At 39.8% G+C, this 72,089-nt stretch overlaps 2 protein-coding genes across 2 annotated transcripts; both read left to right on the top strand.

The window, feature by feature from the left end:
• Positions 1-49,815: 49,815 nt before the first annotated feature.
• Positions 49,816-50,450, top strand: LOC147421245 (uncharacterized). The gene has a single exon (XM_086504397.1). It carries the CDS (start codon positions 49,966-49,968, stop codon positions 50,437-50,439), a length of 474 nt encoding a protein of 157 aa, XP_086360523.1. The 5' UTR covers positions 49,816-49,965; the 3' UTR covers positions 50,440-50,450.
• Positions 50,451-50,705: 255 nt separating this feature from the next.
• LOC147421244 (uncharacterized) lies at positions 50,706-51,565 on the top strand. Its single transcript, XM_086504396.1, has one exon. It carries the CDS (start codon positions 50,707-50,709, stop codon positions 51,538-51,540), a length of 834 nt encoding a protein of 277 aa, XP_086360522.1. The 5' UTR covers position 50,706; the 3' UTR covers positions 51,541-51,565.
• Positions 51,566-72,089: the final 20,524 nt, after the last annotated feature.

The raw sequence follows: 72,089 nt of genomic DNA, 5'->3' as shown, positions 1-72,089 counted from the left end.
ATCCGTCTGCGTGTGGGGTGGAGGGGTGGAGGGAGAGATGGAGGAGGAGAGGAAGGGTTTTTGTGCAGAGAATCTACCTGTTTTGCTCTCGCCATCGTTTCAAAGTTCTCAACAAAGTTAAAGGCTAATCAGTAAAGTTAAAGGTTTATTAACAAAATTTAGGGTTTTGAAACTCAAAGATTTTATTAATATTATTATCAAACTTTAGGGTTTTGAAACTTAAAGATTTTATTATCAAACTTTAGGTGGTCTAAAAATCCTATGTTTTGTGTAGTCCGGGCCTTCAAATTCAGTGGATTGTTTTCGTAATACCTTCAAACTTAAGAAAAAAACTTATTAATTTTTGCATTTATATTCAAGAAAATAGGTGCATTTCCTGCACTGATTTGCATGTGTAATGATTGTTCTTTTCTTTTACCTCGTAAAAATATCTGCATTCTCTTTTCAACATTATGTTTTATATTTTTGTAAGAAATTTTCATTAGGTCTAGACAAGTAGATGCTTCTTTTGTCTTGCTATGCAGATGGACAGAGTAACTATCTCTTGGACACTTGGAAAAGAGACTCACAATAGGAAAGTAGAGCTTTGACACAACAAACTCTTGCTTAGCAGATATTATCTTCAGTGTTGTCTTCCTCCAGCCTACAAATTTACCTGTTTGAAAGCAATAGTTTACATTGGGTTGGAAAAAATGTATATTAAAACCCCTTTAGAGAGTGGGATATTGATAGAAATGAGCACTTTTTACTAGAATGTACCCTCTCTTTTGAGTATTTCATTGCACATTCTAGTGATATGCTCTATATTACAGATAGTGGCGACAGTGATTTTGGTGCTAAGCCAGGCATAACAGGCATCAACAAGAATCCATGTGCAAAAGAAGTTTGTTTTGAGACAAACAATACATCAATGCAAGAGGAAACAAACACTCTTGACAGAAAACAAAGATTGGACTCCAGTGATGATGACGTGCATGATTTGACGAAAAACTCCATCATCCCTTGGATTTTAGGTAGCAAAACATGTTTCAAACTACAGCACATGATAAACAACAACAAGAAAATCAAAAAAGTGACCGAACTTTCACAGAATTATGATGGTGATATTGCCTTTGAGCTACCCCCTGTTGAAGAAGGATAGAAGGGATGGAGCAAAAATATGATGGTCATCTTTGGACTAGGCCGCCTAAAACTAGCATGTCCATAAACTGTATTGTTAGGCTTAGGTATTGCTTGGGCTCATTAGTTTTTCACAGAGTTCTTCGCCCGTATTATTTCAACAACACCAAGTTCAATGTATCCTTTTTTCATGGCTACCTGAATAAGCAAGTAAGAAAAGGGCTTCTATGTGAAGACAAAAACCTACGTATCACTTGTCATTATTGCAAGAAAGTTGTTTTTTGTGAGAGTCCTTGTTCTTGCAACGTGTACTACATTTTTACCTTGGATCCAAAGATTACAAGAATGATGATTCGCATTAGTCATCACTTGCATGAAGTTCAAGCAGGTACATCAAGAGTCACAATAGAGAGGATACAGAAGATGGTTGCAAGTGTCTTGAAGGTGGATAGAAGCAGTGGACCAAGAAGATTTCAGATGATTGTTGCTAGATAATTATTGGTTGACTCTATTGTTGGCTCAAATGAACTAAAAATGGGGGAGTCGGAGCTCTCAAATAGATGGATGGGCAACTATGTCATGCTCTGTCTATGATGCAAGGTAGTTTTGTATGTGTTGTAGCATTTTATTATTGCATCATTTGCAGGCTTGTTGTGGCTAAGATTTGTCAAAAAAAATTAGTTTGAAGGGATTGATGGTTATAGTAGTTTGTGACACCAAAGAAGAGGATACAGACACACAAGCCTTGTTTTGGAGATCTCTTAATGATGTGTTGGCTCAAGAAGGCTATCCATCACAACAGACTTTGCAGTCTTTATGGCTGATGAGGCTGGAGCAAATTGGGTTGTCGTGCGTACAGGCAATGGAGGGCCAAATAATTTCATGATTGAAAGGGAAAGGTCCTGTCTCTTCCATTGGGAGCAAAGTCTATAGAACATACTAAAATATATATACCCAAAGAAAAGTTTAGTATACACAAAGACATGTATGAGACTTGGTGCAAATCAAGGACAATGGGTTAAGCAATGAAGCAAGCAAAAGAAATTAGATGATGGTGGTCAGATAATGTTGCAAATGAGAATATCAAGTCATTGAAGAAATGGTTCAAGTGATGGGAGACAAGGATATCTCACTAGGGTAGCCTACACAATGAAGTATGATGCAATCATGAGCCTCACTTTGACCTTTTCTATTTTTTGTTTCACTAATTCAAAGTTTTTTGTTGGTGGAATGCAAATATCTACGAGTCCTTGGGAAAAAGCTCAAGTGCCTAGTACCAATTTTTCAGAGACCATTCATGTATCTTGGCTTGGTGGCGAAGGGGGTAGCAAAAAAAATTTCCTTGTATGATGCATGCGTCACTGATGTCATCAATGCTTACATTCAATGCACAAAGCAACATGGCTATCTAGCTGGTAGATACATAGGCTTGGTCCAGATATGCAGACATATCTAGAGAGATCAAGAAATATAGCAAAAAAAATTAGCTTACTTATTTGGGCACGTGCTCTCCAAGGGGCAGTTGCAAGCACATCATTTTACTGGAAACCTTTATTGCATGGAGATAGGGAAACGGTGCAAAGAAAGAAGGCTAGAGGGTCTGCAGAAACAACTTCTTATAAGCCTGGTTATGTGATGGAGTCTAGACAACAAAGAGCATGAACGACCACAAAAGGTTTTGTTTGTTGATATGGACATAAAGCAAGAGGGACAAAATTTTGATGAGAATGAAGATTCCACAGATGAGGAGATTCATGCAAATAATGACATAATAGATGACACCACACCCTCTATTAGTGAATATGTTATTGGTGATTTTGAGATTGGTGTGCCAAGGGGTCATTGGGCAATAAGACGAATGCCTCAAAATGTCTCTCCTAAGTGTTTGGGTGTGCTTGAACGTAGAAGATGTGAGAATGTCATGCAAAGTAGGTCTCCAGGACTTGTGGCCCCATGATTTTGGGGAGAGAGAGCTTACAAATACAAGAGGCATCACCAATGGATGTGGTTTTTTGGACATGATGTGTAGCACACTGAAGTTTTTCCAAACAAATATTGTCACCATCGGAAAGGCCAACAACGTGGCTAGAAGAGAGTGGAACAAGTGTATCAAAGGAGGAGTGTGCTGGTTTGCTAGGGACAGGTTTTGTGATTAGAGATCCTTCTCCAAAGGTTTTCAAGAAAGGGGAGACAGTGGGAACCTCTAGCAAGCACATTAAAAAATGGAGGTCCGGTGTCTCTAAGGAGGCAAGTAAACGCATGGAAATAGGAGCACAAATGGAAGCTTGTTTTGTGCAAGAGATAATTTTGCTACCTGATCATCATGTAGTGTTCAAGATATTAACACAAGATGTATATGATATGCATGTGGCTATGGAGGCCTACTGTACATGCCCTGATTTTCAAGGACGGGAGAAAGCAACAAATCTTACTTGGCTTGTAAGCACCTATACTTTGTGTACACACAGATTCTTGGGTTCGATGGTAAGCAGCATATGATTATACATCAACCAAAACTACGTGAAAGAGATCTCACTTTCATCTTGAATCAACCCCAACGGTTTACGCCTTCAAAGTAGAGAAAAAAGAAATGGCCAATAGTTTGCACAATTTGTTTTGACATTTTGGTGAGTGATCTGTACACTTTTTCAGTCTTCATTTTGGCATTTCCCAATAAAACAATCTCCTCAATGGCATGATTTCTGCTTTGTTCTATTTGGCACCCTAAAGATTAATGCTTTTGGCGGATCTTTATTTGAAATAATGGTATAATACATAGTCAAGGGACCAAAAATCACCTAGTTTGATCCCACTCTTGTCCCATACCAAGAGTAAGGTCAAATAAATTCTTCTTGTCCATAAGTAAATTCACCATATGGAATTTGCATCTTTGTAACTTTACTTTCCAAAAAATACCCTTCATTATCTACTTTTTCTAAATTACCTTTCACTAATTACCGTAATGTCAGATTTAAACCTTCTTATGTAAACGATAGATAACCTTTACAGGATTGAGCACTAACCATGATTCCTTTTTGAGTGGCTTCTCCTTCATGTTTTGGCACTAAGGGAGCATCCATATCTCATGTCGGATAGGGAGCATTGCGCACGCTTGGGAGCCATCTTCAATTTTTCACGTAAAAAGCGGAAAATTAAGGTAAATAAAGCATTATTTTGAACTTTGAGTACTTCAATTTCATTTTGAAATTTGTGGTTCAATTTTGAATCTCTTGGCTTTTCGCTATATTTTAGCTATTTTTTTCCCAAAACATGCAAAACATAGTATTTTTAGGCTTTAAAATATCTAAACATTTGTGAAAATTTATTTTTAATTACTAAAAAATTCAAAATTTTAGAGGTTTAAAGATTAAGTAATTTTCTTTCATATAAAATATGTAATTTTCTATTTCAAAATCCAAAAAATTGACCAAAATTAGTCTAATTTGACCCTATTATTTATCTAAAATTTATTTTAAGAAATTTCAAATCAAAATAGTATTTTTTTATTTGTATCATATCATAATTATCTAATTTCTAATATATTTAAATATTTTTACTTTAAGAAAATAATAAAAACAATCTCTTTAATGCAATTTACATGTCCAAATGCAACTACATTCTTTTAGAAAAATTACTATGCATTCATTAGGATTATATTCTTTGATTTATAAAGTAAACTATATTTGAAAAATAAACATGTAATTATCGCTAATTTCCTAAGAAAAGATCACATTATTTTATTTTTGTTTATTTATATAGTAATGCATAATTTAAATTTGAAAATACACTACTACAGGAGGTGACCCCAATATTCACGTTTTTACCGACAAAAATGACTTAGTAAGACAGCCCGAGAATGTCGGTATACTCGTCGAAAACACCATTGGAATGGATTCATCGGTTTTATCATCGTAAAAATCATCAGTATACCCATCGAAATGTAGCAATATATCAAAGATTTTACCAACGTTAGTTTAGAAGTTTATATATACGATGTTTTCGATGGTGTATCTGACATTTATAGAGATGAAAAACCAATAAAATAATTTTATGGCATGACATGGTGCATTCAACTACATTACAATTAGTCGAATGCTCCATGTCATGCCATGTAAAGACTGTACTCTATTGTCACCTAACAACAAACGCTTTTTTTGAAACAAAACGTTTTTGGGAAGCATAATGACATTGCCATTAGATATAATACCTGCGAGCAAATATACATTAGACAATGGAGCAAGAAGACAAAATTACACATATTGGCATCATGAACATGAGGAACATAGTGTTTGAACCAAAAACATGCTATAGTGACGACATTTGGAGCATTACAACCATATATAGATGAAATTGAAGGAAGATCAAAAACAATATTCAAATGACATATGGCAACAATATACAAATACCAAACATAACAAAATAGGGCTATCAAATATGGACAAAGCCCAACCAACACCTATACCAACAACCAAAAAGAGGTGAGCACCTCGCATCACTTCAATTCTCAAGGTGCGGGAGGATCTGGAATAGGTCCCTTTAAGACACAACCATAGCAACAAAATGCATACATATTGCAATGCAAACATTTAATATAAACATTTAACAATAGAAAGCATTGCGATTCGAGATCTTACCTCATGTACGACATTGTCCCAATTAATTTGGATGCCATCTCACTCCCAACACTCTAGGAGAGCATACGTATCGTTCTAAAATGCATATTGCTCCTCGGCTTCTACAGGTGGCCTATTTACAACTCTCTCCTACATGCATAAATGAATAAAGAAATCAAAGCCTAGATCAAATGCCTAAATGGCTAAAAAGATAAAGCGTTTTGACTTACAAAATATGCATGGAAGGAATTCCATCCACCAGTTCCGAGATGCGAACAGTGAACTTCCCACGCTCTCTAATCTTCGTGCCAGTGCCCTCTTATTTTGCGCGTAGCATTGCGGGTTCTCTGCATGTGCTGCCACCTCCTTGTCTCACTCTTCTTAGTCCAAGTACCATGGCTTCTCCTTCCCTTTCTTGATGGCTTGCGTCACATCGCTACAACAATGTGACAAGCAAGACTTCATTTTCTCCATAATCTATTTATTGGGGACAACGGGGGAGCCCTCACGTGGATGATACTCACTCAAGATTTGTTGGACGATGTGGTCTTTCTTTGATTGAGAAAGCTTAGGAAACTTTATCATCACCTCATACAAAAATATTGTGTGGGTGAATTGACGAATGCGGTTCTTCATGTCCACATCCATGCCGTCCATGATGACAACCCCATCGACACAAGTGTATGCCCGACAATTGTTGCGGGAGTGTGAGCCTACACTTGGAGGGGTGGAGGCCGTAGAAGCAACTTTTGGCCTTTCACATGGAAGAGTGATGGCATCATCTCCTCCACAACATCCACCACCCCCACCATCACCTGAATGATAGCAACAATAGACCACTGTGATGGTGGGCTTTGCATAGTGGGGGTCAGATTCAGCATTGTGGTACTCAATAGTCACACACTTGGTGAGAGCATGCCTGTCATCATTGCCCTTGGGATATAAAATCCCAAAATTATTCGGGACTCATCATGGTGGGAGTAGTAAGTGTGCTTGGTTGGCGGTATGCTAGAGACAAGAGTACCTCAAAACATTATGATCCCAATATGTTGTGTAATATACAGGCCAGGGCATGGAGCTCACATAAGCCTCACAAAATGTATAATTTTTTTACTAGAACAAGCACATTATAGTTCAAGTGGATAGTTTCTTGTCTAGCATTGTGAATGCATGTAGTTTGCACTTGCATAACGTCATCAAGGGAGCCAGTAGGTCTTGCAATGATCAGATCGAAAGCTCACATGTTGCAAATATACTCTATGCTCCACCACCAAGTAGCCCTCCTCCCTATATGTCTCTGGAGCAAGGAAGCTCTCAACTTGGAAACAGAATGCTGCCCTATGTTTCTTGGTTTAGTGATTTCTACATGCATAGACAAATTCATGCATCATTGCTCATCTGATAGGGCTTCCTTGCTTAGTATTTTTTTACTTCGCTCTTCCCATTGCTAGCACAAGAAGTTTTAGAAAAAATTTCCTCTCAACATCAAGAGCTTCTACTTGAAATCTAGGGCACATACATACACCATAGTTACATGCATAGCATCACCCTCGGACACTCATTATACGAAAAAAGTTGCTCCATGACAAAGAATCACCATTAAATATCCTGCAAGGACTAGGTTGACCAAAAGGAAGAGGGTGTGTGTATGTGTGTGTGTGTGTGTGTGTGTGTGTGTGTGTGTGTGTGTGTGTGTGTGTGTGTGTGTGTACACATACATATATATACATGTATAATTCTTTTACATGTTTGATGTCTCGCTTTACTCGTAGTCACGTATACTCCAAATCAGTGACTTCATTGATGAAATTATTCCACCCACGGCAAAATATCGGTACCCTTTTTCCATGCGTCAAAAGATGCCTATCCCTCTTCTTGTATATAAGAAAGAAAAACGCCTGAAGAGGGGCGTGCTTATAAGCCTTGTATCCCTGAAGCCCTTATGTACCTTTGAGGTCAACTTGTAACTTTGAGCAATCTATGCTAAGGTCTCATTTTGCCTCTAAATATTCTTCATTCGTGTTTGCCTCAATCTGTTCAGTTTGTATTATCTTTGTTGCTGTTAGTGTTTTTCTCATTTCATGATTCAGTCGTGATCCTGTCCCTAATTGGTATCAGAGCCAGTCATCTCCCTTATTGCATAAAAGTTTTTCATTAAGAGTTTCTCCAAACACCCATTAACTAATATCTGAAGCCTAAGCATTAATTATTGGAGCCATTCAAGCTTAATTAGTTACAGTCGCTCAGGCAAGGTGCCGCTAAGACATAGACATTTCAGGAGCTTACTTTAAGGACTCCAATCCCTGCTTGGATATGAAGTTACACCTAAGGAGAAACTTCTTCTGTTCCATCTTTTATCAACAATGGCGATGATCATCTCTTCCTTCAAAAAATTACTCACAAACAACATGGAAATTGAAGAACAAGTCCCTCAGGCAACATGGAGTTTACCCAAAGTGACCACTGCACAGGTATACAAGCACAACAAGATTTTTGGTTTGTCTGCAAACATTTTGTACCATGAAACCCATGGTAGACTCACAATCAAGGATAGTGATATTGATGACCATAAAATTCATCTGTTTGAAGAGCTAGCTGAGTTTAGAGAGAAGGCTTTTAAGAAAAACCACCAGTTTGTCCATATAGTATATATAGCTGTAGGTATTATACCTCTGTTTTGCAAAGGGCTGAATGTGTCATGTATAGGGGCATTGCTTGACACTAGGCATAAGAACCTTAATGATCAGAGTATTAGTATCCTCGAAGGAAGCCTGTCCAACGGACCAATATACATAGAATGCTTCCCTAACTTTCCTTGTAGTCTGACTGATAGGCTCTTTAATGAAGTAATATCATTACTAATCAATACCAATGGACTTGATATGAAGAACACAACTGACCACTTGCAAATAGCCTATAGAATGATTGTCCTCACTATAAATACATGTATCCCTTCTGTTTATAACTCTGGATATCTAAAGGATGCAGAATCGGGGCAGAATCCTCTAAGGGACAAAACATAGTGATGAGGGTTGATGACACAACCATAGGGACTCTACCTTAGATGGTAGAATGGCAGGAAGTTTAGTTTCCTGAAGAATGGAAATTAAACATTTCTAAAACCTTGATGAATGAAGTACAGCACCCTGAGCCTATGAAGATAGAATGATTTGGCTCGACTGATCAATAAATTTTTTTGGGAAGATTAAAGTTCAGAAAGGAGCTTGCTTCTGTTCTGACACCCTCGCAGTATAGTACTGCATCAACCAGCTCTGCAATCTCTTCGGGTAAATCTCATCCTAAGGTGATATGTATACATTCAAAGACCTATAAAGATTTTGAATGTCTCTTCAGATGCAAACTTTGTAATCGAATAATAGCAATCGATTTTGCTATTAATGGAATCAAATGCCTCACCAAGGAAGCCATCAACGATAATAATATGTCTACCAGTCAACTTTATATCCTTCCTTCTCCGAATTCTCGATTGTAACCACTTGAGGCTACATCAAATTGGCACACCAATGCTATCAAAGAATTGGTTGTCCTACAATATCAGATATTATCTAAATTGGCAATTTTCACTTCTCTAATCCCTTTAGCAAGATAGGTATTTATTCCTGAATCCAACATGCCACAACAACCTGTCCTTACTTTTGGAGGAGTCAACTAAGATAAAACATTCCCCCGAATGTTTTATGCCGTTCAGCAAGAACCTGTTATTGAGTCTATCGATCAATTCCCATCCTATATGTCTCCATTTTTAGATGAAGATTTGGCTAACAGTTTCAATCCTAATCTTCGATGGGGGAAAACTGCACAGATTAAGATTTGGGCAAAAAGGCAACAACTTGGAGAAGAGGTACGCAATATATTGCCCGAAGACATAGAATGGATTGTGTGACAGGATGATCCATGCATACGATATGAAGAAAAGGAATTAGATGAGATGGATGTGTTCCTACCTCAAATCTTTCCAGACTTGACAGCATCTTCTGAAGATGACTCTTATATTAGCGTTGATGAAGAGGCTAAGATCATTAACCATGTTAGTAGAGAAATCGGAAAAATGAAGGTTGAATCTCCCACTTCTTCCTCAACTAGTCTCAAAGTGGTAAGTAAAATTGGTGACTGACCATATTAGATATAGATGGTCTTACCCAAGAAGAAATCTGGAAAGTTTTCGAATTTATATATAACTCTGCACATTATGAAATCCTATATAAATATTTAGCGCAAAGACAATCTGTTTCAGTGATTGTGGTTGGATTCTAAGGTATGTTCAGGGCCTGGTGGGATGATCTGAGTGTAGAGAGCAAAACATATATCATGCAGGGAGGACCTGAAGGCAGAAAAGACTTTGACAATGTCATTTCATTATTTTTTGCTGCCCTTGTAATGCAATCTTTGGGTTCTACCACTAAAATTCAGGATCGCAATCTAGAAGTAAGCTTTGTGATCTTACACAGGTGAAGAAGTATCAATAGCACATGACCCAACTCATGTACCAATTTCCAGGCGGATACTACAAAACTTAGTACAAACAGTATTATGTTAATTGATGAAAACATTTCGATTGCTCAAATAAATTCTTTCATCAACGAAGTCACTGATTTGGAGTGTGCTCGACTTCTAGTAAAGCGAGACATCAAGCAGGTAAAATGATTCAACTCTAGCTTTTGCACTAAGGAAACTAAGGCTCAACAGTTTAGGTGCAAGCAATCTGAAGAGTGTAAGTGTAAGGTAAAACAACAAAGAAACAAATATTGTAAGCAGTTCAAAGTGGTTAGAAAAAAGAGAAAGCTTAGCAAAGAAGAAAGGCAACATGTAAAATGCTATATCTGTGGAAAACCTAGTCATATTGCTCCTAACTGTCCCAAAAGAAAGAGAAAGTTTGGAAATGCTGTTTTGAAAGACATGTAAGAGTACGACGTGGTTTACTGCAATGTCCTAAAGGATTATCCAATTCGGTAGTATACCTTGTATGACTCTGATGAATCTGACTCTTCTACTGAAGCTTCTAATGTAGAATCTACACCTACAGAAGAGCTTGTTTTCTTCGATGACAGTTTCACCAAAATGTCTAATATGGTGAAAATCCTTCCCAAAGTTCAAAAGGTATGATTCTTCCACAAAGGATGAGGCAACTACCAGTACTAGTGAAGAATTTGAAATATGGAAAAGAAATTAAAGTCCCTTCAAGATGAATCTATCCAAGAAAGAGCAACAAAGCTATCAACCACTACCATTGTTTAGAAACATGGTTGAAAGAACTTTTGAAATCATCAACCAAGCTGAATAGAAGCAAAAGATGAAACAACAAGATGCTTTTATCAGCCAACCACCGTCGGTAGCACAGCCGTCTACCACTAGAGAAGGCTCTGCTTCAACCTCTACTTCAAAAAAATCACCGATTGGGCAGGCAACTGAATTTATCCATGTATGTAGTAAAAATGATAAAGCTATCCTATATTCTATCCAAGTTGTGCATATTGAATGCAAAGAATTAAGCAAAAGAATAAGAACAATGGAATCTCAGCTTGATGCTATTGAAGCTAAAGTTGATCAAACTCATGCTCTGGCTACTCAATTATTAGAGATGGCAATCTTGCAACAAGTGGCTGATGAACCAGTAAGTGAATGGGTTCTTGATCATGTTATGAATGCATGTGATGTGATTCACTTTGATGCCAAATTTAATAGAGCTTTCTATTTGGAAATTTGGATTAAGTTTCCACACACCCAATCATTCCATGTTAATGTTGTGTGGGACTCGTGCTTTGTAATGTCCTACATTAATCAAGCCCTTGTTCCACCCCACTTGATTCAATGCCTCCCTTCTCGTATTACCGTTTCCTATGCTAACAATACCAGGGGAAGAATACAAAAGGTAGTGTCTTGCAAAATTGCAATTGGGAAAGCGAAGTTTTTAATAACTCTGTATTTGCACCCTCATCCAAATATAGATCTTACATTAGGTTCAGATCTGGTGTCTCAGGTAACTCCTTTCACTATTCACCCTGACTCATCTTTGCAATTTTATGTGAAGACAATAGCTTATGAGGTAAGCACGAAGTCCATAGGCACTCTTCTTCTTGGGTGGATGATTCCTACTCTCCCTGATCCTCAGAAAGAAGAAAGATTCAATCAATGGTTTCAAACAAAAAAGGGTAATTATACTAAAGAATTGGAAGAAATCAAGGCACTGCTAACACAATAGACCAATGACAACCCTCTAGCGTTCTGGGACAGAGATGATTATTGGGTTTCGCTTCCGGGAAACCCACCAACTGTTGGATAAAAAGCAACACATCCAGGAACTTCATTGGAAGAAATTAGTCAACCACTTAGGGATGGACTGATTTCTCCATCTAATAATGCATTTGCTTGTAAAGCATTCTATGTTAATAATCACTCTGAGCAGAAGAGGAGGAAGAAGAGACTAGTCATAAAAATAAGCCTATCAATGATTGGCTAGAACCTCGCAGATTTCGCCTACCTCTTAAAAATGATCTTGTTAGAAGGATAAAAAGTTCCAAGATTTTCTCTTAATTTGATTTGAAGAGCGGCTTTTGGAAATTCAAGATACAGCCAGCCGAAAGACATAAGACAAGATTTGTGGTGTCCCAGGGTATGTTCGAGTTAAATGTCTTACCAATGGGTCTCAAACCGGCTCCTTCCCTATGCCAAGAAAGGATTGAATTAATCTTCGCAGATTGCATGGGATTTTTGCTATTATATATTGATGATATCTTACTCTATTCTAAGGATATCAGTAGCCATATTAAGCATCTGCATATGTTTATTAAAAAATTGCAAAAAACTGGTTTAGTATTGAGTTTGAAGAAAATTGAGCTTTGCGAGTCTCAGGTAGCATTTCTAGGAGTTCATCTTTTCTAAGGATGCATCCAAATGCAGTCCCATGTTCTCAACAAGCTTCAAAACTTCCCCGATATTTTCTCAAAAAAGAATCAGCTGCTGCAGTCTTTTGTTGGATGTCTACAATGGATCGCTCCCCAATACCCTCATCTTGCCAAAAACTTGATAATATTCAAAGAACTGGAGCGCAGTGGACATTTCTTTTGGACTGACCAAATGATAAAAACAGTCTAACAGATAAAGCAAGTTTGCTCTCACTTGCCACCCTTGCAAATTCAATTGGATAAACCATTGGTAATTTACTCCGATGCCTCCGAGGAAGCTTGAGGCGCAATATTGTGCGAAGCTACTGAAAGCGGTCCCGCATGATCACGACTGAATCATGAAATGAGAAAAACACTAACAGCAACAGAGATAATAAAGACTAAACAGATTGAGGCCAACACGATAAAACAATCTTTAGAGGAAAAATGAGACAGTAGCATAGATTGCTCATGCAGATTGCTCAAAGTTACAAGATGACCTCAGAGGTACAGAAGGGCTTCAGGGATACAAGAGATAGAAGGCTTCTAAGCATGCCCCTCTTCAAGAGTTTTCCTTTCTTTTATACAACAAGGGGGATAGGCATCTTTCAACACGTGGAAAAAGGGTAACAATATTTTTCCGCGGGTGGAATACAACTGTTGGAGACACATAGTGGACTCCATAATCAAAGGTGCAATAGTTGAAAAATAGTTGTTATTTGGAGACACTTAGTGGGCTATACAATAAAAGGTGCTTTATTTATTCTTAGTGGACATGTGTCCAGAGGGCTGTACAGTAAAAGGTGCTTTATTTACTCTTAGTGGAGATGTGGAAAGAAATAGTGATATTTATTCCTCCCCTTTTTTGATTCGAGAGAGTAAATCAGCAATATTGTTTTTGTGGCATGGCACATATTTGTAGGAGATGTTGAAGTGACTAAGCTTATATGACCATCGAAAAATGCGCGTATTTCCCACCTTGCTAGCATTCTTTTCCTTTAAGAATTTATCGAAATGCTTGAGGTCACTTCCAAGTGTAGTTCAGGTATTCCCATTAAAAACAGGCGAAAGGCCAATACAAAGTTGACTCTTGCCAATAGCTCTCTCTGGATAGAATGATATTTTACTTCGGGATCTTTAAAGCGTCTGGATGCCCATCGGCAGATGACATGACCGCTTTCAGTATCTTCGCTCAGTATTCCGTCCCAAGCTTCCTCGAAGGCATCGGAGTAAACTAGCAATGGTTTATCAGATGGAATTTGCAAGGGTGACAAGTGAAAACAAACCTTATTTATCTGTTGGACTGTTTTTTTCATTTGGTCAGTCCAGAAGAAATGTCCACTGTGCTCCAGTTCTTTGAATATTATCAAGTCTTTGGCAAGATGAGGGTATTGGCGAGCGATCCATTGTAGACATCTAACAAAAGACTGTAGCTACTTCTTTTTAGAGAAAATATCAGGGAAGTTTTGAAGCTTGTTGAGAACATGGGACTGCATTCAGATGCATCCTGAGAAAAGCTCAACTCCTAGAAATGCCACCTGAGACTGGCAAAGCTCAATTTTCTTCAAACTCAGTACTAGACCAGTTTTTTGTAATTTTTTAATAAACATATGCAGATGCTTAATATGGCTACTGATATCCTTAGAATAGACTAAAATATTATCTATATATAATAGCAAAAATTCCCTGCAATCTGCGAAGATTAATTCAATCCTTTTGTGACATAGGGAAGGATCCCCCGGTTTAAGACCCATTGGTAAGACATTCCACTCGAACATACCCTGGGGCACCACAAAGCTTGTCTTATGTCTGTCGGTTGGCTGTATCTTGAATTGCCAGAAACCGCTCTTCAAATCAAATTTAGAGAAAATCTTGGAACTTTTTATCCTACTAAGAAGATCATTTTTAAGCGGTAGGGGAAATCTACGAGGTTCTAGCCAATCATTGATAGGCTTATAATTTATGACAAGTCTCTTCTTCCCCCTCTTCTGCTCAGAGTGATTATTAACATAGAATGCTTGACAAGCAAATGCATTATTAGATGGAGAAATCAGTCCATCCCTAAGTAACTGACTAATTTCTTCATTCCATACTTTGGTGTATTTCAATGACATTCCTAGATGTGTTGCTTTTAATCCAGCAGTTGATGGGTTTCCTGGAATTGAAACCCAATACTCTTCTCTGTCCCAGAACGCTACAGGGTTGTCATTGGTTTGTTGTGTCAATACTGCCTTGATTTCTTCCAATTCTTTAGAATATATACCCTTTTCTGTTTGAAACCATTGATTAAATCGTTTTTCTTTTTGAGGATCAGGGAGAGTAGAAATGATCCCCCCAAGAAGAAGAGTTCCTCTAGACTTCATGCTTACCTCGTAAGCTATAGTCTTCACATAAAATTGCAAAGATAAGTCAAGGAGAATAGTGAAAGGAGTTACCTGAGACACCAAACATGCACCTAATGTAGGATCTGTATTTGGGTGAGGGTGCAAATAGAGAGTTATTAGAAACTTCGCTTTCCCAATTGAAATTTTGCAAGAGACTACCTTTTGTATTCTTCCCCTAGTATTGTTAGCATAGGAAACGGTAATACCAGAAGGGAGGTATTGAATCAAGTGGGGTGGAACAAGGGCTTGATTAATGTAGGACATTACAGAGCCAGAGTCCCACAGAGCATCAACAGGGAATGATTGGTTGTGTGCAAACTTGATTCACACTTCCGAATAGAAAGCTCTATTAAATGTGGCATCAAAGTGAATCACATCACATGCATTCATAACATGATCAAGAACCCATTCACTTACTGGTTCATCAGTCACTTGTTGCAGGATTGCTATCTCTAATAATTGAGTAGCCATAGCATGAGTTTGATCAACGTTATCTTCAATAGCAGCAAGCTGAGATTCCATTGTTCTTATGCTTCTGCTTAATTCTTTGCATTCAAGATGTACATCTTGGATAGCGTTTAGAATAGCTTTATCATTTTTATTGCATACATGGATAAATTCAGTTGCCTGCCCAATTGGTGATTGTTTTGAAGTAGAGGTTGAAACAAAGGCTTCTCTAGTGATAGATGACTGTGCTACCGGTGGTGGTTGGCTGATAAAAGCATCTTGTTGTTTCATCTTCTGCTTCCATTTAGGTTGATTGATGATGTCAAGACTTTCAACCATGCTTCTAAATAGTGGTAGTGGTTGATAGCTTTGTTGCTATCTCTTAGATAGATTCATCTTCAAGGGCCTTGAATCTCTTTTCCATATTTCAAATTCTTCAATAGTACTGGTAGCTGCCTCATCTTTTGTGGAAAAATCATACCATTTGAGCTTTGGGAAGAAATATGGCTTTTTCACCATATTAGCATTTTGGTGAAACTGTCATCCGAGAAAACAGGCTCTTTTATAGGTGTAGATTCTGTAGTAGAATCTTCAGTAGAAGAGTCAGATTCATCAAAGTCATACAAGGTATACTGTTGAATTGGATAATCCTTTTTCTGAAGGACATTGTAGTGAACCACTTCGTACTCATATCTGTCTTTCAAAACAGCATTTCCAAACTTTCTCTTTCTTTTGGGACAGTTAGGAGCAATATGACCACGTTTTCCACAGATATAGCATTTTACCTGTTGTCTTTCTTCTTTGCTAAGCTTTCTCTTTTCCCTAACCACTTTCAACCGCTTACCACATTTGTTTCTGTGTTGTTTTACCTTGCAGTTACACTCCTAAGATTGCTTGCACCCAAACTATTGAGCTTTAGTTTCCTTAGTGCAAAAGCTGGAGTTGAATCCTTTTACCTACTTGATGTCTTACTTTACTCGAAGTCGAGCACACTCCAAATCAGTGACTTCATTGATGAAAGAATTTATTTGAGCAATCGAAATGTTTTCATCAATGTGCAGACCAGCATCTTTAATTCTTTCCTTTATCAAGTTAGCAAATGATTCTGGAAAGGAATTAACATAGTACTGTTTGTACTCAGTTTTGAAGTATCCACCTGGAAACGGGTACATGAGTTAGGTCATGTGCTGCTGATACTTCTTCACTTGTGTAAGTTCACAAAGCTTACTTCTAAAGAAAGCTTCTCGATTACGATCCTGAATTTTACTTGTCGATGTGACTAAGCTTATATGACCATCGAAAAATGAGCGTATTTCCCACCTTGCCAGCATTCTTTTCCTCCAAGAATTTATCGAAATGCTTAAGGTCACTTCAAAGTGTAGAAGGTACTCCCATTAAAAACAGGCAAAAGGCCAATACAAAGTTGACTCCTGCCAGTAGCTCTCTCTAGATAGAATGATATTTTAGTTCGGGGTCTTTAAAGCGTACGGATGCCCATCGGCAGATGACATGACCGCTTTCAGTATCTTCGCATAGTATTCCGCCCCAAGCTTCCTTGGAGGCATTGGAGTAAACTACCAATGGTTTATCAGATGGAATTTTCAAGGATGACAAGTGACAACAAACCTGCTTTACCTGTTGGACTGTTTTTGTCATTTGGTCAGTCCAGAAGAAATGTCTACTGTGCTCCAATTCTTTGAATGTTATCAAGTCTTTGGCAAGATGAGGGTATTGGGGAGCGATCCATTGTAGACATCCAACAAAAGACTGCACCTGCTTTTTTTCATAGAAAAGATCAGGGAAGTTTTGAAGCTTGTTGAGAACAAGGGACTGCATTCGGATGCATCCCGAGAAAAGCTCAACTCCTAGAAATGCCACCTGAGACTGACAAAGCTCAATTTTCTTCAAACTCAGTACTAGACCAATTTTTTGCAAATTTTTAATAAACATATGTATATGCTTAATATGGCTACCAGATGCAGATGCATGGTCGCCATCCATAAACCATAAATATGATATGAAACTTAGTCTAAACTAACTAGTAATCTTGTGGGCACGTAGATTTGGGACAACTCGACTCTTGGCACAATGAGTTTCTAATTTCACTTCTCTTAATAAGTGGGAGTGGAGAGTTTCTCGACTAATCAAGACCACCCATCCTTGACTGGAAACGTGAGCCAACCCCCACTTTCCATCCCATACTCACACTTTTTATCTTGTTTTCTAATTACTACCACACTATTTTACATATACAAACAGTGTTTCTTAATTAATTCCAAACACAGATTCTTTTATACGGCCCTTCAAACAATATGAAAACAATTCAAACAAGGCCTAATGAAGACAGCCCTATATTTCAACAAAAACAACTTTTCCGATTGCTCATGAGTTTTCAATTGCTCATGAGTTTCTGATTTATTCGCTAACTGCAAATTGCACAACCTTTCCATCTTGCTAACCGCGAGGCATCTTACTAACCGCCAGGCATCCCGCTACCTGCGAGACATCCCGCTAACCGCGAGGTATCTTGCTAACCACGAGGCATCCCGCTACCCGCGAGGCATCTTGCTAGCCGCCAGGCATCCCGCTACCCGCGAGGAACAAAAGAGAGCCGATAAACTCAACTTAATCTCCGCTAACCACGGAATCACCTCGCTACCCGCGAGAAACAAAAGATATTCTTTCAACAATTCTTCTCTTTAGATGATTCTTCAAACATAATCAACCAATTTTTCATATCAATAGTAACCACTTATCAAACAATAACAATTTATTAGTGACAATTTATCAAACAATTCTTTCACTAATCTATGAAACCATATGCTTGTTTCTTGTGATAGAATCACGTTTCTCGAACATTTTAAGGGGTTCCCTATGCTTAGCTTCCCAAGTCATCATGAATAGCAATGCAAAATTATAAATTTGTCTTACCGGATTAGCGACATGTTTGATTACCTCCCGTGTTTAAGGCTGGATGACTTCGACTTCTTCCGCAACCAATACCTCCGCTTGAGTAACGTTTGGAGTAGTTGATGCCTTCCATTGCACCTTTTCTTGAGGTGGAGCGACATGAGAATCCTTCGAGCTTCGAGTCACTCGCGTCGGGGCCATTGTATTGATGTAGAGAAGAGGGAAAGAGATAAAGAGAACTCCAGAATTCCAAGGGCAACACGACAATGGTAGAGAAAGACTTGGAGATGGAGATGGCTTGAAGGTAAGAGGTCGAGGGAGAGAGGTTGAGGGAGAGAAGGTAACTCCAACGTCAAGGCAAGAAAGCTTCCGCTTCTGAGAGTGTGTCTGTGCCTTGAAAATGAGGGGAGAGGAGTCTTTATATAGGCTCTCAAGGCCAGCTAAGAATAGAGGAAATCAAGGAGAGATAAGTTCACGCACGTTCACGGCTCAAAATAAAAATAAAAATAAAATTTAAAAAATTATCATTGATTTTTTTATTTTTATTTTTGCGGACATGGATTTTGATGCACAATTTCAGTTCTCCAATTTTAGAAGAAGCTTGGGCTCCAAGACAAGAACTCTAAACTTAACTCCCTCCTCTTTCTTTCCTAAAAATACTCCTCCTTTCCTAAAATTGCTCCTTCTTTCAACTCCTATCTCTAGATACAGTCTTGAGGCTTAAGTTTTCCATCAAACTATAGTTTTCAAGTGATAAGGGTCATAATTATTAGTTCTAACGTCCGATTTTCAATCCGATCATTCCGTTTGAACGCATTATGACTTAACAAAATGTGAACCTTAAATATTTGCAAAGTGAATAAAATACTTTTAATGAAAAATATTGGGTACATTACAGCTGTATTAAATTTGGCATCAAACTAAATCACATCACATGCATTCATAACATGATCAAGAACCCATTCACTTACTGGTTCATCAACCACTTGTTGCAAGATTGCCATCTCTAATAACTGAGTAGCCATAGCATAAGTTTGATCAACTTTACCTTCAATAGCAGTAAGCTGAGATTCCATTGTTCTTATGCTTCTGCTTAATTCTTTGCATTCAAGATACACAGCTTGGATAGCATCTAGAATAGCTTTATCATTTTTACTACATACGTGGATAAATTTAGTTGTGTTTGTCCTTATCTAAAGTTGAGATTCATTGAAGTTTCTGGGGATTGGGTAGTAAAATTTTTTGGGTTCTTGCACGTGTGTTCAAAGGGGTTCTCAAAGCATCGTAACTTGGGTAGCCATGGCTTTCTCTTATTCGGAGTTTCATGGAAGAAGTGATGAAGATGCGGAAGACTTTTTGGAAAAGATGGAGGTTGCCTGCATTAGCAACCAGATCCATGACCCTGCACAGATGTTACATCTTCTCCAAATTTGTTTGAAGAGTGATGCACGAGTTTGGTCCAAAGCATTTGAAGAGGAGTTGCGTCTGGCTGATCCACCCGTAAGGTTGAGTTGGGACAATCTACGACATGGATTGGAAGTGGAGTTTGTGAAGACAGAAGATCCTGACAAAGTGTGGCAAGAAGTAGAGGCTTTAGTGCAAAAGGAAGGTGAGCCAGTAGATGCGTACATACGAAAGTTTTCATTGGCATGGGAGAGGATGTGCAAGGCCTTAGTACCATAGGTACCCCCGCCTGACATGATGAAGAAGGACAGGTTATTGGCTGGTCTTTGGGAGAATATACGTTGGAGAGTGGAGCTAAAGAAGCCTAGGACATATGAAGATGCACTAGAGGTGGCAAGGAACAAAGAGTGGAAGCTGAGGAAAATGAGTCTTATAGGGGTGGAGTCTTTGCCCATGAGGTCTGAATTTCAGCCTATGGATTCTTTGCCAGGTCGCATGCCAGGGGTTCATCATGAACCAGTGGTTCTTGTTACTCCTCAGGTTATGCCAGCAGTGGTTACTACAATAGTGCAAGATGATGGGCTAAGGCAAGACATGAGGCAAGTGGTAGATTTGATGAAGAATCTCAGCCTAAACATGCTAGGTCAATTGGGAAATAATCGAGGTCGAGGGAGGTTTGCAAATCAGCCAGGAGGTGAAGAAAGACCTAGGAATGGTGCTGGACAAAGCAACGGTAGGTTCTGGAGGCAAACGCCCACATGTTATAATTGTGGAGAGTTGGGCCACATCAGCCCGTAGTGCGATAAACCACCAAGGGTGGGAGGAGACATGTATCCATTGCCAAGACAGGTGCTAACTAGGTCCAATGATTATGGCATTGAAATTAAAGGAGATGAAGGAACCAGTGGATTAACTAAGGAGGACCTGCCCAATCGGTGATTGTTTTGAAGTAGAGGTTGAAGTAGAGGTTGAAGCAGAGGCTTCTCTAGTGGTAGACGGTTGTGCTACTGGCAATGGTTGGGTGATAAAATCATCTTGTTGTTTCATCTTCTGCTTCCATTCAGGTTGATTGATGATTTCAAAAGTTGTTTTAACCATGCTTCTAAACAGTGGTAGTGGTTGATAGCTTTGTTGCTCTTTCTTGGATAGATTCATCTTCAAGGGCTTTGAATTTCTTTTCCATATTTCAAATTCTTCACTAGTACCGATAGTTGCCTCATCTTCTGTGGAAGAATCATACCTTTTGAACTTTGGGAAAGAATATGGTTTTTTCACTATATTAGACATTTTGGTGAAACTGTCATCGGAGAAAACATACTCTTTTGTAGGTGTAGATTCTACAGTAGAATCTTCAGTAGAGAGTCTGATTCATCAAAGTCATACAAGATATATTGCCGAATTGAATAATCCTTTTTCTGAAGGACGTTGCAATAGATCACCTCGTACTCATACCTGTCTTTCAAAACAGTATTTCCAAACTTTCTCTTTCTTTTGGGGTAGCTAAGAGCAATATGACCAGATTTTTCACAGATATAGAATTTTACCTGTTGTCTTTCTTCTTTGATAACGTTTCTCTTTTTCCTAACCACTTTCAACCGCTTACCAGATTTGTTTCTGTGTTGTTTTACCTTGCAGTTACACTCCTCAGATTGCTTGCACCCAAACTGTTGAGCTTTAGTTTCCTTAGTGCAAAAGCTAGAGTTGACTCCTTTTACCTGCTTGATGTCTTGCTTTACTCGAAGTCAAGTACACTCCAAATCAGTGATTTCATTGATGAAAGAATTTATTTGAGCAATCAAAATGTTTTCATCAATGTGCAAACCGACAGCTTTCATTCTTTCCTTTATCAAATTAGCAAATAATTGTGGAAAGGAATTAACATAATATTGTTTGTACTCAGTTTTGAAGTATCCACCTGGAAACTGGTACATGAGTTGGGTCATGTGCTCGTGATACTTCTTCACCTGTGTAAGATCACAAAGCTTCTCGATTACGATCCTGAATCTTACTGGTAGAACCCAAGAATTGCATTACAAGGGCATCAAAAATTAATAAAATGACATTGTCAAAGTTGTCTCTATCTTCAGGTCCTTCCTGTATGATATATGTTTTGCTCTCTACACTCAGGTCATCCCACTAGGGCCTTGAGCATACCTTGGAATCTTGCCACAATCATTGAAACAGATTGTCTTTATGTTTAACACTAAAATGGTAACAGGACACTTTTATGTCCTTGGACACTTGTGTGTCCTGTTAAGTGACCATTTTGCTTGAATTATTTGAAGAGTATGAAAATGAATTTCTAGGTGCTATATATCCACAAAGTTGCCCTATGAGCTGAAAAAAAATTTGCTTTTTTTTTTTGAGTATCGATCTCACCATTAACCTTACTCTTGCACAACATTTTCGAACCTAAAATGTGTGAAAAAACGGGTCCTGTTTTTGGCTTTTTTTTCAATTTTTGGTAACTATACCACTCTAAACTTCATAAATGTGAGGTTTATATGGCTAGAGGTTAGGAATTCATAGTTCTCAACATGTTTTGATGCTTGTAGGGAGAGCTAAGTGTTAAAATTGAAAGTTATGACCAATTTACAAGAATTGCATAATCCTGTTTTTTGGCCAAAATTAGCACTTTTATGATTTTCTAGGTGGCTTTCTTGATATCCAAATTCAATTTTGATTGTGTAAGTGTAATGTATAACATAAAGCTAATCTTCCTTGAGTTTTGGGCGACCTAATATGCTATATAGCATAGTATACGATGATGGTTGAGTTTTTTGATTGCTGAAGAATACGATACATTTTAGAGTAGCAAGTATAACTTTTTCAATATTGCTAGTTTCTTAGGCCAATTGTGTGTATTTTGTAGGTAGTGACCATATCTAATCATAGACTACAAAATTGGCTAGATATTGAGTAGTTTCTATGGGTTTTTAGAGGTCATAATGCTAAACCCAGTTTTTTCATGTTTGCTGTATTTAGCACTTTATCATTGCCCCCAAGGTTCCAATTGTAAGAGATCCATTATCCTTTTGACATGCTCCATGGCTCCTTTTGAATCCAGAGACCCAAAGGGAACTAAGAAAACATGTATATAGTATCTGTATTGAGCATGACTATAGAAACTTTGATGATAGGTCCACATAATGGCAAAAATGCAACTTTTTTGTACCTTTTTTTTTTGCCTTAAAAAAAAATAGTGAGGTAAAAGCAACCATATGTTTTGGTCACCAAAACATTGAAGTTAACGGGGCATTTTATCTCATGTCCTACAAAAATCTCCACTCTTATTTATATGCAACCAACCGTAAGAAATTATTGTTTTGGGAAAAATGCACTGGTTTATCAACTTTGGAGGCTTGTAGTGACCAAGGGATGACAAAAATTACAAGTTTCACATTTTTTCCATATGTAGTAGTTATTGAACTATAAGCTCATGAAAGGATTTTCAAAATGAGTGGATCTACTATGGTTTTGGAATTTTTTCCCAAAACCTTGAAAGGACACTTTCATGTCCTGTTAGGTTACCATTCTAGTGTTAAATCTTTATATATGATTCCATAATGTGCAGAGTTATATATAAATTTGAAAACTTTCCAGATTTCTTCTTGGCTAAGACCATCTATATCTAGTATGGTCATGTCACCAATTTTACTTACCCCTTTGAGACTAGTTGAGGAAGAAGTGGAGATTCAACCTTCATTTTGCCTGTTTCTCTACTAACACAGCTAATGATCCTAGCCTCCTCATCAGTGCTAGTATAAGAGTCATCTTCAGAAGATGCTGTCTTGTCTGGAAAGATTTGAGGTAGGAACACATCCATCTCATCTAACTCCTTTTCTTCATATCCTAGGCATGCATCATCCTGAAACACAATCCATTTTGTCTTCAGACAATATATTGCGAACCTCTTCTCCAAGCTATTGCCTTTCTGCCCAAGTCTGAATTTGTGCATTTCCCCCCCATAGAAGATTAGGATTGAAACCGTCAGTCAAATCTTCATCTAAAAATGGAGACATATAGGATGGGAATTAATCAACAGACTCAATAACAGGTTCTTGCTGAACGGCAGAAAACATTCGGGGAATGTTTATCTTGGCTGACTCCTCGAAACGTAAGGATAGGTTGTTGTGGCATGTTGGATTCAGGAATAAAGACCTAAGGGATTGGAGAAGTGAAATTGTCAATTTAGATAATCTCTGATATTGTAGGACGGCCAATTCTTTGATAGTATTGGCGTGCCAATTTGATGCAGCCTTGAGTGGTTGCAATGGAGAATTTGGAGAAGGAAGGATATAAGGTTGACTGGTAGACATATCCTTATCGTTGATGGCTTCCTTCGTGAGGCATTCGATTCCATTAATAGCAAAATTAGTTTCTATTATTCGATTACAGAGTTTGCATCTGAAGAGACCTTCAAAATCTCTGTAGGTCTCAGGATGTATACATATCACCTTAGGATGAGATTTACCCAAAGAGACTGCAGGGCTGGTTGATGTTGTACTATACTGCGGGGATGACAGAATTGAAGCAAGCTCCTTTTTGGACTTTGATCTTCCCAAAATTTTGTATTGATCAATTGAGATTAATCATTTGATCTTCATAGGCTCAGGGTGCTGTACTTCATTCATCAAGGTTTTAGAAATGTTAAATTTCCATTCTTCACGAAACTAAAATTCTTGCCATTCTACCATCTCAGGTAGAGTCCCCATGGTTGTGTCATCAACCCTCATCACTATGTTTTGTCCCTTAGAGGATTTTGCATCCTTTAGATATCCAAAGTTATAAACAGAAGGTATACATCTGTTTATACTGCGAACAATCATTCTATAGGCTATTTGCAAGTGGTCAGTTGTATTATTCATATCAAGTCCATTGGTTTTGATTAGTAATGATACTACTTCATTAAAGTACCTATCAGTCAGACTACAAGGAAAGTTAGGGAAGCATTCTATGTATATCGGTCTGTTGGACAGGCTTCCTTGGAGGATACTAATAGTCTGATCATTAAGGTTCTTATGTCTAGTGTCAAGCAATGCTCCTATACATGACACATTAAGCCCTTTGCGAAACAGAGGTATAATACCTACAGCTATATATCCTATATGGACAAACTGGTGGTTTTTCTTCCAAGCCTTCTCTCTAAACTCATCTAACTCTTCAAGCGGATGAATTATATGGTCATCCTTATCACTATCCTTGATTGTGAGTTTACTGATCTTACTCTCCCTGATCCTCAGAAAGAAGAACGATTCAATCAATGGTTTCAAATAGAAAAGGGCTATTATTCTAAAGAATTGGAAGAAATCAAGGCACTACTGACACAACCAAACAATGACAACCCTCTAGCGTTCTGGGACAGAGAAGAGTATTGGGTTTCACTTCCAGGAAATCCACCAACTGCTGGATTAAAAGAAACACATCCAGGAATGTCATTGGAAAACACCAAATTATGCAATGATGAAATTAGTCAGTACTCACTTAGGGATGGACTGGTTTCTCCATCTAATAATGCATTTGCTTGTCAAGCATTCTATGTTAATAATCACTCTGAGCAGAAGAGGGGGAAGAAGAGACTTGTCATAAATTATAAGCCTATCAATGATTGGCTAGAACTTCGCAGATTTCCGCTATCGCTTAAAGATGATCTTCTAAGAAGGATAAAAAGTTGCAAGAGTTTCTCTAAATTTGATTTGAAGAGCGGTTTCTGGCAATTCAAGATACAGCTAGCCGGCAGACATAAGAAAATCTTTGTGGTGCTTCAAGGTATGTTCGAGTGGAATGTCTTACCAATGGGTCTCAAATCGGCTCCTTCCCTATGCCAGGAAAGGATTGAATTAATCTTCGCAGATTGAGGGAATTTTTGCTATTATATATAGATGATATCTTAGTCTATTCTAAGGATATCAGTAGCCATATTAAGCATCTGTATATGTTTATTAAAAAATTGCAAAAAATTGGTCTAGTATTGAGTTTGAAGGAAATTGAGCTTTGCCAGTCTCAAGTGGCATCTTTAGGACTTGAGCTTTTCTCAGGATGCATCCGAATGCAGTCCCATGTTCTCAACAAGCTTCAAAACATCTCTGATATTTTCTCTGAAAACAAGCAGCTGCAGTCCTTTGTTGGATGTCTACAATGGATCGCTCCTCAATACCCTCATCTTGCCAAAGACATGATAATATTCAAAGAACTGGAGCACAGTGGAAATTTCTTCTGGACTGACCAAATGACAAAAACAGTCCAACAGATAAAGCACGTTTGCTGTCACTTGCCACCCTTGCAAATTCCATCTGATAAACCATTGGTAGTTTACTCCGATGCCTCCGAGGAAGCTTGGGACGGAATATTGTGCGAAGATACTGAAAGCGGTCCTGTTATCTCTCGATGGGCATCCGGATGCTTTAAAGACCCCGAAGTAAAATACCATTCTATCCAGAGAGAGCTATTGGCAGGAGTCAACTCTGTATTGGGCTTTTGCCTATTTTTAATGGGAGTACCTTTTACACTTCGAAGTGACCTTAAGCATTTTGGTAAATTCTTGGAGGAAAAGAATGCTGGCAAGGTAGGAAATACGCATATTTTTTGATGATTATATGAGCTTGGTCACTTCGACATCTCCTACGAATATGTGCCAGGCCACAAAAACGATATTGCTGATTTACTCTCTCGAATCAAAAAGGGGAAGGAATAAATATCACTATTTCTTTCCACGTCTCCACTAAGAATAAATAAAGAATCTTTTACTGTACAGCCCTCTGGACACATCTCCAATATGAATAAATAAAGCACGTTTTACTGTACAACCCAATAAGTGTCTCTCGATAACAGCTGTATTTCACCTATCGCACCTTTCACTATGCAGTCCACTATGTGTCTCCAACAGCTGTATTGCACCCACGGCAAAATATCGGTACCCTTTTTCCACGCTGGAAAGATGCCTATCCCTCTTCTTGTATATAAGAAAGGAAAACGCTTGAAGAGGGGCATGCTTAGAAGTCTTCTATCTCTTGTATCCCTGAAGCCCTTCTGTACCTCTGAGGTCATCTTGTAACTTTGAGCAATCTATATGAGCAATCTATGCTAAGGTCTCATTTTGCCTCTAAAGATTGTTCTATCGTGTTTGCCTCAATCTGTTCAGTATGTATTATCTCTATTGTTGTTAGTGTTTTTCTCATTTCATAATTCAGTCGTGATCCTTCATGATTCAGTCGTGATCCTGTCCCTAATTGGTATTAGAGCCAGTTATCTCCCTTGTTGCATAAAGTTTGTCATTAAGAGTTTCTCCAAACACCCAGTGACTAATATTTGAAGCCTAAGCATTAATTATTGGAGCCATTCAAGCTCAATCAGTCACAGTCGCTCACGCAAGATGCCGCTAAGACATAGACATTTCAGGAGCTTACTTTAAGGACTCCAATCCCTCCTTGGCTACGAATTTACACCTAAGGAGAAACTTCTTCTGTTCCACCTTTTATCAGCAATGGCGATGATCATCTCTTCCTTGAAAAAATTACTCACAGACAACATGGAAATTGAAGAACAAACCCCTGAGGCAAGATGGACTTTACCCAAAGTAACCACTGCACATGTATACAAGCACAACAAGATTTTTTCTTTGTCTGCAAAGACCTTCTACCATGAAACCCATGGTAAACTCACAATCAAGGATAGTGATAATGATGAGCCATATAATTCATCTGTTTGAAGAGCTAGCTGAGTTTAGAGAGAAGGCTTTGAAGAAAAACCACCAGTTTGTCCATATAGGATATATAGTTGTAGGTATTATACCTCTGTTTCGCAACGGGCTCAATGTGTCATGTATAGTGGCATTGCTTGACACTAGGCATAAGAACCTTAATGATCAGACTATTACTATCCTCCAAGGAAGCCTGTCCAACAGATCGATATACATAGAATGCTTCCCTAACTTTCCTTGTAGTCTGACTGATAGGTGCTTTGATGAAGTAGTATCATTACTAATCAAAACCAATGGACTTTATATGAAGAACACAATTGACCACCTGCAAATAGACTATAGAATGATTGTCCGCACTATAAACACATGTATCCCTTTTGTTTATAACTCTGGATATCTAAAGGATGCAGAATCCTCTAAGGGACAATGTCACGATTGTGACTATGTTAACAACAATACATCTACTCCTATTTGCAGATACGCGAAGTGCCATGCCAAGGAGGACCCCTACGCTTGGATGGTCACGACCCTTTGCTCAAGAGACGTGTCTCTTCACCAAAAGCCACACTCCTTTGATGACAGGTCACACCCCCTTGCTCTACTGGTGTGACTCTTCACCCAATGGACTTGAAAGGATGTGTCTTTTACGTCTAAAGTCATGTCTCTTCACTAAGAGACATGTATTTTCATTTGTGTCTCTTTGTCTCCCATATAAGGAGCCTATTGTACTCAGTTTCAAGCAACCATCAATAAACACAGAGTCTTTGGAGTCTTGTTTCTGAGTACAGTTCAAGTTTCTTAAGTCTTAATCATGAGTTTAAGTACTTAATTAAGGATTAGTACCTAGAATCCTTACAGTGGTATCAGAGCAAACTTTTTTTCGGGACCCTAAGGTTGTGAGCCTCTCACCCTCGCCGCTACACTCTACCGTCTTCTTGCAGTTGTATGGAAGCAGAAGAAAGGTGGGCTTTCTTGATGGATACTAGCCGGCGTACTTAACCTCACCCACTCCCGAACCAAACATTGCCTTGCAGAAAGATGACATGCATCTCTTACCCGAAGCTTGGGCTCACGTGCTTGCTGATTCTCTACAGGCGTGGCCCTCGGCAGCAAATGCTCATTCCGCGCATGCCTCAAAATGTGTTGCCTTCTTTGGTGAAGGGGCACACACCCCTTGGTGAAGGGACACACCCTCTTACCTCTTGGCACCTCTACCCATTGGTGGTTGCCCAAAGTCTTGCACCCCCTGCAGAAGATCGCACCCTCTCCGACCTCTTCGTTGGTGATCGTTGGTGATTGCACCTTGTGGATATACCTTTTTCGGTCCAGATTTCTAAATTGCTGATCGCTGGTGTTTTGTTCGCTGAAGTCTACGTGCTCTTTGGGATTGCCTTTTGCTGGTGATTTTCCTACGCTGGTGCGTATTGCACACTTCACATGGAGGGTGGCCGGGCAAGTTAAAAGAGTAGGAAAAAATTTTTAAACAATTTTGGTCATTGGTTTCTTTGGGCAGCCAATGCATATTTTAATAAAAAAACCCACAAATTCAGCCGTTCCAGCGTATAGAATTCAGCATCATCGTGTGGGTTCAATATTTTTGCCAACCCTACCCTTTGCTCTTGTCGATTGACCACCTATGGCATACAGAATGCCTTCACCATCATCTCTGCCCCTGGTTTGCAAACAAGTAGAGCCCAACAATGGTTTAGCACACTCTCTTCAATGTGTCTAATTCCTGGATAGTAGATTCCGGGGCTTCATTCCATGCGACACCACACAAGCAACATTTCCAAGACTACACCAAAGGTAATTTTGGGTATGCATACTTGGGAGATGACGAAGCTTGTGAGATTGTCGGCAAAGGTACTGTCAAAACTGCTAACGGAAATGAATGGAAGCTTAAAGATGTTAGGCATGTTCCTTCTCTTCGGAAAAATTTGATCTCTACAGGACAATTGAACGATGAAGGTCACAACATTGCATTCGGAAACAAACAGTGGAAGATCTCAAAGGGATCTTTGGTGGTTGCCAAGGGAGAAAAAGTCAGTACACTTTACTTGTGTACTGTTAGCACGCAACCTTCAGCTTGTGCAGCAACTACAGAAGTTGACAGCGCGGTGTGGCACTACCGGCTTGGGCATATGAGTGCCAACGGAATGCAAATCCTTCAAACAAAGAAGCTTCTACCAGGTTTGAAAGAAGTGGACTTAGAGTTCTGTGAAGATTGTGTTTATGGTAAACAAAAGAGGGTGAAATTTCAAAAATCAGGAAATGAAAGAAAAAATAAAAAACTTGAGTTGGTTCATTCTGATGTTTGGGGTCCTGCAAGTACACCATCACTTGGTGGCTCATTGTACTATGTAACATTCATAGACGATGTAACTAGAAAAACATGGGTTTATGTCATGAAGAATAAGTCCGATATATTTTCCATATTTCAAAGGTGGAAAGCCTTTGTGGAGAATGAAACAGGTACCAAGGTTAAATGCCTCAGATCCGACAATGGAGGTGAATATTGCAGCCAAGCTTTTGAAAGCTTTTGTGCTAGCAATGGCATTCGGAGGCAAAGGACAACCCCAAGGACACCTCAACAAAATGGGATTTCGGAAAGGATGAACATGACAATCATGGAGCGAGCACGAAGCATGCGGCTACATGCTGGCCTACCGCTTGAGCTTTGGGCGGAAGCTGTAAGTACGTCTGTGTACTTAATCAATCGGTCACCCTCAACGGCATTGGATGGGGGAGTTCCAGAAGAGGCATGGACAGGTAAACCGTTGAATTATGCATTTCTCAAAGTGTTTGGGTGTGAGGCTTTCATGCACATAGATAGAAGCCTAAGATCAAAGCTAGATGCAAAGTCCAAAAAGGGTTTCTTCATTGGCTATGGAGAAGGTGACTTTGGGTATCGCCTATGGAATCCTGAAGATGGTAAAATCTTAAGGAGTAAGGATGTAATTTTTAACGAACAAAATATGTACAAAGATTACTTGGAAAGAAATCAAACAAAAGAAACAGGTGATGAGTACATGGAGCTTGAGGACGGTGAAGACTCAAGGACTGCAAACGGGGACAATGTGCAACAACGTCAACCAAATGAGGAGCTTCAACCTATTCCCCAAAGATCTACAAGAGCAAGTAGACCTCTAGAAAGGTTTGTTCCTTCCTTCAACCATCTCTTGATCTCAGATTCTGGAGAGCCAGAATCATACAAAGAAGCTCATCAACATGAATCCAAAGAAGAATGGACGAAGAGCATGCAAGTGGAGATGGACTCACTACATCGCAACCAAACATGGGAATTGGTTGAGGTGCCTAAAGGTAAGCGGGCACTTCAAAACAAATGGGTGTACAAGCTAAAGGAAGAAGAAGGTGGGAAGACAAGGTACAAGTCTAGGCTTGTGGTAAAAGGTTTTCCTCAAAAGAAAGGTATTGACTTCAATGAAATATTTTCTCCTGTTGTAAAAATGAACTCAATTAGGATTGTCTTAAGCCTTGTGGCTGCTCATGATCTAAATCTCGAGTAAATGGATGTAAATACGGCATTTCCTCACGGTGACTTAGAGGAGGAAATCTACATGCTTCAACCAAAGGGGTATGAAGTAAAAGGTAAGGAGAAAATGGTTTGCAGATTAAAGAAGAGCTTGCATGGTTTAAAGCAAGCATCAAGACAATGGTACTTCAAAGTTTGATCGATGGATGTTGGATCATGGATTCACAAGATGCAACTCGGATCACTGCGTCTACACGAAGAATTTGGGAGATGGGAAATTCATCATCCTAATGTTGTATGTTGATGACATGTTGATTGCAAGTGCTAACATGCAGGACATCAAAGACCTAAAAGAGGAGCTGTCTAAATCTTTTTCAATGAAAGATTTAGGTGTTGCAAAGAGGATACTTGGTATGAAAATATCAAGGGACAGGACGAAGAAGACAATAAAGCTATCTCAAGAAGATTACATCAAGAAGGTACTGGAAAGGTTTGCAATGCAAAATGCAAAACCAGTTTCTACACCTTTGGCTGGTCATTATAAACTAACGAAGGATATGTGTCCAAAGACACAAGAGGAGATAGCCTATATGTCTAAAGTTCCATATGCTGTAGCGGTAGGTTCTCTCATGTATGCTATGGTGTGGACAGGGCCAGACATTGCACATGCAGTGGGAGTTGTGAGTAGATTCATGGACAACCCAGGTAAAGAGCATTGGCAAGCTGTGAAGTGGATACTTAGGTATCTAAAAGGGAAAACAACAAATGCTTTGTATTTTGGAGGAACTGATATTTTTCTAGAAGGGTATGCTGATGCAGATAGGGCAGGTGACAAAGATACTCGAAGGAGCACTACTGGCTATGTGTTCATGGTTGGAGGCACAACAGTAAGCTGGGCTTCAAAGTTATAGAAAGTGGTCTCACTTTCTACCACGGAAGCAGAGTATGTGGCAATGATGGAGGCAAGCAAAGGAATTTTGTGGCTTCACAGATTCTTAGAAGAGCTTGGATTCAAACAAGACAATTGTGTCTTGTACAGTGATAGCCAAAGCGCTATTCATCTTGCGAAAAACTCAGCCTTTCATTCAAGAAAAAAGCACATTGAGGTGAGATATCACTTCATACGCACTCTTTTGGAAGAGGGACAGCTAAACCTAGGAAAGGTGCATACAAGTGAAAATCCTGCAGACATGTTTACAAAGGTGGTCAACAAGGAGAAGTTGAGCTTTTGCTCATCTTCAATCGGCATTCAAGGATAAGAAGCCACGATGGAAAGCAGTCACAGGTTTGGTTTCGAGATCAGTCTCCAAGTGGGAGATTGTTAAGTATGAAGCTTGATTTACCCTTGTAATTTTCTGTGATAAAAGCGCATATTTATAAGGCCCCCATTATGAGGAGAAGCCATCGTGCGTGAAGGAAAATCACTCTCCAGAAAACCAAAAGTTTCATGGCCAAAAATCACGGGCAACTATAGGGACCTCGGGGACGGAAGCCCCCGAGACTTTTTTTTCCTCACCGGAATATTCCTTTTCGCCGGAATATTATGGTCGGCCGGCAGTCGGAAAGTGGCCGAAAAACGATCGGTCAGTTGGCCGGTGGTCGGAAGTCAATGGCCGGTGGCCGAATTCAAAAGCGGATTTGTCTACACAAGGACGGCCACACATGGGCGGATTGGAGGGTCCGATTTGGACTTATTCACACAAGGGCGGCTACACATGGCTGCCTCTCATAAGAGAGGGCAGCCCTTTTGGCCTATAAAAGGAGTCCATTTCTACACACGTTTCATAGTGTGAAGTTGATGCAACAAGGTGAGTGTGAGGAGGTGAGAGTGAAGCAAGGTGGGAGCTCCAAAAGGGTATAATCCCTTTGTAAAATACTTCTTGTTTTGAAGTACTAAAGCCATTGAGTGGCTGCTTTCCCGTGGACGTAACCCACATTGGGTGAACCACGTATATCGTGTGTACTCTCTCTCTCTCACTCTACTCTATAATCTCGTGTATGTAAATCTGTCTCTCTCCATTAAGTAATCTACTCAATTATCTATTTAGCTACATCTTATTTCCTAACAGTATGTTTTGCTCTCTACACTCAGGTCATCCCACGAGGCCCTGAGCATACCCTAGAATCCAGCCACAATCATTGAAACAGATTGTCTCTGCGTTAAATCTTTATGTAGGATTCCATAATGCGCAGAGTTATATATAAATTCAAAAAAAATCCATATTTCTTCTTGGGCAAGACCATCTATATCTAGTATGGTCATGTCACCAATTTTACTTACCCCTTTGAGACTACTTGAGGAAGAAGTGGGAGATTCAACCTTCATTTTTCTTGTTTCTTTACTAACAGGGTTAATGATCCTAGCCTCCTCATCAGTGCTAATATAAGAGTCAAGTCTGGAAATATTTGAGGTAGGAACACATCCATCTCATCTAACTCCTTTTCTTCATATCCTACGCATGCACAATCCATTCTATGTCTTCGGGCAATATATTGCGTACCTCTTCTCGAAGATGTTTCCTTTCTGCCCAAGTCTGAATCTGTGTATTTTTTCCCCCATCGAAGATTAGGATTGAAACCGTCAACCAAATCTTCATCTAAAAATGGAGACATATAGGATGGGAATTGATCGATAGACTTAATAACAAATTCTTCCTGAACAGTAGAAAACATTCGGGGAAATGTTTTATCTTGGCTGAATCCTCCAAAAGTAAGGACATGTTGTTGTGGCATGTTGGATTCAGGAATAAAGACCTGTCTTGCTAAAGGGATTGGAGAAGTGAAAATTGCCAATTTAGATAATATCTGATATTGTAGGACAACCAATTCTTTGATAGCATTGGTGTGCCAATTTGATGCAGCCTCGAGTGGTTGCAATCGAGAATTCGGAGAAGGAAGGATATAAGGTTGACTGGTAGACATATCCTTATCGTTGATGGCTTCCTTGGTGAGGCATTCGATTCCATTAATATAAAAATCAGTTGCTATTATTCGACTACAGAGTTTGCATCTGAAGAGACCTTCAAAATATTTGTAGGTCTCAGGATGTATACATATCACCTTAGGACGAGATTTATCCGAAGAGACTGCAGAGCTGGTTGATGCAGCACTATACTGTGCACATGCCATAATAGAAGCAAGCTCGTTTTTGGACTTTGATCTTCCCAAAATTTTATATTGATCAGTCGAGCCCAATCGTTCTATCTTCTCACGGTGCTGTACTTCATTCATCAAGGTTTTAGAAATGTTTAATTTCCATTCTTCACGAAACTAAACTTCCTGCCATTCTATCGTCTCAGGTAGAGTCCCCATGGTTGTGTCATCAACCCTCATCACTATGTTTTATCCCTTAGAGAATTCTGCATCCTTTACATATCCAGAGTTATAAACAAAAGGGATACATGTGTTTATTATAGTGCGGACAATCATTCTATAGGCTATTTGCAAGTGGTCAGCTGTGTTCTTCATATCAAGTCCATCGGTTTTGATTAGTAATGATACTACTTCATTAAAGTGTGGCTTTTGGCGAAGAGGACGTCTCTTGAGCGAAGGGTCATGACCATCCAAGCGTAGGGGTCCTCCTTGGCATGGCACTTTGCGTATCTGCAACTAGGAGTAGATGTATTGTTGTTACATAGTCACAATCGCGACATTCCCCCCCTCTTTAAATAAAACCCAGGATAGTTGTAGAAACTCCGGGAAGAAGGAAATGTATTGTTGTAGTGCTTCTGCATCCAAAGATCTTTCTGTTAAGTCCCACATCATGGCACTATTATTGACCATGACAATTGTGCCAAACTGAAATCTGATCATATCTGCAACTTGATAAGTGCCTTTGTCAAAGTCATTTGTAACTTCGAGCTTTGTCGAAGAAAATATTGAATCTGTATCTGCTTCGAGTGAAATTATTGGTAAACTGACTTGAGTTTTTTGTTGAGTGATGACCATTGGTTGGAAATTTGTAAGGTATTCCATTGGTTTGTCTAGAACAGTAAGATCCTCCTGAAGGGATGTCGTAGACCGAGACAGAGTAGTGTTTGGAGGTATTTCCATCTGTAAAGGTTTATCTATGGAACAAATTGTGTCCAACGATTCAATTGCAACGACTAAAGTCATGCTGCAAGAGTCTGCATTTGTTTTATCCTTTGCATCATTGAAGGCAAGGAATGGAGTCTTCAATTTTGAAGAATTATCATTCACCACTGCATTTGGTATCTCTTTAGAAACAAAGACTGTATTCTGCAAGGGTAGGGATGAGGCAAATTTTCTTGCCTGGATCATGGCCAAAGAAGGTTTTATGTGCTCGTTGGTTGTCACATAAGAACTGGAATCTTCTGAATCTTCAGCTTTCTCAGCGGGTATTAAGGCTTCCAATTGACAAGGGGGAGGTTGAGGAAGTTGTTGCCTCTTAGACCTCTGAAGGATCCTCTTGCACAAGGAAAGGATCAATAAATCTGTAAGTGTACCACCATTAGACAAGAAAGACTTAAATGTAGGGCATGGCTCGCAAGGGGGAACTTTTCCAGCGTCCAGCTATCGGATCTTCAATGATATATTGTCGTTGCCATCTTGTCTCCATCACCGATTATGTAGCAATAGCTACTGGGTCGTCTAATGAGAGAATTAGAGCATCTTGCTCTACTTTACCTGCCACATTGGCCTCCGATGTTGGCTTGTTGTCTTGAGACTCTGTCTCGAGCAATCCTTCTTGACGTGGCCCTTCTTGCCACAGTTCCAACATTCAAGAACTCACTTTGTACGTAACTTGCTCTAATGAGAGAATTAGAGCATCTTGCTCTACTTTACCTGCCACATTGGCCTCCGATGTTGGCTTGTTGTCTTGAGACTCTGTCTCGAGCAATCCTTCTTGACGTGGCCCTTCTTGCCACAGTTCCAACATTCAAGAACTCACTTTGTACGTAACTTGCTCTGCCTTGAGCGATCACGACCCTTTTGGTTTTTGAACCTCTCCTTAGGCCTTCCTCTTGTTTCCACTGACAGTGCAACACTTGACGATTCTCCTGTGCTTCTCCTTCGTATTTCCTTGCTTAGGAGAACACCCACAACATCATCAAACTTAAGAGTATTTGTGCCAGAAATAGAATTACTTACAGCCATCACAAGGCTGTCCCAACTATCCGGTAGAGATGATAGTATAAGGAGAGCTCGCACTTCGTCATCGAAATTGATTTTCACCGATCAAAGTTGACTTATGTTTGTGTTAAAGTCATTTAGGTGTTCTGCAACCGAACCATTCTCTGCCATCTTTAGATTGAACAAGCGCTTCATAAGAAATACCTTATTGGATGCCGATGATTTCTCGTAGAAGTCATCAAGTGACTTCATCAAGTCCTCTGTGGTCTTCATCTCCGAAACATTGAAGGCCACCGTTGATGCCAAGCTTAACCGCATTGTTCCCAATGCCTTTCGATCAAGGACAATCCATGCTTCATCTGCCATTGTTGCGGGCTTCTTCGTAAGACCGCCTAGTGGCAAATAGAGGTTCTTCTAGTAGAGATAGTTTTCAATCTGCATCTTCCAATGTTGGTAGTTTTTGCCGTTGAACTTCTCAATCTTGAGCTTCCCTTCCTCCGCCATAACTCCCACTCAATTCAAGGAATCCTTTCCTTGAGATAATTTAGCTACGAGCAAACCTTGCTCTGATACCAGTTGTTAGGAGATAAGATGTAGCTAAATAGATAATTGAGTAGATTACTTAATGGAGAGAGACAGATTTACATACACGAGATTATAGAGTAGAGTGAGAGAGAGAGAGAGAGTACATGTCATAATAATCAATATCTAATTCTCCTAAATGATTTTCTCATATTAAACTGATCATTTAATGTGGGGAAGTGCCAAGGGAGAAAAAGCTAGAATATTGGTTAAGTTAGCAGACCGGCCACAGTAGGGATCCAAAGGAGGGAAAATAGGGATCCAAAGGGGGGGCCATCTGCAAAAGAGCCATGTGAAACAATGGGCCAAAAAGACCCTAAGGTTCAGCCCATTAAGACTTCCAAAATGCTAAGGTTCCAAAATTCAAAGGTTGTGTCCAAAGGTCAACCCTAGGGAAAATTGGATGCTTAGTGTGTGCCCAATAAGTCTTTGCATATCCCTACATGGGAGGGGGCGAGCCCCAAAGCTAGGGGATGAGAGAGAAAGCCACACACACACACACAGGCTCCCTTTACACAAAGGGAATGAGGGACACATGTCAGCTCCCTAGGCCAGATGCCCACAAGGTGTGCCCAATTCCTATTGGAAGACCCTTGAAGTGGACCAATGAGAATTAAGCTAGAGTAAATCTAGTCTAATTAATTTAAAAACATTTAATAAAAGAAACCAATAAGAATTAAGTGTCCTAGAAGACTATTGGGCAGTCTCCCAAGGGGTCCAATGAGCATGCAGGAGCCCCATGGCTTGCCTGATTCCTATTGGCCAGGAGGCAAAGGGGTCCAATGAGAGTTTAGTTTAATTATTTAATTACCTAAAGCTCTCACAAAAGGGGAAAGGGGGACACATGTCAGAAGGCTATCACTTATGCTGCTTAATCCCTATTGGCTTGACCTGGGGAGGTCCAATGAGGCAAAAGCCAGACTTACTTAGCAGCTAGGGCTCGCCCAAGAGAGAGGGGGGGCTGATTTTTGCTTGGCATTGACACTCACACTCTCACACTTGACCATGTGTGAAGGGAAAAGACTCTATCTCCTCCCAAGCTTTAATGGAGAGCTCATCACCTACTCCAAGCTTGTGAGATAGAAGCCTACATCAACACTCTCTGGGCATGTGGATGCAAATCCAACCAAGAGCCAAGCTTCAATGCATGCTCATCTTCTCTACCAAGCTAATTACTAAGCTAAGCTATGCTAATATGAGTGATTATGTGAGGAGATGTACTTCTTTCTCGTAAGATACTTCTTTTTCCTCTCAATCTACTCTCATACCCTGCTAGCTCTCACCATCTTCGAAGGTGTGTGAGGTCTTGGGTCTGAGAACGGGGATAATTCAAGTTGTGTTTGATTAAGTGTTTTGCTTGGTGTATGAAGCTTCCATCTTCATTGCACTAGCTAGTCTTGAAGGAACACAAAGAATTGTATTATACAATGTCTCTCTTGATGGGAGAAACCATAATACAAAGCCTTTTGGAGGGGGGACCGGCTCCATGCAAATCCGGTCCTCAACTGTTGTCAATAGCTTAATTGCTCTCTCTCTTTTGAAAGTATTGTCGATGCTATCTAACTAGGTGTTATGCTTTTTGTTGCTCTCTCCACCCAAGCACTCTTGTAATTCTCATTAAGAATCAACTCTAATGAAATGCCCACTATGTTCATGCTAAATTCCGCTACACAAAAGATTTTAGGCCATTAAATGTTACATTGGTATCAGAGCTCAAGGTTTCTCTTTTCTTGCTCAAGAAGGGAGGTCCTCAAGCTAGCTACAAATGGTTGGTATTATTAATTGCCTGTGAGTAAGTAGAATAGGGATTTTTCAGCCTTGCAGTGCGCCTGCCTTTGTGCAGTTAACGGGGCATCACCGTCGAGAGCTATGGTCTTAATAGTGGAGTCCTACGGGGCTTGCCTACGGCTTAACCACTATTGAGCTATTAGAAGCTTGACAGGAGCCGGTGCTGTTTTGGTGTCGAAAGACGCTCTCTTCTATTCCTTGCAATTAATGGTATTCGAGCCGCGGGTACAGTAGCTTGAGTGCTTTTTCTAAAGGGGTAAAGAGGAGTAGCAAATAGGGCTTGAAGTGCCAAAGTACACCTAAAAAGTTTACACCTAAAAGTTGTTAGAATGGCTGACAATAGTAAAGAGAGTGAAATTAATGTTGATAACTTTGATTTTGCTCATGAGCAAGCTACTAATGATGCTTCAATGCTTGTTAACTATCTTGTTTCTAGGCTTCAACAAGCCATGGGCAATCCATCTCTCCAAAGTGAAGTGCAACGGCAGCTCCGTGCTCACGGGATTCTCCAAGCTCATCACCATGACGAGAGAACACCTAGGAAGCCTCCTTGTGAGACTACCAAAAGAGGTCTCTCTCCGATTCGGGAAGAAGAAGAGAATCCATATGAAGGGCTCAAGAACTTACTTCTTGATGATGCATCTCCTTCCCAAAGGAGAACTCAAGAGCCTCCACCGAAGGAACGAGAAAGAAGCGAGTCTCCCGCCACCTCGGCGGAGATGGCTCCACGAAGACGGCGGGCTAAACGCTCTCCATCACCACCAAAACCGAGAAGACCATCATATTCTTCTCCTCACCACAATTCAAAGAGGGATGATAAAAAGCAAGAGAAGAAAAAGGCGAGAAAGAGGACACCCTCTTCTCCATCTTCTTCATCCTCTTCCTCTTATGAAAGCTATGGTGAAGACAACAAAGATCAAGACAAGAAAAAGGCGAGAAAGAGGTCACCCTCTTCTCCACCTTCTTCAAATTCTTCATCTTCTGAAGAAAGTGATGGTGCAACTTTTGAACCATCAAAAAGAAGAGGCCATAGGAAATCCTATGCCGCATGGAAGAGGTCGTCCAAGCTGAAGAAATTCAAAGAGGGAGGGAAGAGCATCTCTTTCCTTACCTATGATGGCACCTTCGGTGCTACAGACAAAGTTTTGGCCTTTATCCAGCAATTCGATGTGGCGTTTGGAGATGAGGGCTTCACGGAGTCCTCTAAGCTACGTCATGTAGCTATGCACTTTCAAAAGTCCGCCAGACAATGGTGGTCTAGCCTACGAGCCAACGGTGAAGCTCCACGAACATGGAAGGCTTTAAGAGCTGCCATTATGAAGCAGTTTTTGGCCACCGATGCCAAAGACAAAGTACTCACCGAATGGCGAAGCTTAAAGCTCTCTCCCAATGAATCCATCCACAAATATGTAGACAAGTTTTGGGACCTACAACTCAAAGCCACTGTCTTCAAAAAGTTGGATTTTGGAGAGCAAAAGCAACAATTTTGTGCGGGCTTAACCGAAGAAATGGCGGAGTATGTCAACTCCCAAAGGCCACGTACCATATCGGCGGTAATACACCATACTATGGTGGCCTCGCGAATCAATTTCCAAACGGGGGGTAAAAGAAATAATAAGCCCCCGGAAAACAAGGGTTCAATGAGCCTAAGGGGAAGGACAATGTCCAAAAGTCTCCTAAGGGCAATTCCAACAAAGCTAAAGAGAAGGGAGTTTACAAAGGAAAGAATAAACTCTCTCCTGAAGAGCTTGAGCGTTATCGTAAAGATAACCGGTGTTTCAAGTGCGGCGAACAAGGGCATGCGTACCGCGCTTGTCCCCAAAAGAACAACCGCCAAGATCCTCCTAGAGCTTCTTTGGTTGAAATCCAAGAGGAGGAGATTCACCAAACTCACCACAAAGGATCTCCTCTATGCCATGCTTGGGGAAAGGTAAGAGAACATGATGCTTTTATTCTCTTTGACCCTGGTTCTACTCACAATTTCATATCTATGGAGTTAGCCACCAAGCTAGGCATACAATCCTACGAGATGGGAGATATCCTACCCGCAGACAGTGCCTTCAAGGGGCAAGAAGCTTCAGTCACTCCCTTAATCGGGAAATTGAGGCTTCATGTCCAAGGCTATGTGGACAAAGAGGACTTCTTTATCTCTCCTCTCAAGCATGAGGATGTAATCCTAGGGGCACCATGGTTTGACCGTCTGGCTGCCCATGTTAAATTTCCTGAAAGGAGAATCTCCTTTAAGTTCAGGGAAAAGGACATGTATATAGATGCTAGGGAGATGGGTAACACCATCCCCATTGTACATACACCAGCTTTCAACAAGTCAATAAAGAGCTCTATTTCCGTGTACATGATTTTTGTTAAAGATTCTCAAAATGAACCTAATGCTTTAGCAAAAGAAAATAAAAGCAACCAAAAGGAATTAGAGTTATCCAATTTTCTCAAGGGGTTTCAAGATGTCTTTATTGACGACATCCCTTGTGAGCTACCTCCTAAACGAGGTAATGACGACCATGCAATTGAACTTCTTCCAGGAAGTTCACCGCCTAACAAACCTCCTTATAGAGTTTCTCAAGCTCAACAAGAGGAGATTATGCGGCAAGTGCATGAGTTAATTGAGAAGGGCATGGTTAGGCCTAGCTCATCTCCATTTTGCTCACCTGTGCTATTAGTGCAAAAGAAAGACGGCACATATCGTATGTGTGTCGACTATAGAGCACTAAATAGGATCACTATCAAGAATAGGTTTCCCGTTCCACGGGTAGAAGACCTATTTGATAAGCTACAAGGATCGACCTACTTCAGTAGGATTGACCTAAAAAGTGGCTATCATCAAATAAGGATAGTTGATCAAGACATTGTAAAGACCGCATTTCGTACTACATTTGGTCTTTACGAATACATTGTCATGCCTTTTGGCTTGACTAATGCACCAGCCACATTTAACCGCTTGATGGAGAAGCTGTTCAGACCTCATCGAACCTTCACTGGAGTGTTCTTTGATGATATTATCATCTACTCTAATTCATTAGAGGAACACAAGCAACACCTCCAGGTAATATTTCAAGTTTTAAGAGAGAATAAACTTTATGTTAATCGAAAGAAAAGTGAATTTTTCTTGCAAGAGATTCAATATTTAGGTCACATTATCTCTCAAGATGGAATCCAAATGGATCCATCCAAGTTAGAGGTAATAAAAGGATGGCCTAAACCAAGGAATCTTCATGAACTAAGAAGCTTTATAGGTATGTGTGCATACTATAGACGCTTCATAGAAAAGTTCTCACAAATTGCGGGACCATTACATGACCTAACAAAGAAAAATGTTAGGTATACGTGGTCTACTAAGGAGAACAATGCTTTCGAAAAGCTTAAAGAAAAGCTTATCTCTCAACCTGTGCTTACACTACCGGATCTCTCAAAACCATTTGAGGTCCAATGTGATGCTTGTGGTGATTGCCTTGGGGCTGTTTGCTCCAAGAAGGGCACGCCATAGGCTATGAGAGTCGAAGGCTCGACCCTGTTGAGCAAGCTCTAGGCATATACGAAAAAGAACTCCTTGCAGTTCTACATGCCTTAGACTCATGGAAGCACTATTTATTGGGGACTCCTTTCATTCTGCGAACGGATCACCAAAGTCTTAAGTACTTCATGACGCAGACCAAGCTCTCCGACAAACAAATGAGGTGGGCAAATTTCCTTTCGCAATTTCATTTTCATATTGCTCACATTGCTGGCAAGCATAATCAAGTAGCCGATGCACTCTCAAGACGACCGAGAGTGAATGCGGTTTCCATAGCAACTCACAATGATCTATCTTTAATGATAGATGAGTATGCTATTGATCCCGATTTTAGAGATGTGATTTCAGCCCTTGCATTAGGGAAGAAAGAAGAACCATTTACTTTACAAGATGGTTATCTTCTCTATGGCAATAGACTATGCGTTACTAACTCCCTACGTGAGAAAGTAATGTATGAATCTCATGCTCCCCCATATGCGGGGCATAGAGGGATTCAGTCTACCCTAAAGGGAATTGAAACATATTTCTATTGGCCTACCATGAAAGTGAACATACATGAGTATGTTTCCAAATGTGTGGTATGTCAAAAGACAAAATTTGATAGAGGGAAGCAACTTGGATTGCTTCAACCCTTGCCAATCCCTAATTCACCGTGGGAGAGCATATCCATGGATTTTATCTTTGGATTGCCTAAGTCTATCCATGGGAATACGGGAATATGGACGATAGTAGACAGGTTCAGTAAACAAGCTCATTTTATACCTGTCAAAAAGACTATCAAAGCCCATCAAATGGCAACCCTCTTCATTTCACAAATTTTCAAGTACCATGGCTTGCCAATGTCCATAGTGTCGGATAGAGATCCTAGAATGACCAGTAATTTCTGGAAGGGTCTCTTTGAGAATTTAGGAACAAGGCTAAACTTCTCTTCGGCCTATCATCCACAAACTGATGGCCAAAGTGAAATAGCTAACCTAACTATTCTCGATCTACTAAAAGCCTATGTAACGGAAGTAGATCAAAGATCCCAATGGGAGAAGTACTTACCCTTAGTAGAGTATGCTTACAATAACACTGTACATACTTCTACAGGAAAAGCACCTTTCGAGGTAATTGAGGGAAGATCAAAAAGTCCCTTGCTACTTAAGGTACATGGGAAGATCTTCGCTGCAGATGAGTATAGCCGAGACCTACAAGAATCTTTCCAAAAGATTAAGGATGCTATCTCTATCTCACAGCAAAGGCAAAAGGCTGCTGCTGACAAGCACAGGAGAGCCCAAGCCTTTAAAGAAAACGATTGGGTCTTGTTAAAGTTTCCCAAGGCTCGATTAAGGCACACTACGGGCAAGAATCCTACGGGCCACCAAAAGTACTATGCTAAACTAGCAAAAAGGTACTATGGTCCCTTCCAGATTCTTAGGCCAATCAATGAGATGGCCTATCAACTTAAGTTGCCCAATCATTGGCTCATACACAATGCTTTTCATGTGAGCCTCTTAAAGCCTTACAAAGGAGAGCCACCTCAAGAACCAACTATTGAAGACCCACCGGAGATCGAGGACCACGAGGAGGTGCTGCAGCCCGAGTCCATTCTCCGACATGAAGACAAGGTATTAAGAGGCGGTAAGACTATCCGACGATATCTTATTAAGTTTAAGAATTATCCTTTTGAAGATGCTAGATGGATGCAAGGCATACAATTAAATGTACAAAATGATAAAAATGAACAAAATTTTTTGTCTTATAAGACTCTCTTTTTCTTTATTTGTGCACAAAAATGAAGTAGTATGCATGCTTAGATCAAGTTTGCGGGGACGACGTCTCCCAAACACCAAAGTAGGGCTTGTCACTCTACTATGGAAGACTGATAGGACTAATGTGCAGACATGCTTGCGGTAGCCTCAGGCTCTCAAGCGCCAAATGGACTAGTCATCCATTATGGAATGATGTCGTAGGGTAACATAGGGATCCTCTACCCGCTAAGAAAAGGACTCATGCGTATGCTTTATCTTCTCTACACCATAGTCGAGGACGACTATGATTTCAAGAGAGAGGTAATGTCATAATAATCAATATCTAATTCTCCTAAATGATTTTCTCATATTAAACTGATCATTTAATGTGGGGAAGTGCCAAGGGAGAAAAAGCTAGAATATTGGTTAAGTTAGCAGACCGGCCACAGTAGGGATCCAAAGGAGGGAAAATAGGGATCCAAAGGGGGGGCCATCTGCAAAAGAGCCATGTGAAACAATGGGCCAAAAAGACCCTAAGGTTCAGCCCATTAAGACTTCCAAAATGCTAAGGTTCCAAAATTCAAAGGTTGTGTCCAAAGGTCAACCCTAGGGAAAATTGGATGCTTAGTGTGTGCCCAATAAGTCTTTGCATATCCCTACATGGGAGGGGGCGAGCCCCAAAGCTAGGGGATGAGAGAGAAAGCCACACACACACACACAGGCTCCCTTTACACAAAGGGAATGAGGGACACATGTCAGCTCCCTAGGCCAGATGCCCACAAGGTGTGCCCAATTCCTATTGGAAGACCCTTGAAGTGGACCAATGAGAATTAAGCTAGAGTAAATCTAGTTTAATTAATTTAAAAACATTTAATAAAAGAAACCAATAAGAATTAAGTGTCCTAGAAGACTATTGGGCAGTCTCCCAAGGGGTCCAATGAGCATGCAGGAGCCCCATGGCTTGCCTGATTCCTATTGGCCAGGAGGCAAAGGGGTCCAATGAGAGTTTAGTTTAATTATTTAATTACCTAAAGCTCTCACAAAAGGGGAAAGGGGGACACATGTCAGAAGGCTATCACTTATGCTGCTTAATCCCTATTGGCTTGACCTGGGGAGGTCCAATGAGGCAAAAGCCAGACTTACTTAGCAGCTAGGGCTCGCCCAAGAGAGAGGGGGGGCTGATTTTTGCTTGGCATTGACACTCACACTCTCACACTTGACCATGTGTGAAGGGAAAAGACTCTATCTCCTCCCAAGCTTTAATGGAGAGCTCATCACCTACTCCAAGCTTGTGAGATAGAAGCCTACATCAACACTCTCTTGGCATGTGGATGCAAATCCAACCAAGAGCCAAGCTTCAATGCATGCTCATCTTCTCTACCAAGCTAATTACTAAGCTAAGCTATGCTAATATGAGTGATTATGTGAGGAGATGTACTTCTTTCTCGTAAGATACTTCTTTTTCCTCTCAATCTACTCTCATACCCTGCTAGCTCTCACCATCTTCGAAGGTGTGTGAGGTCTTGGGTCTGAGAACGGGGATAATTCAAGTTGTGTTTGATTAAGTGTTTTGCTTGGTGTATGAAGCTTCCATCTTCATTGCACTAGCTAGTCTTGAAGGAACACAAAGAATTGTATTATACAATGTCTCTCTTGATGGGAGAAACCATAATACAAAGCCTTTTGGAGGGGGGACCGGCTCCATGCAAATCCGGTCCTCAACTGTTGTCAATAGCTTAATTGCTCTCTCTCTTTTGAAAGTATTGTCGATGCTATCTAACTAGGTGTTATGCTTTTTGTTGCTCTCTCCACCCAAGCACTCTTGTAATTCTCATTAAGAATCAACTCTAATGAAATGCCCACTATGTTCATGCTAAATTCCGCTACACAAAAGATTTTAGGCCATTAAATGTTACAGTACACACGATATACATGGTTCACCCAATGTGGGCTACGTCCATGGGAAAGCAGCCACTCAATGGCTTTAGTACTTCAAAACAAGAAGTAGTTTACAAAGGGATTATACCCTTTTGGAGCTCCCGCCTTGCTTCACTCTCACCTCCTCACACTCACCTTGTTGCATCAACTTCACACTATGAAACGTGTGTAGAAATGGCCCCCTTTTATAGGCCAAAAGGGCTGCCCTCTCTTATGAGAGGCAGCCATGTGTAGCCGCCCTTGTGTGAATAAGTCCAAATCGGACCCTCCAATCCGCCCATGTGTGGCCGCCCTTGTGTAGACAAATCCACTTTTGAATTCGGCCACCGGCCATTGACTTGCGACCACCGGCCAACTGACCGATCGTTTTCCGACCACTTTCCGGCCGCCGTTCGGCCATAAGATTCCGGCGAAAAGAAACATTCCGGCGAGGAAAAAAAAAGTTGTCCCTGATTTTTTGCCATGAAAATTTTGGTTTCCGGCGAGTGATTTTCCTTCACGCACGATGGCTTCTCCTCATAATGGGGGTCTTACAAATATGCGCTTTTACCACAAAAAATCACAAGGGTAAATCAGGCTCCATACTTAACACATACATCATGCAAGGAGGAGCTGAAGGCATAGAAAACTTTGACAAGGTCATTTCATTATTTTTTGATGCCCTTGTAATGCAATTCTTGGGTTCTACCAATAAAATTCAAGATCGCAATCGAGAAGCTTTCTTTAGAAATAAGCTTTGTGATCTTACAAAGGTGAAGAAGTATGAGCAACACATGGCCCAACTCATGTACCAGTTTCCAGGCAGATACTTCAAAACTGAGTACAAACAGTATTATGTTAATTTCTTTCCAGAATCATTTGCTAATTTGATAAAGGAAAGAATTAAAGCTACTGATCTGCACATTAGTGAAAAAATCTCGATTGCTCAAATAAATTCTTTCATCAATGGTCACTGATTTGGAGTGTGTTCGACTTTGAATAAAGCAAATATTCAAGCAGGTAAAAGGATTCAACTCCAGATTTTGCAATATGGAGACTAAAGCTCAGCAGTTTGTGTGCAAGCAATCTGAGGAGTGTAACTACAAGGTAAAACAACACAGAAACAAATATGGTAAGCGGTTCAAAGTGGTTAGGAAAAAGAGAAAGCTTAGCGAAGAAGAAAGAAAATAGGTAAATTGCTATATCTGTGGAAAACCTGGTCATATTGCTCCTAACTGTCCCAAAAGAAAGAGAAAGTTTGGAAATGTTGTTTTGAAAGACATGTATAAGTACGAGGTGGTATACTGCAACGTCCTTCAGAAAAAGGATTATCCAATTCGGAAGTATACCTTGTATGACTCTGATGAATCTGACTCTTCTACTGAAAATTCTAATGTAGAATCTACACCTACAAAAGAGCTTGTTTTCTCGAATGACAGTTTCACCAAAATGTCTAATATGGTGAAAAAGCCATAGTCCCTCCCAAAGTTCAAAAGGTATGATTCTTCCACTGAAAATGAGGCAACTACCAGTACTAGTGAAGAATCTGAAATCTGGAAAAGAAATTCAAGGTCCTTGAAGATGAATCTATCCAAGAAAGAGCAACAAAGCTATCAACCATCCACTACAATTGTTTAGAAGCATGGTTAAAAAGCAGAAGATGAAACAACAAGATGCTTTTATCAGCTAACCACCGCCAGGAGCACATCCATCTACCACTAGAGAAGCCTCTGCTTCAACCTCTACTCCAAAACAATCACCGATTAGGTAGGCAACTGAATTTATCCAGGTATGCAGTAAAAATGATAAAGCTATTCTCGATGCTATCCAAGCTGTGCATGTTGAATGCAAAGAATTAAGCAAAAGCATAAGAACAATGGAATCTCAGCTTGCTGCTATTGAAGCTAAAGTTGATCAAACTCATGCTATGGCTACTCAATTATTAGAGATGGCAATCTTGCAACAAGTGGCTGATGAACTAGTAAGTCAATGGATTCCTGATCATGGTATGAATGCATGTGATGTGATTCACTTTGATGCCAAATTTAATAGAGCTTTCTATTCGGAAGTCTGGATCAAGTTTTCACACACTCAATCATTCCATGTTGATGCTTTGTGGGACTCCGGCTCTGTAATGTCCTACATTAATCAAGTCCTTGTTCCACCCCACTTGTATATATATACATAAATGTGTATATGTATATATATATATATATATATATATATATATATATATATATAGAGAGAGAGAGAGAGAGAGAGAGAGAGAGAGCACTGCCAAAACTAAACATGAGTGAGAGAGATTAGTTCTTCATTCTTTTAAAAAGAAATATGAGGAGAGTGAGAAGGAAAATATTTAATATCTCTATGTGAAAGAGATTAGTTGTTCTCACTATGGCGGAATAACCACGTAAGAGAGATGATAACAAATGAGTTGGAGAGAGCTTTCACGTGAGAGAGAAAAAGCATGATCATGGAAAATTTTACTAATTTATCGTTTGTTTCTAGAATCTTGACATGATCTTCGTGCCCAAAATAGAAAACATGGATATTAGGCTATACGACACTACTCCAAACACAAGAAGAGATTTTGGTAACTTAGCAGAGAGGTAGAGTAGGGCATCAAGATAAGCCAGATCTCTAGCCTCCTTCTAGTTGGCCATGACTCTATCACATCCTAATATAGTATAATACTCTAGTCTCATGTAGGAGAACATTATGTTGTATGGGAGCTTTGGGTAGGTCCTCTTGGGTGACATGCGCTTTAGGAAGAGATTGGCAAGAAGTTGCTCATGTAGACATAGAAGAGCAAGCTATTTTTAGACTTTGGTATATGGTGCACTTGAGAAAAGTAGGTGTGGCATTGTAGAAATAGCGTAGAGAAAAGTGTACGCTATAAAAATAGCTACCTTTTGAGAGAGTGGGACGCTCACAAAAAGTATCGCGTTCTAAATTGCAAAATGATTTTTAAAAAAATCTGGTTATCCTGTCCCTCAAACCCCCCCCTCCCGTGTTACAATTAAACACTCCCAAAAATCTCTAGAATGTTGATAAAGCAAGTATGCTCAAAATACTGTGCACTTACCAAAAAGTAAACCTTTATACTTATAGAAGTAAAATAGATATAGCAAATTCGCCTCCCAAAATATCGAAAAAGATAAGTGATCATTGGAAAATAGTGGCATGGCGTGACTAGGGAAGTCAAAATTTAGATGCTCGATCAGGATCAAAATATTCATCGTTTGATTTTGAGCTACTTCTAGAATGGCTCCTAGATTTAGAGCAGACTTCAAAATAACAATAACAATAAATTAAATTAAGCTGCAAGAATTTTTGAGGTATCTTTTTAGTCGATAGATGTCATGCTTGTCTGTCCACGTGGAGAGTGCTTTATCAAAGCAGTGGATAGCTCAGGAGAAATAAAGTCTGGCTCCTATATTGCATCAGTTGCACCACTTCAAGTGATGTATATAGGTATTTACTCTTTCATTAGGACTTTCGTTTTCTTTATATAAGAGAGAAGTCTCCTCTTGAATTAAGATTGGATTTAAAGCGTTTCTAGCGTTTCTAGCTTTTTTTAATGCATTGGTTTTTCATATTGCCTTACCATGTAAGGGTAACCTTAAATGAGGCATCCAGCCCAAGATTTCATCACAAGACCTAGTCACACACACTTGCCTTGAAGACACACATCAGGCCTGCTATGGCGGGGCGCTTATTGCGCAAGTTCTGTTCTAGAAGCACAACAGTTGTCCATCATCATGATGGAAGCAAGGCGGCATTCCTTTTTCTGACGCGAAGCCTACTAGTCACGGGGCAGGGTCAGAATCATGTAGCAGCTAAGGAGGAGCAGAAGCAGCAGCGGCATGGGGAGGTTTTTCTTCCGCCCCCCGATTGGTCTATGGACCAGCTTGCAGGCTGGGAAATATTAAAGAAGCTAGCACATTGATTCAACCCTTCAGCTCCGGTCGGGTCGCATGATTTCCTCACTGCACAAGAATACACAGGGTCCAAACTCGTTTTCACTGGAAGGGAAAAGGAAATGAGGAGGATCGAGGATGCAGCGCAGGCCTCTCTCTTCTTCTACGAGGACCATCCTTGCTTCGTTGCCTTGCAAGGTGGTTCTGGTAGCGGCAAGTCCCGCATGCTGCGGGAATGCCCTCACCGCCTGAGGCACGTCCACAATGTGGAAGGTGCAATTGCTTCTCTCCTGTTAGACTTCAATGGTGGTGGTGATTCCCCTGAGTACATTTACGATGATGTGCTCAAGGGGAATGGGTTGACTGGGGCACATTTCATGGGCCTATCCGTGCTCTTCCGATCATTTCTTGGCTGTGGCCTACCCTAGGCTTGCATGGTGTTGTGCAAGGAAGAGATACAGCAGCTTCGGCATATTAACTTTAAACAGGCAATTAGAATGGCTCTGTGGAGCCACAGGACAAGACACAGGTTTAATCACGAGCAGTTGTTGCTCTTCTTCCTTCTTGTGGATGAGTCTCAGTTGGTGGCTCCATCATTGGCTCCGGCCATGGGTGATGCACAGGCAGATGTCTTTGTCAAGGACATGTTTGGAGCTATCTACCAGTATAAGAAATCTTATGCCAAGACTGACAATTGTGCACTATTGCCCATTTGTGCTGGTACGTTGATCCCTGATCTGGACCGCCACAGAGGGTTTGGAGTTACTTCATGGGGGAAGCTGACTGTCTCATTGTCAGGATTGGGGGCTGAAAGTGCCATTCAGCTTTTGGAACAGAGTCTGGATAGAGAATACGGGGGCCTTTTGAAGTCCAAGCCCATGCTTGAGATATTACACCATGTCTTATAGCTCCCAAGGTTCCTGCAGGATATACACAGAGGTCTATCTGTAAAAAACTATCTACGGGAGTACATTGATGAAGGGGAATACAAACGTGTGACTATTGTGCTGAGAGACTTACTAGAGGAATCAGTCAGTACCCGTTATGGGAATCATCGTCTGAGTGTTGGGGAAGAATGGTTGTTTGTTGTAGCTGCTTGTTTGACAGAGATACCAGTTCCAGTTGAGGAAGTGCAAGTGTCTTGTGCTAGGTTGAAAGGATACATATATCCAGAGATGGTGAGCAACACTCATTGCATTTTGAGAATGCCTTTTATATTGCTCCAGATGTTCAGGGCTCATCTTGGGATTAGAAGGCTTCTCAGCTGGTATCCGGAAGATCCAAAGGGATTTACCTTGGAGGATTATTTGGATGAGATCATTTGGAAGCGTATGGAGGTATTTTTGAAGTTAGGGCTCAAAGAGTTGGGATTGGGTGACCTACTTTGTGGTGCTGAAGGCCCAACCGATGTGTTGAACATTATGAAGCCTCTACCTCCCGATCCTACAATAGAGAAGGACACAAAACAATTTTTTGATAAGACTGGTTCTCTCAACTCAGCAGTAAAGCAGATCATCGGTAAACTCTTCAAGACAAAAGCTGGCACACGAGCAGTTGATCATAGGATGTATGTATTTGAGGAGGTGAGCATTCTCTTTCAAGCAAAAGGTGTGAAGAGTGGTATTTCAGTGTTAAATGGTGAGGACAGTCTTTACTCGATATGTGAATCGGCAAAACTAGGAAAAAAAGATCGAAGGTCATGGGTCATGGTGTTTGTGCTCTCGGGGCCTATCAGGCAAAAGGATGGTGACATGGAACTGTTCAGGGCTAGGTTTCCAAGAGTTTTGTTTTTACATGGCGAGGGGCTGCAGAAGTTTCTCCCTTCTGTAATCATCGACTTGTACAAAAGGAGCCCAAAGAGAAATGAGCGAGTGTCTTTGTTATTTATTTTTGTGTTAATTGTAGTTTATGCACAACAATCATGCATGAATTTGTCTATGTATGTTGAAATCACTAAACCAAGAAACATAGGGCAAGACCTATTCTTTCTCCCAGCTACACCATTTTAATGTGGTGTATAAGGCACTGCACATTGGTGTTACATCGCATGTTCAGGCAAAAATGCATTAAACTGTTTTGACATATACTCTCTCTCTCTCTCTCGATGAGAACGAAGAGTGCCTACTTTACATGCTGATAAATTTTCAGCCATACGGACAAATCGCTTGAAGCACAATAACACTTCGAAATTTGTCTTCAAAGGATACACCTATGCATGCCTGGAGTAGTCATCAATAAAAGTCATGAAGTCAAGTAATTACCAAAGGATGGTGTTTGCATGGGACCATAAACATCACTATGTACAAGCTACAATTTGCGTGTAGTTCTCACTGATCCATCCTTTGAAAAGGAAGAACGTTGCATTTTACCCAATATGCAGCCTCCACAAACATGTTTAACAGGTGCTTGTAAGGTAGGCAATGAAGACACCATATCATATCTCTGCAAACGCAACAAACTAGCAAAATTCAGATGACCAAAACGTACATGCCAAAGTTTTTATTTGAAATAGCTTTTACATCTAAAACCGTACATGAACAAATGTGTAGAACAATGGTACGTTTGACAGATAACGCAATCAAGGCATGTGCATGTGCATCTCTACCATCCTGACAAACCTATTCAACAGTGGGTAAGATTGCAGCAGCACATATAATCCTGACAAACCTATTCAACAGTGGGTAAGATTGCAGCAGCACTATATGTGCTGGACTTGCCACATCCATAATAGTTACAAAATCCACAGATCTTGGACGTACATCAATGCCCTACACAAATACCCTCCTTTATGGATTTTACACATGGTGTTTGTAGTTTGTAGCCTCATTTAAAGAAAAGGTGGGAATCTTGGTAGAAACACTCCTTATGAGGAGGAAAGTTTGGATGATTGTGCCCCAGTAATAACAGCAGTGAGTTTCCACAGAAGAAATACCATGACTAAGAGGATCTTTGCCATTTTATTCACCACGTTTTCTTTCAACAGGTTCTATTAGATGAATATGAACAGGGTTTTGGGTGGCTATTTAGAAGTCACACATCTAGTTTGGCCAAGAAGGGCCAAAGCACGCACAACATTGACTTGATGACCATAGGCAAAGGGTGCCTTCAACCTTTTGAATGGCTTATTGCATGGAAAGTGAGGACTCTCCCAAGGGCTAGGTAGGTATGTGGCAACATTTAACAAAAATGGATGAAGGGGGATCATCCCTCCGATGCCACATCATCATCAGGAAGCTAGAGGCATGAATGCCTCTAGCCTTTGGGGTGAGCTAATGATGTGGGGTTTTTTGACCCACGTCAATTTTTCAATTAAAGGAGGTCTTGACACCCTCCCAATCACTATATAAGTGCCTGGCAGGTCAATGTGGTACATACTGATAGCAATTTGTCCAGAGAGAGCGCCCAGAGTTCTTGTGAAAGTTGGAACCCAAAAGCCTGTGTAACATAGAGATTTTGGGAAGCTATGGCAACCCGGCAGCATAACAAGCCATATTCATGCACATACATGAGCTCTATGATTTTTCTTCCTTTTCTTTGCTTACATATATATACCACCCTTCCCATTCATCTATATCCTTAGTGGAATCATGGCTAGAAGCTTTTACATACATCTACAAAGTTAGAACATAAAAGGCTTTTATATGCTGGTATATAAGTCCCTGGATTAAGATATATACCCTTATGTATATATACCCTTACTTTTAGGAAAAGGCACTAAGGTATACCCTACTTTGTATATATGCTCCATACGTGTGTGTGTGTGTGTGTGTGTGTGTGTGTGTGTGTGTGTGTGTGTGTGTGTGTGTGTGTGTGTGTGTGTGTGTGTGTGTGTGTGTGTGTGTGTATATTAAGCCCTTTGATTATGAGAACATGTGCTAGTTCAGCACCACCGACAACAACTCTCTCTCCCTCCCTCCTCTGGTTCGTGAGAAGCACCTAGCTCTCTCTCTCTCTCTCTCTCTCTCTCTCTCTCTCTCTCTCTCTCTCTCGCTAGACCAGCAGACCAAGGGAATCAAATATGTGATGAGATTGCACAAGGGCATAAGGTATTCTAAAAGCTATTAAGCCAATGATCTCGAGACCCAAGGCAGATGGTGTATAGACAAACCAGACATAGTATCTAGTATTCAAAAGAAACCAAAGCTTGTAGTAGTCGAGGTTCAAGATTTAACGAGAGGGAATGCTCAATCATCATTGCCCAAGAGGAATAGATATAGGGAATGGAAGATTGAGTTCATCTTGGATGCAGAAAGTAGTAATCCAGATAGTAACTCTGAAGTTGAAACTAAAGAGATTTATCTTCAAGTCTATCATTGCATTGAAAAGCTCATGCTATAGTTGGGCCAATTAAGACAAGCACTACTAGCTTGTGATGCTTTCTTGAGAATGCACGCCAAGCAACAGTAGGATGAAAATATCATGGCTATGGATAGTAATGCCATTAGAGATGATAGATTACCAATGATTGATCTTGACTCTACAATCAAGAAACACTCAAAGCCTCTATCTAGAGTAGGGGCTGGGGTGAATACCATGAGTGAAACTATAAGAAAACAACTTGGAATCCATGATATGAAGTAGGCTCCTTTTAGAGTTTGGATAGATGATCAAAGAGTGGTATGTACGAGCTCTAGGCTTATAGAAGGTATTCAACTCAAGGTGGGAGGAGCTAAATTTCATACCAATTTCCTTGTATTGGATGTAGGTACTTTGTACAATATGCTTTTTGGTAGGCCTTGGCTAAAAATAGTAGAGGCAGTTCAAGACTACCATAGAGAGGTGCTCACTACCCACTATAAGGGTAGAAGTATTGAAGCATCTACTATAGACAAATACCAAATTTTAAAAGAGGTGCAACCACTGGTGGTTTGTCAAAAGCAAACACCTAAAGAGATTGAGAAGATGCGGGCAAGTATGAATATTTTTCTAATGGCAGAGGTAGATTTAAAAGTAGTATTGGCGGACTTGGAGAAGTTGAAGGAGCAGCAAGAATTGTTTCCCCAAAATTTTATGGAAGAAAATGAAGGGGAAATATCAGTGTGTTAGAATGGAAAATTTTGCCAAAAGCAAGCTATTGCCATGACCATAGAAGTAGAAAAGCAACTGGACTCTTCTACAGAGATGAAGTTTGGAGCTAACAAGAGTAGCTCAAAGCCCGCTACCACTCTTTCCAAAGAAGTAGAGTTAGAGAATCTCACTCATCAAGATCAATGGAGAGACACAACTGGGAAGAGTAGTGAAGGGGTTACCATCAATGCCAAAGAAACAATGTCAGTGGGAATAAGGGTGATCACCAGTGGAAAGATAGAAAATGCGTTTAGTACAGAGCTAGTGAAGAAAGAAGTGGAAGGCAATAGAAGAAGAGGAGTTCATCAAATTAATAAAAAAGGATTCTACCAAGCAAGAGAAAATATGGGTAGTGTCGATAGACCAAGTGGTGGACGAATGGAACATGGGATTAGAGAATGTTTCAAAGATAGCAAAGATGGACAAGAAACTTGAAGAAAAAGTTCAAAGCAGAGCTGTAGAAATTGTTTAGAGAATAGAAGGATGTATTTTCCTTTGACCATTCATACTTGAAGGGTGTGGATCCCAAGGTATGTCAACACAAGAATCCTATGAAACTAGATGCAAGGCTAGTTTGACTATAGTGGTATTGCATGAATCCCAATTATGCTAAGAAAGTCGAGGAGAAGATTGACAACTTATTCAAGGTAGGATTCATTGCTGAAGTAGAGAGTAGCTATTGGCTATTCTCAATAGTGGTTGTGCACAAGAAGAATGGAAAGCTCAAAGTTTGTGTAGACTATGAATGCACAAACTAGAAAAAATCCTTTTTCTCTACCATTTATAGACCTAATGCTTGATGGTAGCAAGACATGAAATGTATAATTTCATGGACGGATACATTGGGTACAATCAACTAAAGATTATGCCAAAAGATAGGGAAAAGACAGCCTTCATAATGGAATGGGGAGCTTTTATGTATCTTGTAATGCCCTTTGGCTTCTGTAATGCTCTAGCACATTTCAAAGATGCATGATGGAGATGTTTGAAAATTTTCTTCATTAATTTCTCGTAGGCTTTGATGATGATTTATAGTATATTCTAAGGAGATAAAGTATTTGGTGAAAAGATACAGGGGAGAGGAGAGCTTGAGCTCTTGTAATCCCACACACACACACAAAACCCTATAATAGAGTACACAAGGTGAGAAGCTAGAAACCTGCTCTTCTTCTCCTTATTCACAAAAAGAGGTCTACAAAATGAGATAACATAAAAGACTCTCACACAATATTATATACAAGCAATCCATAATGTGAACACACTTGAATGAGGAGGTTAGGTAGGACTAGTTGGTGTAGTCCAACTATAGAATCTTTGACAAAAGATTAGTGTAAATTGTTTTGGCTATATATCACTAATTTGGCTAAAAACACAATTTTAACCCTAGGTTTCTGGCTAAAAGTAGAGCTAGAAGTTTATGTATGATCGCCAAAATAATGATTATTATGCAAGATATTTATAGTTTTGTAGCCAAATTTTAAGTTTATAACTTAAAAAATTCTTATAATTAAGTCAATCTATGTGATCTTTAGGAGAATACATATTCAAATGAAAGTTAAATGTAATACATTGACTATTTTGGCTTAAATAATGTTAAAGAAAGTAAATTTTAATTACAAATTTATTATAAATCTTGGTGCACAATCGATAAGTTTGCTCAAAATTTTATATTTTATCTCCAAAAAGTCAAGCAAAAAATTTAGGGACTATCCCAAAAATATACACTACGAAAGATATGTCAGTGTTGGCTACGTCAGTTAAATGAATGCCTCAATGGTCATGCAAGCACATAATGAGTGTCAGCTCATGTTGATCATGACATCTCAACACTTCCCCTGAAGCTCAATTGCATATCCTACACTCCAAGCATAGTCCTAAAGTGACGAAGCTTCTCAGCTGACATAAACCAAGTCAATGTTGCCTGCTAAAACACGCTCCCTAATGAAGTGATAGTGTACCTCAATGTGTTTTGTCCCCGTATGGTATACTAGATTTTTGGCCAATTGAATACTGCTAAGATTGTCACAATATATGACAATCTATCTTGCATATGCAACCCCAAATTAGTAGGTAGCTTGTGTAGACAAGCTACCTCACATACTACCATTATAGCTCCATGTTGCTTCTTGTTGCTCCATGTAACAACCACACTACCAATATAACCACTCGTAGATCTTTTGTCCAAGATACTACCTGCCCAATCTACATTTGTGTAACCATCTCTGGGGGTGCACTCCCAATCATGTTAATGTACCACGTGAGTTCAGTAGGAGGGGTTATTTTATTGGAAAATTTGAAACAAATTAACAAAATTACATTAATAGAAGGGATTTCTTTATTATATCTTTTAAAAAATATCAATATTTTTATGAAGAAATAGAAAACTCTAGACATGTTAAAAGAGGGGTTTTTTCATTACCCTTGAACGCATGTTATATGAAAAATTCCTTAGTAGTGAACCCCCGGAGGTAACCATGTACCTCCAATGGTACATCTACTACATAAAACAATGAATAATCAGCTATGGCCCTCAAATAGTTGCACATTGCACCTCATGCAATCAAGATATGGTTTGCATGGAATTTGCATGAATTGACTCTCAAAGCCGATCATGTAACTCAAATCTAGCCTGCTAATTGTAACATAAATCAAACTACTGACCATCTTCCTATGTGTAGTGGGATCCTCCAACACATAATGTGCATCCATAGTGATCTTGCCATTCTGATCTAATGGCACCAAAAGTGGCTTGCAATCAGCCATACCATACTTGGACAACATGTCCGACACATACTCTCTATGTGACAACCAAAATCTCTCAAGTGTGCAAATGATCTCAATGACCAAGAAGTAGCATGACCTCCCAAATCCTTCATGTCAAATTGCTTCTTCAGTAATTCTTTGGCATGCTCAATCTCATCCAAACTATCACCCCTAACAATCAGATCATCTAAATAAATCATATGATCACAATACCTCTATCACTCTTTTGTACATATAAAGAGTGTTTTGCATTAGCCATATGGAACCTATTGGTGATAAGATACTCAACTATCTTATCATGCCATGCATGTGGGGCTTGCTTTAGCCCATACAAGGCTTTTTGAAGCCTGGATACATACTCGGGGTGATGTGAATCCTCATAACCAAGTGGCTGATCCATATACACTTCATCACCACATGCAAGAATGCATTCTTTACATCCATCTGATGTAAAAACCAACCTTTAGCCACAACCACTGCCTAGGGATTCCACTATATAGAAGCCCAATATACAACATGCATTCAAATGGTATTAAAAAAATCCCCTTGTGTGTGAATTTTAAGTGGATAAAACTTCCCCTTTTCTTTAAAGAGACTTACATATTTTTTTCAAAATTGGATTTAAATACCCCTCATGTGAATATATTTTTGTAAATTTATATAAATTTTTAGTAATAAAACCCCCTCCTTGTGAACACACATGGTATGTTTACATATAAGAAGGTGGACTCCTAGGGAGCCATTACAATCTCAACTCTCATGGTTGCCATCTTTGCAACTAGAGAAAATGTCTTCTCATAATCAATGCATAAGTTTTTGCATAGCCTTTTGCTACCAAGCAAGCCTTGTACCTAGTCACACTGCCATCATTGTCGTGCATCACCTTATATCCCCATTTATAGCCAACAAACTTCTTTCCTTTGGGAAAGGGAACCAATTTTCAAGTCTCATTTTGATACAATGCATCCATCTCCTCATCCATCCATGACTTTCTCCCAATGTAAATTTCCAATAGCCTCATCAAAACATGTAGGCTCAGAAGCCTCTATAACCTTTTCCATATATGCATAGATGTGCACCACATAGCCATCATCCATCAATCACTGGATAGGCTTCTTCACTCTAGAAGACCTTCTTAACTTTGTATGCATCCCTTCCAAAGACTTTTAGACACCATGCATTTTCATAGAGGGAATACCAAGCTCCTCATCAAGGCTCATGTTTGAGCCATTAGACTCACCATCCACAATTGAATGCTCTGTAGATATGTCAGGCAATACAAAGCCTTCATGTAATTCCTCTTTGCCTTTCTGAGATACATTTTCTGTGCCAATAGAATTTGTTAGACTTTGTGTTCTACCACTTTAGGACCTGTAACCAGATTTTGCACCACTAGAAAACTCACCACGTCCACTTAATTTTTGTGATTATTGATTTACATCCTGTGCAACCACACTTTCACTTACATCAGCCCCAATGGCTTTCTAAGTAGCATACCAATTGCTCATCTCATCAAATACTACATCCCTGCTTACTCTCAACTCATGAGTTGATGGATTATAAAATTTATATCCCTTTTTCTCGAGAAAATATCCAATAAAAACACATTTTTCAGCTTTTGGATCTAACTTTGTTTGCAACTCATCTGGCACATGAACATATGTAATACATCTAAACATCTTCAAATGTGACAAATTAGGTTTCTTACTAGTAAAATTTTTCTCAAGAGTTACATCATGTATGGCTATAGTAGGAGCTATGCTCATAATGTAAACCACAGTAGAAATAACCTCACCCCAATAATTGTGTGGCATATTCTTCTCAGTCATCAATGCATATGTAATTTCAGCAATGTGCCTATTTTTTCGCTCAGCAATACATTTTGTTGTGGATATTTACATGAAAAATGTCTTTGCATGCTATTCTTTTGCAAATAACTAGAGAACTCACTAGAAAAGTACTCTCCCCTCCATCTGACCTTAGGCACTATACATGTTTCCATGTCTACTTTTCAACCATAACTCTAAAACTTTAAAAAATGAGTAAAAACTTCACTCTTCTCTTTCATGAAATAATACTTGTAGTCACCCATAGACGTGGTCTTTCCAAGACCCCATACATTAGAATGAACAATCTCAAGTACATTTTTGCTCACATGTCTATCTTGTGGAATTGCATGCTTTTTTTGATTCCCAAGCTGACAAGCCTCACAAACTTTATGCATTTCTTTAACCTTGAATCTAGGTGACCCCATCACAATTTCTTTAGACTGCATTAAATTCATTCTTTGCACATTCACATGCCCAATCCTCTTATGCCATAAATCAACATCTACAACAACACTTGCACCATGTGCAAACATAGCAGATTTAACTTTAGGGACATTTACATCCAATGTAAACATCCTATCCATTCTCTTGCCTTTGGCAACCAACGTGCAATGGTTTTCAAACTCTTCAACAGAACAACCATCATGATTAAACCACGCTTGTAAAGACCCTACTCAATCATTTGGAAAAAAAAAAGATTTTTTGGAATTTGTGGTACATATAATACATTAGCAAGGTACTTCATCTTGCCATCATGCATTGATAATGGCACATCTCTGACATGGGAAACAAGATGAGCTATGTCACCCGGATTTCAACATATCCCGACTTCTCAGGATCTTTCATCTCCTTGAACCACTCCCTACTAGTCATGTGGTTTGATGCACCTGAATCCATCTTCCTTACATGAGGCCACATCAACACACATAGAATTCATAACATGTTGCATATCAAACAACCTTTCATTATCATCATTACTTCTACTAGTAGATGTTTAACTTTTTTGCTACACTGTACCACCTCTCATGTCATTCCTTCTTTTAAAACAAGAAGCCTATGACTAGGCTTGCCATAATAATAACATGTTTCGTGCATCACTTTGCTACCTTTTCATGTTTTTGCAACCTCTTTGACTCCCCCTGCCTCTTGCTTGACGTCTTCCACCTATGTATTGTTGTCGTGAATCATTTTCCTATTGTTTTTGTTACTGACCATTGTTCCGATTACCTATTCTTCCACCAAATCTGTCACAAACGTGACCTCTATCACCTTGGCCTCTACGTGTGCTCGTGTGAAAGGCATGCTATTCAGAATTACCCGCCGCTGGCTGTGTAGATGTGTCATCACCCAGTAAATATTTCTCTTCCACAATAAACATAAGAGATAAGTCTTGAAACTTAAGGATGTTTTCCCTGGACTGAATAAATATCTTAAACTATTTGTATTGTGGTCCAAGGCCACGCACACAAACCTCCACTTTGTCATCGTCATCTGTTGTTGTGACACCAATAGATACAAGTGATTCCATAATGTTCTTTATCTTCAATTTGTAGTTATTGACAGACATATTTTGCATTTTGATAGTATCTCTACCTCGACCTCAACCTATGTTTGTGTAAAAGGCCTCCTGTTTAGAATTACATGTTGGTTGTGTAGATGTGTCATCACCCAACAAATTTTTCTCTTCCACAATCAACATAGAACATAAGTCCTAAAAGTTAGGGATGTTTTCCTTGGTCTGAATAGATGTCTTAAACTATTTGTATTATGGCCCAAGGCCATGCAAATAGATCTCCACTATGTCATCATCATCTATTGTGACACCAATAGATGCAAGTGTTTCCACAATGTTATTTATTTTCAATGTGTAGTCATTGATAGACATATTCTTCATTTTGATAGTATGTAGCTCTGTCTTCAATTGAATCTTCCTCGCTATGTGTTTCATTGTTATGCACCAAAGCTTCTAATGATTCCTTTGGAGTTTTGGCATCCTGTATATACCCAATCATGGTGTCTTGTACACTAATGGAAAACCAATACATCAATTTACTTGCACCTTGCATCCAATCTTTATACTTCTTGATTTGTTGAGCTATAACATTCTCAACAGGCAGGTTGATTGTCAGCAAGTAACTAAAACACCCTAAATCTTTAAGCATTAAGGGTGTTATGAAAAATTCCTTAGAATCATTGTAGCACATGAACTTGTAGCTTTCCAATTACAAGAGTAATTGATACTGTTTTCCCTTTGAAAGAACCTTGTGCTTCCTATGCAGGTGCCTTCTCTTGGCTTCCTATGCAGGTGCCTTCTCTTGGCATCTTCATGCATTAAGGGTGCTATGAAAAATTTCTTAGAGTCATTGTAGCCTTGCACATGAATTTGTAGCTTTTCATTTAGAAGAGCAATTGATATTGTTTGCCCTTTGAAAGAACCTTTTGCTTCCTATGCAGGTCTCTTCTTAGTTTGTCAGCAAGCTCCAAGAGAGGAGATTACGTGTAGATCTAGAATAAAAGAGAATGATACACCTTTGATCTTGAAATTTCTCTAAGGCATATCGTTCGTCTTCTTGCACGTTAAAAACAATAATATTTACCCATGGAACATTTGGCTTGACCCCGTTTTTTGGTCAAGCTCTGTAGGAATGGCCTTCATCTCCACATTTGAAGCATCGATTCTCCCTCTACTTCTCAAGCTCTTCAAAAGCAATCCGGTTGTGACCTTTGCATCCCCATTTGTCATTCTTGTTGTTGTCATTAGGCTTTTGATCCTGTGAAGGATGAGCATGAGAGAGGGATCTATGTCAACTTTGTCCATAGGATTTGAGGTTGATTTACCTAGAGGAAATATGTTTGCAACCACCATAGAAGATGGAGGACTTTAGAAATGGACTTGGGTTTCTAAGCATATACATAAGCATGCATGTTTTCATAGAGCAGCCTAACAAAAAATTGTTGCTTTTACTTAGAAAAATTTATGCTTAAACAAAATGGCTTTGAGATGATAATCCCATAATTTATCCACATATTTCTGGATTGTCTCACCTTTCTTGAGATTTAGACTGCATCAAGTCGTAAGAACATTGTTTTTGGCTTCGCCATTCAAGAACTGGCTCACAATTCCTTGTCGGCAAAAAACCTTCCAAGTCCTAGGGGCAATGCTTGTGATTTCATAATTGCCCACCATTTTCACCCTAACTTTTGAAGGTACATGGAGATATGCCTTAACTTAGAGTTCTCTGTAAAGTGCCCGCCATTGAATGTGGCATCAAATTGCTAAATGAAATTGAGCACTTTGTTTGTGTCACCATATGTGCCATCAAAGGAGAGAAAAGTGACATTCTTCCCACCTTCTTTAAACTTCATGAGCTTGCTTCTAGGCATGGAAGGTCCCTTTGCAGTGATGGCTCTTCTTTTGAGGAGAATATGTCGATGTAAACTTGAATCCACCAAATCATAAGATGGAAAAATTCAGGATGGAGAAGAGTTGCCTCTTCTTTTCTATCAAATATGCCCTCTTTCACTTTGTGCACTCTTATAAGAAGAAGCTGTGTCACAGCTATTGCTAGAATGATGCATCTTATGCATACAACTAGGAGAATGAGGAGAACGGTGCCTACAAGGTGCAACTTTGGAAGAGTTCTCATCCACTTTGATCTTCTTTTTGCCTTGCTCATTATCTTTGGGAGAATCTTGATTCCCCACTTATGCATCTTCCACTATTGGAAACATGAGAGAGTTTTCCCACAACAATGCTTTTATCATTGGTTGTAGAGATGGATTCCCATGGGCTTCTTGTAGATTTTGAACCAAGAAACGTACTTCTTGTGTTCCTTGTCTATAATATATATATATATATATATATATATATATATATATATATATATATATATATATATATATATATATATATATATATATATATATATATATATATATGTGTGTGTGTGTGTGTGTGTGTGTGTGTGTGTGTGTGTGTGTGTGTGTGTGTGTGTGTGTGTGTGTGTGTGTGTGTATGTATATGTATACACACACACACACACACACACACACACATGTATTTCCATCTGCTAGTAGAGGATACCAACAGAATGGTTGTGCAAGATTGTAGGGCAAGGACCTCCAATCACACCAAAATTTGGTAAGATAATCATAAATGCTAGGTATCAAGCCTTGATTCCTACATATTCAAAATTTTCACCTTGCTTCCATGTGGGTTTACCATCATAACTAGTATGCTAGTTAGCATATTCTGTATGCTAACTAGCATACTGGGTATGCTAGCTAGCATAGACATTATTATAGCTAGCATACTCAAGATTTAAAGATTTAAAGATTGTAAATTGACTTGATAAAGAGACCTGTTCTCTTTTTTGTCCCCCCCCAACCAAAAAACACTTTCTTCAAAAAGAGCTAGTTAAAAATTTAAGATGGCATCCACCAAAGAAAGTTATTAAAATACCAAAGCATGTACCTCACACAAGAGGCTCTCATGTGTGACCCTTCTAATAGCTAAATGTCGAAGAAATGCAAGACTCTCAGTAGTAGGAATGTGACCCATCTTGATTCCCCCTCTCAGGGGTCGAAGAGTGTCATTGACACTCAAGATCAAACTCTAGAACAAATGCACTTCTCTGAACACCGTTCCAAGGAAAACATACCCCTAGGTCTACAAAACATAACTGGAAAATGCAACATTAAGTACTACGAACTATGCACAATGGTCATTGTGTAAAACTCCTATGTGACGGAGCCGACAAGATTAGTGTGCCATCACTCACTCTTGGGGGGTGGGCTAGTCCATGTAGTGCAATTTGCTAGTGTGTATTAGGGATATTAGTGTGGTGCCAAATTTCATGCATGCGTATAATGAGTGCTAGATCATGCTGACCTTGATATCTCAACACTCTCCCTCAAGCTCAACGCCATCACCTATATGTCAAGCAATCTACGCATGTGAAAATGTCTCATACCCGCTCCTCAATGCTCACATACAAGAGGTCAATGTCACTAGTCAAGACCCGCTCTCTCGTGAAGTCATAGTGGATCACAATGTGTGTCGTTCTCACATGAAACACAAGATTATGTGTTAATTGAATGCTACTTAGGTTGTCACAATATATATCAATCTATTGCGCTAAATCTCCAAATAGCATGTGAACCCAAGATACATCACATACTGCCACCGTAGCACCTGTGTACTTTACGTTTGTGTTCACTCTATGAAAACTTACTATATCACGTGCATTCAAGGCCTATTTTTATCATCCCTTATTTGTGAATTTTTGAATGAATATAATGCATCTTTTTCTATTAAAATCTATATTTTGCTTTCTCTCAAAATTCAATAAATAAATCCCCTCTTTCACTATAAGAGATACCCAATTAATAAATTAATTAATTCTAAATGAATGCATTAATTTGTGTAGAATATGCCATAGGAATCTCACAAATTGAATGGAAAAAAAGGTAGAAGTGAAGGCTTTCTTTTTTTTCTTTTTTTAATTACAAAAGGTGGAAACGTTTTTTATTACAGAAGGTAAACATGAAGCCTTCTCTCACAGTCTAGCTATGGTGATATGTGTGAAGATAAGCTCTCTCTCTCTCTCTCTCTCTCTCTCTCTCTCTCTCTCTCTCTCTCCAGTTGCTGCAGAATGACAGGTCTCTCTCTCTCTCTTCAGCGCTCTCTTTCTCTCCTCTGTGTATTGGCCAGTGCAGCAGTTGAGTGTCTCTCCTTTTCTTCAATGTGCACTGGGCTGGACATGCAGCTGTCCTCCTTCCTCTCCTTCTCTGTGAGGTGGTGGGGTGCACATGCATCGTAGCTTTGCCCCCTCTTCTCTATGGTGGGCAGCTGCTATCCCCTGCAACACATCACACACACATCAGACATAGTATCAACACACATAGCACACACATCACATCTGGCTATTCCTTGTCTTGTCAATCGTCATGGAATGGGCGCCAATGGTAGAGAGAGAGAGATAGATAGAGAGAGAGAGAGAGAGAGAGAGAGAGAGATATATATTTTTGCATTAGACAGAGAGAGAATGCTTGGCACGATAATAGAGAGAGAGAGAGAGAGAGAATGTTTTTTTGCAATAGACAAAGAGGGAATGCTTGGCACAGAGAGAGAGAGAGAGAGAGAGAGAGAGAGAGAGAGAGAGAGAGAGAGAGAGAGAGAGAGAAAGAGTATACGTGGCAAAGAGGCAGAGAGAGAGAGAGGGATATTTATAATTTGAGTATTTAAAACAAGTATTGTTTTTTAATTAAACCATTGAATTTTATATTTTGAAAGTTGGGCTTCTTGAAGTTTTTGGGAGGGTGGTTTAAGATGGAGCTGAGCAATTGATCTGACGATTCGTGGAGCGGATGGGAAAAAATGAGACCATAGCAATTTAAAGAATACTAAAAAGAAATAGAATGGTGGTGGTAGAATCGCAAAAAAAATTTAGAGACGCCTATAAAATAATCTAGTATGAAGCGAGAGCCTGAATTTATCAATTCTTGAACTGGTAGGGGAGTGGAGTAAAAAAATTAAAACCATAGCGATTTAGAGCTTGGGAAATAAAAAATGCTAGCAGTGGCAGAATTAAAAAAAATAAAGTTAGCAAGAGCCTCAAAATAATTTAAAATAAATTTATTATTTAGCAAGAGCTATATTTATTTTTGCAAGTTTTAAAATTTTAAAATTCTCTTCTCTTGAGCTCTCGTTATATGCATAGTTTCTATAAGTGGCTCCCTCAAGTGCTCCATAAGGCCATTGTGGAATGCTTCTTGTTGCTCCATGTCATAATGGCACTCCAAAATGAGCATAAATCCACTGGTAGATCCTCAATTTGAGACTCTACTAACCCAATCAACATCAGTGTATCCATGCAAATCCAAATCTACATCCGCATCATAGAAGAGATAATAATCCACATAGGGCAATGTACATTTTACAACATCCAACTGTGGCTTCTTGTGAGGTTCCTATTGTGTGGGAACCACACCTGAGCTAGAGAGAAAGCAAGAAAAGAGAAAGGGCACCATTTTCAGGTAGCCGAGAGGAGAAAAGAGTGGAGAAGAGAGAGAGAGAGAGAGAGAGAGAGAGAGAGAGAGAGAGAGAGAGAGAGAGAGAGAGAGAGAGAGGGAGAGAGAGAGAGAGAGAAGAGGGAGGGAAAGCACATGTGTGTATGGGGTAACCATGGGTTTTATATAGGTATCACATGAGTGTAAGGGAGGGGGGTTTTGGTAGGGAGAGGAGGTATATTTTATAAGGTATGATCCATATATGAATTTGCCTCCTCACTTTGGCAGATCTCCTTACCCAATTATCTACATTATCTAGGATAGGTTCTACATCAGGTGGGATGACAACACCATCATTAATAGGCTGATGTACATCATTTTCAGCCCTATTTTCAGCATGTTCTCTTGGCTACAAAATGCCTTCAGGTGCATGTAATGGCTTCCAATGTCATCTGGCTCAAAAACCCTTGGCTCCTCAACAACTTGAGGCCTTTGTGGTGCATGTTGAGGCTCAATTTCAGAACTAACAGGTGGCTATACATGCTGAAATTTGACCTTTCTAGGGTCAACTTTATAGGCAACATCATTCTTGAGCAGCTTTGCCTCATTAAATACAACATCTTGGTTGTGAATAACCTTCTTAAGTTGAGGTAGCCACACTCTATAGCCTATTTCTCCTTCATCTCCATATCGCATGAAGATTCCTTTCATGGACTTAGCATCAAGCTTACTCCTCAATCAGGCCTTACATGCACAAATGCGTCACAATAAAAAATGTGTAAGTGGTCATATGAAGCAGGTTTGGCAGACCAAACCTCTTCAGGGATGCAAGTTTTCAACGCAGTGTGTGGTGAATGATTGCAAACATAAACTACAGTTTTAAGTGCCTCTTCCCAAAATCCTTGAGGAAGATTAGTTGTGGATAACATGCATCAAACCCTCTCACACAACGTCCTGATATATCTTTTAGCCACATCATTAGATGAGGGAATATAAGGGGCTATTAGATCCCTCTAAATACCATGTTTATTGCAAACTCTAACAAAATCAATAGACATAAACTCACCCCCATTGTCTGTACGTAAGCATTAAAGCTTTCTGCCTATTTGGGTAGTCACAAATGCATGAAAAATCTTAAAAACAACAAATGTGTCACTTTTATTTTTGAGCAAATAAACACATATTTTCCTAGAATAATCATAAAAAAAGGAGACAAAATATGCAGCACAACCCATAGATTTCCCAGGCGTGCTACACACATTAGAATGTACAAGATCAAGAGGATCATATTTGCGAGAGACACCAGAGTAGTAAGAATTTCTCACTTGTTTTCCATATTGACATTCATTACAAACAACAAGCTTTGAGCCCTTAACATCAACACGTTTCAAGGAGGAAAGAACATCAAATCCTTTTTGGCTCATATGGCCTAATCTTTTGTGCCAAAGATCCAAGTGAGAACCAATCTCAACAATAGCAATAAACTTGTCAGGCAAGGCTTTACCATGCAAGCAATACAATGTGCCCTTCTTGGTGCCCTTAACAATTTGCATAGCACCTTTTGTGAGTTTCCATGAACCACCACTAAAAATAGTGTTATACCCATGCAAATCAAGCTTTCCAACCGAAAGCAAACTCTTCTTGATGCCACGAACATATCTGACATCATGCAAAGCAAGTTCTTGCCCATTATCAAAAGAGCCGAGTGAGTGGTGTCAATACCATCAATTGTTCAAGCATGATTTGTTGCCTGCATCAGAAGTGGCACAACACTCCAGAGATAGAGTCACATGAAAAGAGGCACTAGAATCCACTATCTAGGATTGGGATAGACCATCACTCATAGACATCAAAGCATCAATGAAATCACTTCTAGTGATCTGCATGTCTTGTGCATAACAAACATAGGCATCCATAGGAGACATAATAACACATAATATCATCTATGTCAAATAGCTCCTCAGTAAGAACACTCAAGGTCACATTGACCTTCTCTTTATCCTTGAAGCCATCACTGGTATCAACTTTGTATTCCTTTCTCTTTTTGCCCCCTGCATTCTTTTTCCTTTCTTGCTCCTTGATATACCTGCAATCTAGTTTCTTGTGACCTTTGCAATCACATTGGTAGCAAGTGAAATCAGATTGCTTTCCCCTATGAGTCCCCTACTCTTGCTCCTATTTCTATGAACTATATTATTGCTCTTCTTCTTTTCTCTTCCTCTAACCATATGGGCAGAACCATTTCCTTTTCCACTTGCCTTTCTCGTTGAGGATGGAACCCCTTACTCCATCAAAGGTAAGATTGGGATTATTTGACAATGAGACCACCAGGGCCTCCCAAGCACCATGCAAAGTCATTAGAAGAAAAATTTCCCTCATATTATCATCAAATGCACTGTAATGGAATTGGCCTATTTAATTTGAGAGTAGCGGAAATTAATGAGAGTACTTTTGAGAAATGACTTTGTGAGCATAGCGGCCTATTTAATTTGAGAGTAGCGGAAATTAATGAGAGTACTTTTGAGAAATGACTTTGTGAGCATAGCGGGTGAACATAATTGAAGATAGCAACATAATCATAGCAATTAGTTAACTTGGCATGAACAATACTTTTGCAAGAGAGAGAATTTAGAGAACATGACAACAGTTGAGGACCGGATTTATGTGGAGTCGGTCCCCCCTCCAATAGGCATTTGTATTATGATTTCTCCCATTAAGAGAGACTTGTTACAATACAATCTTTGTGTTCCTTGTGAGCTAGGTGATGCAATGAAGATGGAAAGCTTCATGAATCACAAACATAACATAAACTTGAATAAAGCTTTAACTATCCCAAGCCTCGGTCCCAAGACCTCAAACACCTTCGAAGGTGGAGAGAGCTAGCAGGGAATGAGGGTAGGGAAGAGGAAGAAGAAACATTTCGTAGGAGAAAGAATTAGTTCCTCACTTATCATAACTCTTGTTGCTAGAATACATAATAGCATAGTAATGAAGAAGAAGCAGATGGAAAGCTTAAGCATTGAAGCATGGATCTTGGTTGGATTTGCACTCCATATCCAAGAGTGTTGGTGTAGGCTCTCAACCTCTACTTGCTTGGAGAAGGAGAGGGAGCTCTTGCACATTGCATAGCACACAATCAGAGTGTTTGTGAGTGTGTGTGGGTGAGTATACCCCCTAAGCAACCCCGTAGCTTGCTTGGGTCGACCCCCCCTTGTAGCTCATGCTTGAAGCTCATTGGACCCCTCCAGGCCTAACCAATCACAAGCAGGAGGCATTACAAGCAGCAAGGGTAGCCTTGAGACAAGTGTCCCCCTTTCCCTTTTGAGAGAGAGGGCTAGATAAATGCTAAATCACTTAATTAAATCTCCTAAATTATTATTGGACCCCTTGGGTGGCCAACCAATAGGCTTCAGGCACACCATGAGGGCAACATGAGGAGGAACTTGACAAGTGTTCCTTTTGCTTTCTTTGTACCATGCATGCCTTGTGTGAGTGTGTGGGTGTTCTCTCTCATCCCCCCTCATGTAGGGCTCGCCCCCTCCTTGTAGGGATTGAATCTTTGACTTTTTGACACCTGAAGCCCCTCATGCATAGGCCCAGTTCCCACCACAAGCTTGGCTCATAAGCACTTTAAGCTTGGGCTGGGTTCTCACCTCAAGTGCAAGCCTAGCATCTCAAGCATGTCAAGCACCTCAAGCATCTCAATAATTAAGCACCTCAAGAATTTCAAGCACCTCAATCATCAAGCAGCTCAAGCACCTTAGTCATCAAGCATGACAAGCACCTTGAGCTGGGTCGGGTTCCCGCGCCTCAAGCTCAACCCTAGCTTACCTAAGGTCAAAGGCCTTTTACACACATTATTGGAGGTCTTCAATGAAGCTAGCCCTAAGGTCTTATGCTCCATTTGTTAGCCTTGCTCTTTGATAGACCATCTCTCGTTTGGGCCCCTTTGCCATTGGCCCCGTGTTGAGATGGATCTATAAGCACATGTCTATATCTTAACACTTGTTCCCGTTTATTCTCCCACATTAAGTGATCAATTTAATATGTTTTGATGGGCCGTAGGATTTTTGCCCGTCGTTTGCCTTAATCAAGCCTCAGGAAACTTGAGTAAGACCCAATCATTTTCTTTGAACATTGAGGCTCTTCTGTGCTTATCAGCACAACAGCTTTTTGCCTTTGTTGAGAGATGGATATAGCCTCCCTAATCTTTTGAAAAGATTCTTGTAGGTCACGACTATACTCATCGGCGGCGAAGATCTTCCCATGTACTTTGAGTAACAAGGGACTTTTAGGTCTTCCCTCAATGATCTCAAACGGTGCTTTTCTCGTAGAAGTATGTACATTATTATTGTAGGCATACTCTACAAGAGGTAAGTACTTTTCCCATTGTGAGCGTTGATCTACTTCAGTAACATAAGTCTTGAGTAGATCGAGTATCGTAAGATTGGCTATCTCACTTTGGCCATCCGTTTGTGGGTGATAGGCCGAAGAGAAATTCAATCTTGTTCCTAGATTTTCAAAGATACCTTTCCAAAAATTACTGGTCATTCTAGGATCTCTATCTGACACGATGGATGTGGGTAATCCATGGTGCTTGAAAATATGAGATATGAAGAGAGTTGCCATTTGATGTGCCTTAATAGTCTTCTTGACAGGAATAAAATGTGCTTGCTTGCTAAACCTGTCAACTATTGTCCATATTCCTGTATTCCCATGGATAGACTTGGGTAATCCAAAGATGAAATCTATGGATATACTCTCCCATGGTGAATTTGGAATAGGCAATGGCTGGAGTAATCTAGGTTGCTTCCTATCATACTTGGTCTTTTGGCATACTACACATTTTGAAACATACTCTTGTATGTCCACTTTCATGGTAGGCCAATAGAAGTACGTCTCTACTCCTCGGAGAGTAGGTTGAATACCTCTATGCCCTGCATATGGAGCAGCATGGGATTCATACATAACTTTCTCACGAAGGAAATGGGTAACACATAGCCTATGGCCGTGGAGAAGATAACCATCGTGCAAGGTGAATGGTTCCTCTTTCTTCCCCAAAGCAAGGGCTGACATTCTGTCTCTAAAGTCAGGGTCAGTAGCATACTCATCTATCATAGAGGATAGATCATTGTGAGTAGCTATAGACACCACATTAACTTTGGGTCGTCGTGAAAGTGCATCGGCCACTTGATTGTGCTTACCAACTATGTGAGCAATATGGAAATTAAATTGTGAAAGAAAATTTGCCCACCTCATTTGTTTGTCGGAAAGCTTGGTTTGCGTCATAAAATACTTGAGACTTTGGTGGTGGTCGGTTCGTAGGATAAATAGAGTCCCCAATAGGTAGTGCTTCTGTGTCTAGGGCATGTAGAACAGCTAAAAGCTCTTTCTCATAAATGCCCAAGACTCGTTCATCAATATTCAGCCTTCGGCTCTCATATGCTATGGCATGCCCTTCTTGAAGCAAAACTGCTCCAAGGCAATCACCACAAGCATCACATTGGACCTCAAATGGCTTTGAGAGATCCAGAAGCATGAGGACTGGTTGGGAAGTAAGCTTCTCTTTGAGCTTTTCAAATGCATTTTTCTCCTTAGCAGTCCATACAAACTTAACGTTCTTCTTAGTTAAGTCGTGTAGTGGTCCTGCTACTTGAGAGAATTTTGCTATGAAGCGTCTACAGTATGCGCACATACCAACAAAGCTTCTTAGCTCATGTAGATTTCTTGGGTTAGGCCATGCTTTTATTATCTCTAACTTTGATGGATCCATTCGGATACCATCTTTAGAGATAATATGACCTAGGTATTGAATCTCTTGAAGGAAGAATTCGCTTTTCTTTTGGTTGAGAAAAAGCTTGTTCTCCCTTAATGCTTGAAAAATCACT

The sequence above is a fragment of the Adiantum capillus-veneris genome, chromosome 28, assembly GCF_014529385.1.
Source record: "Adiantum capillus-veneris isolate H3 chromosome 28, ASM1452938v2, whole genome shotgun sequence".
NCBI lineage: Eukaryota > Viridiplantae > Streptophyta > Polypodiopsida > Polypodiales > Pteridaceae > Adiantum > Adiantum capillus-veneris.
This window is presented reverse-complemented; position numbering and strand designations above follow the sequence as displayed.

What these genes read in the sequence shown, in the direction of transcription:
- LOC147421245 (XM_086504397.1), top strand. Translation starts at nt 49,966, where the DNA reads ATGGTGTTGTGCAAGGAAGAGATACAGCAGCTTCGGCATATTAACTTT.
- LOC147421244 (XM_086504396.1), top strand. Translation starts at nt 50,707, where the DNA reads ATGGTGAGCAACACTCATTGCATTTTGAGAATGCCTTTTATATTGCTC.